Genomic DNA, 72089 nt, shown 5'->3' on the forward strand with positions numbered 1-72089 from the left:
GTACAGGGGTGGGCTTCAGTCACTGTGCCAGTGCTCTCTATTAGAAATCTAGTCCCCTGTAGTAGGACTGGGAGGAAGTAGCCAGCAGCATACAAAGAATGCACAATAGGATGCAAACCTGGCCCTGAAAGAAGGGGCCTTAGTTCTACTACACAGTATGCTCTCTAACTAAGATACTTGGTAAATATATTGAAGCAGAAATTTTGCAACAAAGCATAAAGTCATCTAGAAATAATCCTTTGATTAGAAAACAACCCTCAAAACCAACACTAATTTAGCCATGATCATTTTAAGTATTTGAAAATTTTCACCACTTCCAGATGAGTAGATTCAACAGTGCTGAGGGGTCTGTATTCAAATGTGCTTAAGTACGCATTTATATTCTGACACACAGCTGCCCCAGTCACTCTCACAGGTAGTGAAGAACTTCCACAATAAACACTCTAGACCACCCATTTCCAAACTCAGCTCCTACTCAGGAGAAACACCCTAGAGGAACCAGTTATGATCTATTTAAATGTTAAAATACTATTTCCAGGAAAATGTTTTGTTTTTCAACTCCTATTTTTCAATTTCCTAAAAGTTTGGAATTTTAAATGCTGTGATTAGCACAGAGGGTGAGCATATGCTTCTGAGTATCAAAAGGCTACCATGTGATCTAAAATTGCAAAGGAACTTCTAGGTATTGCTATATTCTGTTCTTTACAATGCTAAGCCACCAAATGGGATGTGCCAATAGTTGAATAATTCAAGTGATTAAAATACAAAACCAAAATTCATTCCAATAATCTTCACTGACACAGCACAATTAATATGAGCTTTCTTGGGATTCTAGCTAAAAGAATTCTTTCCCATTATTTTGACAGTACTGGTACACACAAAAGGGCTTTTTGCATGTAATCCTAACACTACAGGAAAGACTGTTGAATCAAACTTTTGAAAAGTTGGAGAAAATATGCATATTAAAATCACTGGAAATTAGAAAAGTATATCCCAGTACTAAATTCCAGATGCCCACGATGCTAACACTAAACAGTGATAGGCTTTTTCCTTGCCTAAGCTTTTGTGCATCCTGCAGAATCATTTCTGCCAACATGTGATATGAAATAACTAACTCAGCTTTCCCAGCCAACTGTCTCTACATCTAGCAGGTCTTTGATTTACATCCTTTCTTTTACCTTCCTAGGTGGCTTTGATATTTCACACCAGATATCCTTTCAGTCCTTGGAAAGAAGTCAATTCAAGCCACCGACATCCTAATCTTAACAGATAAAGTTAAATGAAAGAACTCTTAAGCTTTTGTAGCCAAGTCTCTACAAAGCATCTTTCCCTGTGATTGTCTTTGTAACTGTGTATTATAGTCAGGCTACTCAGTCACTCCTATCAACTTCCTGGCTTCACATATTGATCAAGTTTTTGCTCTTCCGGGATAGAGCCAGAAGTGAGCTAGTGTCCCAAAGCCAAGAAAAAGCATTTCTTACTGTCAGGAGAGGTCACTGTGGAGGCTAGGTACAAGCCTCCCCAAAGGAGGGAATCTCCACTCTGCTCTCCTGGCATCTGCAACTCTTCTGTTTCTCACTCTTAGGAGTGAAGTTTGAATAAGAAAAAAGCATTTTCAGCCAGGCAGGGTGGCAGCACTCCAGAGGCAATGGCAGGCAGATTTCTGTAGGTTCAAGGCTGGCCTAGTCTACAACGTGAGTTCAAGGACAGCCAGGGCTGTTGTACAGCGAAACCCTGTCTGGAAAAGAAAGAAGGAACGAAGGAAGGAAGGAAGGAAGGAAGGAAGGAAGGAAGGAAAGAAACTGCATCTTCCCTGATAGGAAATATATATAATTTTGGGAAGCCAGTGCAAAGTAAAAATATGAGGCCCTTCTCCAAACATTTGTAAGAATTTAACAGCTGTACTAGCAGAGCACTAAACCAAGTGCCAGACCTTTCTAAGTGTGGGAGCCTGCAGAATCCAGAAGGTTCCATGGAAGTAACTACTATCCCTGATTAGGTTTGTGGCTGATTAACGAGCAGATGCGGTTAGATAGTCCAGATGCAGCAGTTGTTCCTCATTATATTGATTGATTGATTCAAACACTTTTACTGGACTGGAACCAACTGGTATATAACTGTTACATGGCAAATTTCTATTCCCACAACTTCATGCCCCACTGGTTAGCACTCCCCCGAATTCCAGTTACACCTGGCTTTTGAATGGCCCTTATTTTAGCAGAGCAATCAGTCAGACATAATGAAATTTTTGTATGTAGCCTAGATGATTTTTTTTCAAAAAATTAAACATCTCTTAACTACCAGAGGTCTTAGTGTTATTAGAGCAATGGGGCAACCTAGAGGAGAAGCCACTGTCCAACAGTCTTACATTCTAGGGGAAGCACTGAAGTCTGTAGACTGTGCTTCCTTTTAAGACTGCCACAGTCCTTCAAAGATAGGCAATAAGAAGCTGTATGGTGACTTTTTAAAATACCATACCGATTTAGTTATAAGAATTTTACTGGAACCCAGAGGTACCCATTCTTCATAATAATAAAAAAGTGTATGTATACAAAAGCGCAGGTCACATGACTAAACAGCGGCATTTCCGAGAGTGGATATACTTCCTATACTCCGCCAGCTGCTTCAGGTACATGTTTGATGGCCATCTGTGCTTCTCAACAAAACTTCGTTCTTCCACTAAAATTTTAAGGAGAAAAAAGTTAATTGCATATGCCTTATTTTTTGTCAGGATAAAATACAAATGTTTGACCACTATGTGACAGAGCAGTTCACTCTGTTATATTCCACATCCTTCCCATAACCTTCCAGAATCACTTAGAATTTGGATAAAAGAAGCCATCAGGATTTATACTACTATGCAATTTATGATGACATGCACTGTTCCACCAAGTAGTACTTGACTTCTTTGAATAAAACTTTTGTTTTTACTGGAGATAACAAATTCATTTTTTTCTTTGTGGATAACTTGACCTTTCAAACTCTATAAGGTCTTCCTGACTCAACTTCCCATCCAGTGACAGTCACCAGCTGAACTATTGATTCCCGATGTTATTACCTATGCTCCAGTGTCTGCCATATTGTAAGTTCCTGGGCTTCAGGCTTGCTCCTCTAGCCTCCCTGTACACTGTGCACTCTGGACCCACTTTCATAGAAACCTGCATTGCAGTCCAGGCCCTTACCCTAAGCTTAGCTACACACAGAGTCTACAAATCTATGATTCGTTGGGCTAGGATTCTCTGCCTTCCCATTTCCTGTAAAGTTGCCTCCACTAATTGGAGGGAGGTCTACCAAAGCTCTTTAGTCAACATTTATGAATCCCATTGTTGAGGGCCCAGGCTTCATCCTGCCTCCGACACGCCTAGTACTTTAAACACTTAAGGATTAGGGATCTCTTCCTTCCGTGTGCACTTGCATTTCATACTTATCTGGCTGTTTAACTTCATGGGCATGTGGGTTAACAAGATCCCTGTTACAGGAACTAAAAGACAGTTTTTAAAAAGCTACCTGCTCAGGGAGATCAGTTGTCTCACAAGGGAGCAAAGGTGACTGAGGTGATTTCCTAAAGACAGAACTCCAAACTGAGCATGGTAGCACACACCTTTAATCCCAGCACTTGGGAGGTAGAGGAAAGTAGATTTTTGTGAGTTTGAGGCCAGCCTGTTCAACACAGAGGATTCCAAGACAGCAAGGGTTACTGAGCAAGACCCTATCTCAAAAGAAAAAAATACAGAACTCCAGAAAAAAAGTGGTAACAGATGAGCTCTGGCATCCAGTAAAAACAGGAATCAAACAATTGCTTCAAAAAATAAAACATAATACTCAGCTAAATTAAACCAATCATGAGAAAAGGGAATCCACAAACACCAAGAGTCAAATTGTCCTGTGTGTTGCTGTTTGTATTCTTAAGAATCTCATGTGTACAAACCTAAGGCAGAAGGAGCTACTTAGCTGTGTTGGAAGGCTTGCCATAACATGAGATCTTTCCATCTTTACTTTCTGATTTCTAAATAACTTTAAAGAAGAAAAAATTCCCCAGGCACTTGGGAGTCAGAGGCCAGAAGGTTAGGAGTTCAAACCTTGGCTATAAAGCAAAGCATGAGTCAACCCAAGACACACAAACCCCGTTTTGAGAAGAAAAAAAAAAAAAGAAAAGGAATGTTGTCAAGAGAAAACAGTTGATAGGGTTCTAGCGATATTTGGAGTGCTTCAAAAGCTCACAGTGAACAGTTCCACAAGGAAGCTGTAAAGAGTATGGCAGAGACTTCCAAACCCAGCCAATGGGAAGGGGGCTAGGTACAAAGCTACCACTGAAAGGAGAGAAGACTCCAGCCCTTTGGAGAGACCATATCCCCTTTGCTGGGCAGCATATGTATCCTTTAGTGGGCAGCCACTACCTAGCTCCAGGCTTTCCCAGGAGGAAGGTAGACCCAGGGTATCTGGAGATATTAAATGCCCTGGAGATATTAAATGGAAGTCTATATAAAAAGTACTATATAAATGGTGGTTGAAAACATAAACCCAGATACTTGACTGGAGTCAGAGGTTGGCAGTTCATAACTACTGATTTAGTGTATTTCATAATTCTGTGATACCCAGAGGGTTTTTTCTTCTACTAAGCAGAACCATACCACAGGTGCCAAAGAGATGAACTCTGTTTCCACCCAAGCAAAAAACTGATCCCTGCCATGACACTCGTGTCTTATATGGCCCCTCAGAGGACATCCTGCAACTATGATTTGCATATTATACAGGCAATTGTATAAGTAATGGCTAATAACACTAATAACAGAAATTATCTATACAGCCTTTCTTGAAAGGCTGTAATTACACTCCAGGTAGATCATACATCCATATAAGAGTGGAGAGAAAATAATCTTATTCTTTGACAATGGTGGTTACCTAAGGTGATACAGTTACAGTAGCTGTAGTGCCAAAATGCAGCTCAATTAACATCTGAAGGAAACAGCCTAATGCCCTTCGTACCGGGTGCAAGCAGAGCACACCTTCTCTTTACGAATAAGCCCAGTTTTTTTTTTTTTTCTTGCAAAATGTAGAGAGTGAATGCTACCTGCCATTGACCTTGCTTTCACTGTATTATACTACTGCCTTAATAGCTGAGTGCCATGCTAGGGGACAGGCTGACAACAGGCACATTGTAAACTGGCTGAATCTGCCAAAAACATCTGTGAAAAACTAACTGAAAGAATCCTGGATTCCGTGTGTCCATGACAGTATGTGGAGCAGAAGGAGGCCAAGGGATTCTTTACGTCTTGTCATTGGCACTAAGACACGACACTGAAGACAAGAGGAGCCTGAGAGCTGTAGATTCAGCCTTTTCATTCTCTGTTCTAACCTCCCTGCGCTGACCTCACTCACCCCCTACTCTCTACATGCCACCCCAGAAGGCCCTCAGACATCTCCATGGAGAGCTCTGTCCGTGACTTGGCATTCTTTCACATCATTGTCCATTACTCACTTTTGTTCTGCACCAATGCTGTTCATCTGACTGCCTACTCTGAGGAATACTCCACCTTTATTTGCTTTCCTATCATTCAGTTCCAGGAATGTCACCGTGTGATTATTGGCTATTTGGCCAAGATTGGCCTTGGACTCAGGCTCTTATTGCCTTTGTCTTCCAAGTGCAGGATTATAAACTGCACCACCATGGCCCCTGCCTTCCAAGTGCAGGGATTATATATAAACTGCACCACCATGTCCTCTGCCTTCCAAGTGAAGAGATTATAAATTGTACTACCATGCCTGGCTGATTCATTTTAATCCTTATCATTCACCTTAAAAATCACAGTGTAATTACTCCCGGTTTGCAAGAAACATAATATTTGGTCCTATGAAGATATATACATACGGATTCTCTAAGTATTAAAGATGACAAATTATTAATAATAATATTTGTATTTGTATGAAAGGAAAAAAGTTTAAACATACCATACTGTTTAATTTTTCTCCTGACTAAGTAGCTAAAACTAAGGTCTTATCTATCACAGCCAAGTAGATCCTGAGGACACACTTTGCCACTCTAACTCTCCTACCAGAAAAAAAGACAATTAAAAATGAATGAGTACTATAAAATAATCATTAGAAAACTGTTCACGTAAGAAAGGTCAGACCACTTATGCAACACAAGTGATGGTAAGTCAACATGTCCTCAATTACACAGCAGGACTGAAAGGAAATGTATAATGTTACATTTATGCTGTTATGTTAAAGCAACGTTTTAAATTAATTATACCTCAAACCTCAAACAAAGGTCCTAACATTTTCTTTTCAAACCAGAAATCAGCAGTCTACCTGAAAGGTCTTGAAATTCTGGCTTTTGGCTGAATATGAGGTAGTTGGTGGCGATGAAATGAAGCAGCCAAGTTGAAAGGCAGTCAGAATGGTGAAACTGCAAGAAAGATGAAAAGGGAAACAATATTATACATCTGTTCTGATCAGGCTGAGACAATGGTCTAGAGAAACCCAGAGTCCACACCCTCGGGTATGTGTCTGTCATGCTGTAGTGTTTGGTAACTGTGGCCCCGGACAGGAGGGTGGAGCACTATCAACAAATACTGAGGAGGATAGCTCATCCAGCAAAAGAGTCAGGTCACCAGAACAGAGCTAGTATGCCAGAGCAACAGGGCTGCGCCTGCACCCAAGGAACACTGAGGTTCTTAATTCTTCAATGTAAACTTTTACTACACGGTCACAATTGTCACAAACCACACTCATATTTCAGTCAGTGCTGAGCATTTGCTCCTAGGATCACTGCCACATGGAGTTGGATTGTCTTCACAACTCTTGTACTGCTTCTTGAGTTCTTTGTAAATTTTGGAGATCAGCCCTCTGTTGGATGTGGGGTTGGTGAATATCTTTTCCCAGTCTGTGGGCTGCTGTTTTGTCTTCCTGATTGTGTCCTTTGCCTTACAGAAGCTTCTCAGTTTCAGGAGGTCCCATTTATCAATTGTTAATCTCCGTGTCTGTGCTACTGGTGTAATGTTCAGGAAGCAGTCTCCTGTACCAATTTCTTTTCTTTTTTTTCTTCTCTGTACCAATTTCTTCAAGGGTAGTCCCACTTTCTCTTCTAAGAGGTTCAGTGTGGCTGGATTTCTGTTGAGGTCTTTGATCCATTTGGACGTAAGTTTTGTGCATGGCGATAGTGAAGATACTTTCTTTATTCCATTGTATAACTTTAGCTTCTTTGTCAAAAATCAGGTGTTTGTAGGTATGTGGGTTAATATCAGGGTTTTCAATTCAATTCCATTGGTCTACCTGTCTATTTTTGTGCCAATACCAAAGCTGTTTTCAGGACTATAGCTCTACAATAGAGCTTGAAGTCAGGGATGGTGATGCCTCTAGAAGTTCCTTTATTGTACAGGGTTGTTTTGGCTATCCTGGGTCTTTTGTTTCTCCATATAAAGTTGAGTATTGTTCTTTTAAGGTCTCTGAAGAATTGTATTGGGATTTTGATGGGGATTGCATTTAATCTGTAGACTGCTTTTGGCAAAATTGCCATTGTTACTATGTTGATGCTACCTATCCAAGAGCATGGGAGATCTTTCCATTTTCTGATATCTTCTTTAATTTATTTCTTTAAAGACTCAAAGTTCTTGCTATACAGGTCTTCCACTTGTTTGGTTAGCATTACCCCAAGATATTTTATGTTGTTTGTGGCTATTGTAAAGGGTGATGTTTCTCTGATTTCTTTCTCAGCCCATTTATCACCTGTATATGGTAGGGCTACTGATTTTTTTGAGTTAACTTTGTATCCTGCCACTTTACTGAAAGTGTTTATCAGTTGTAGGAGCTCCCTGGTAGAGTTTTTTGGGTCACATATGTAAACTATCATATCATCTGCAAATAGTGAAAGTTTGACTTCTTCTTTTCCAATTTGTATCCTCTTGATCTCCTTTTGTTGTCTTATTGCTCTAGCTAGAACTTCAAGTACAATATTGAAGAGATATGGAGAGAGTGGACAGCCTTGTCTAGATCCTGATTTTAGAGGAATCTCGTTGAGTTTCTCTCCATTTAGTTTGATGTCAGCACCAAATAATCCAATTAAAAAGTGGGGTACAGAAGTAAATAGAGAATTCTCAATAGAGGAATCTAAAATGGCTAAAAGACACTTAAGAAAGTGCTCAACATCCTTAGCCATCAGGGAAATGCAAATCAAAACAACTCTGAGATACCATCTTACTCCTGTCAGAATGGCTGAAATCAAGAACAAGCAGTCGTTGGTGGCTCATACTTTTAATCCCAGCACTCAGGAGGCAGAGGCAGGTGGATATTTGTGACTTCCAGGCCAGTCTGGTCTACAGAGTGAGTTCCAGGACAGCCTCCAAAACAATGCAGAGAAACCCTGTCTCGAAAAAACAAACAAACAAAAAAAACCAAAACAACAAAACAACAAAACAAAACAAAACAAAACAAAACACCAATGATAGTTTATGATGGAGAGGATGTGGAGAAAGAGGAACACTCCTCCACTGCCAGTGGGAGTACCAACTTGTATAGCCATTTTGGAAATCAGTATGGTGATTCCTTAGGAAAATGGGAATCAGATCCAGCAATTCCACTCTTAGGCATATACCCAAAAGAAGCACATTCATACAACAATCTGTTCAATGATGTTCACAGCAGCATTATTTGTAATAGCCAGAACCTGGAAGCAACCTAGATGCCCCTCAACTGAAGAATGGATAGAGAAAATGTGGTACAATTACACAATGGAGTTCTACTCAGCAGAAAAAAACAATGGAATCTTGAAATTTGCAGGCAAATGGATAGAACTAGAAGAAACCAGTCTGAGTGAGGCAACCCAGTCACAAAAAGACAAACATGGTATGGATTTTAGACATAGAGCAAAGGATTACCAGCCTACAATCCACACTGCCAGAGAGGCTAGGAAACAAGGAGGACTCTAAGAGAGACATTCATGTTCCCCTGGAGAAGGGGAAAGGGACAAGATCTCCTGAGCAAATTGGGAGCATGGTGGGGAGGGGAGAGGGAGCTAGGAGAATGAGAAGGGGAGAAGAGGAGGGGTGAAGAGGACATGAGGGAGCAGGAAGGTTGAATCAGAGGAAGAATAGAGGAGAGCAAGATAAGAGATACCATAATAGAGGGAGCCATTATAGGTTTAAAAAAGAAATCAGGCACTAGGGAAATGTCTGGAGTTGTACAAGGATGACACCAACTAACCATCTAAGCAACAGAGGAGAGGCTACCTTAAATGCCCTCCCGTTAATGAGACTGATGACTAACTTATATGCCATCCTAGAGTCTTCATCCAGAAGCTGATGGAAGTAGAAGCAGATACCCACAGCTAAACACTGAACTGAACTGGAATCCAGTTACAGAGAGGGAGGAGTGATGAGCAAAGGGGTCAAGACCAGGCTGATGAAACCCACAGAAACAACTGGCCTGAACAAGAGGGAGCTTGTTCATGGTCCCCAAACTGATAGCTGGGAAACCAGCATTAGCACTGATCCAGACCCCATGTACCTGGGTGTCAGTGAGGAGGCCTCAGAAATCTATGGGGCTTCTTGTAGTAAATCAGTACTTATCTCTAGCATAGGAATGGACTTTGGGAGCCCATTCCACATAGAGGGATACTCCCTCAGCCTAGACATACAGGGGAGGGCATAGACCCTATCCCAAAGGATATGACAGACTCTGAAGACCCCCACCCCCAACCCCATGGAAGGCCTCACCCTCCCTGGGGAGCAGAAATGGTATGGGATAGGTAGGGTGTTATTGGGGTCACAGGAGGAAGGGAGGGAGAGGGAACTGGTATTGACATGTAAAACAATCGTGTTTCTAATTTAAATAAAAAGTGGGAAAAATTCTTCTACTGCGTTCCAAGAGCTGCTAATAGAGGGGGACTGAGAACACTCTGGGTTCTAACATAATCTCCTGGGGTCAACCCAGACATTCACTGGTCTAGCCAACCATCAATCTGGATTATAGTAACTTGATAATAGGCGACTTTGGTAGAGTTCTCTGTTACTGTCATTGCAGTATATACTTAGACTTACTATTTTATGTGGACAGTTTAGTGGCACTAAGTATATTCATATGGCTGTGCCTACAGTACCCTTATCCATTTCCAGATGATTCCATCATCCAAAATAAAACTTATATTTGTTTAATACAAATAACTCCCTTTAATTCCTGGGGGCCGTGGTTGTACTGTTTTACTTTCTGTCACTAGAAATCTAACTATAGTAGTACCTGATATAAGAGAAATCATATAATACTTGTCCTTCTTTATCATATTTCATTTAACATAGCTTCTTCCAAAGGTCATTCACATTGTTATTTATAGAAAAGCACCATTCCTTTGAAAGGCCGAATAACATTCCATGTACATATATGCAACATTAGGTTTATCCATCCCTCCCGGATGGTCTTCTAGGCTGTTTCTCTTTTAAGAACACTTAAAAATTACATAATGCTTATTGGAAAGAGTTTTAATTTCATATCTTACAGAACTAATCCAAGGATGAAACACCCAAATTTGTATTTTAAATTAAAATAACATTTTGACATATAGATTCACAGTTACCTATTCTTCTCAGTACACAGAAGTTGTGAACTGGAAGGGACTTCATAGTCAAATTTCATATCATATTTGGGTAATTTCTTCTCTATCTTTCAGCAGATGAAGACATGTCAAGGGATAAAGTAAGTGCCGAAAGCTATGTTAATGGAAGCTGCTAGACAACTGACTAGGATGTAGCCTAAGTGTTATGGCTTGGAAAGACGAGGGGGGGAAGCTGGCTATGACAACGTGCTTCAAATGTAGGCCTAAGACATACATATATATATATATATATATATATATATATATATATACACACACACACACACACACACACACACACACACAAAGGTATCTTGGCAAGAAATAGAAAGCACCCCATTGTAAAATTAGGATTTTGACCTGGCATGGTGGCCTATGCCATTAACCCCAGCACTCAGGAAGCAGGGCAGGAGGTTGTCTTTGGTTTAAGGGCAGCCTGGTCTACATAGGAATTTTGAGGCCAAACAAGGATATAGAGTGAGACTCCGTTTCAAAAATCAAACCAACAACACAAAAACTAAAATTAGGACTTGAGAAATACATGTGCTATCCTATGATAAGGGTTTTAAACTGAAAAATAAATCAATAAAATAAGACAAAGGCTTTAAAAAAGATAAAGTCATTAAAAAAGGTAAACCAAATGCTATAGAACTAGAGGTATTAAATATGGGAGAAGTATCTAGAAGCTCACAAGAAAAGTCAGGAACTAAGTTCACACTCTAATGTAGCTAACAGAGCAAGGGTAGAAGTGAGGGACCACTGAAACTGGTCATCTCTAAGACACCAGTGATGTGGCACAGACAACAACAGAGTGACAGGAAATTGGGATATGGAGGAAGAACTTTTTTTGTTTGTTACTTTCTTTTTAACCTGAGTTTCTCCAGCCTTGAGGGATTCTTTGATCTCAGAAAGATGTAATCTTCCTTGCTAATTTTATCAGTTGTTTTCTTAACCCAAGTTCCCTGCATCTTGAGGGATTCTGTGATCCCAGAAAGAAATGTCTTCCTTGCTAAATGCTTGTCCCATTACTCAACTTTTCCACATAAGTGGTGCTCATGAACTGAAAGCGCTGGGCAGGCTGCTGGGTCTTCCTCCAACCGAGGCTCACAATCAACCTTGTCGTGGATGCCTTACTGCATGGACAGGCCCATCCCTCTAATGAGCACTAAAGTTCCCAGATCCCCAACTCTATCCAGGCGCCAGTTGTCCCGACCTACAGGACGGCAACCTGGGGCAAGAGAGTCAGGGATAGAGAATGGAGACAAGAGACGCAGAAAGAACGACAGTCCTATGTCTCCGACACTGCTGTCCAATGTCCCGATCAACACATTCTAAACTCCCCTGAAAATGACCTCGATGACACTGACTCAACAATTGGCTTGGCTGGCTTCACTCATATGGCAAAATAACCTCCTGTTACTGCTTTTTGCTCCCTTCTACCCGTTCCTACTACTTCCCCATGGTTAACCACCCTCCTCCCTTCCCTCCTTGGACCTTTGATAGGGCTCCTCTTATTATTTTCCTCCGGCCTTTGGGCTTTAATTGACTTGTGGCCTTTGTCAAGCAACAAGTGGACTCTGCCACTAAGCCTGTTCTGGTCCAATACTAACCCACTTCCCCACGGCCAGCTTCAGAGGTGCAGACCTGGATGGTACCGCAAGGAGACCTTGTCTTCTGAGGAATATGCCTGCGCACAATGGGGTCGATGTCCTAAAGCTTCCCCACCCCCACAAAAGGCATCCGGACGGTCCTGCCTTTCAGATGGCTCCGAGAAGCCGTCCCCGAGGTCAGAGAAAAAATGTCCTTTATAAAATCACCATAGATTCTCCAATTGGGGGCCAGGCCTCTATCCCCCTCTGCTGAAAAAAATTGCCACTTCTTTTTATACAAGGAAGGGGGAATATGTTGGGAGCCAAATCTCAGGGCTGGGCATGAGATCCTAGGCCATGCTTGGCAGGCCACATAGTTGTATATTAACCTTTACATAGCAGCTCCTTAGAACCTCAGCTCAAGAAAAGAAACAACTTGACCCAGTCCTCCACCCACAGGCTCAGTCACCTAGGCAACCCCTCCCTGGACCTCTTACTCATGAACTCTTTACCCTGCCAAACATCCTCTTTGTGGCTTCCTAACATCCTGCCTACACTAACACCTGGTTCACAAACAACCCATTCTACCCCTCCCCATATCCTGCTCTGCCGACTATATAAGCTAGCCTGAGAAAAAAGTAAAGTTTGCCACTTGATCAGAATCCTGTCTTGTGGTCGTTCTTTCTGCGTCTCTTGTCCCCATTCTCTATCCCTGACTCTCTTGCCCCAGGATGATGTCCTGCAGGTCGGGACAAGATAGGATAGATGATAGAGTCTTTTCTTTAATTTTGTCAAATGCAAATAGACTAAATATTATAATTCTTACTTGATAACTGTTTTGTTATATGTAATTTTACAATATTAAAGTTAAAACCTTTTTAATTAGACAGAAAAGGGGAGATGATGTGGGATTCCCCTCTGTATGCTGTGAGAATGTTTTATTACCATTGGTTAATAAAGAATCTGTTTTGGCCTATGGCAAAGCAGAATGTAGCTAGGTGGGAAATCCAAGCAAAGATATAGGGAAAAAGAAGGTGGAGTCTGGGAGACTCCAGCAGCCACCCGGTAAGCAAGATGTGAGGTAACAAGCCACAAGCCTCTTGGTAAAATATAGGGTAATAGAAATGGGTTTATTTAAGGTATAAGAGCTAGTTAATAATAAGGCTGAGCTAATAGGCGGAACCATTTGTAACTAATATTAAGCCCCTGAGTGGTTATGTTTAAAGTGGCTGCGGAACTGGGTAAGATAAGAAACCTCCAGCTACACCTAACACAGCAAGACATGGCAGCAAACTCAACCAATGCTACCAAGAGATTTGAAACCATGCTCATGAAATGAATCAGTGAATGAGGAAGTAAATAGTTCCCATAACTATGTCATTCCGTATACATAGACTAATCCTGCCATGTTCCTTTCAGTCATGCTGAGAAATGATCTTTTGGAAGGAAAATTCTATTTCCTGTAATGCTAATGTTCAGAGCACAGCCACAAGTAACTGGGATTATGACCACTACAAGAAAAAATTATGTAGACGTGATTTCTAACCCAGTGAATGCTTCAGAATTACTTCATCATAAAAACTGGTGCACAGAAACTAGAGCCTCCTGAAATCAAACCTTGAAAGGAATACTAGTCTTGACATAGCTGTTAAAACACAGAAAACCAAGGAGTATAAGTGTATTTTAATCCAAAGAGGCCCCCTCCCCTTCTAACTCCCCCTCCCCACTCCCACCCTACACACAGGGCTAGCCACCTTGGCCTTTTTGAGCAGGTCCACGATGTCCAGGTTCATGGAGGCTAGCTCCCTGCTGGGCATGCTTTGCAACTGTGTGATGATGAAGAGCTCACAGATATGCTGCAGTCTGGAGACTTGGTACATCTCAGCACAGATCAAAAGACACATGGCCTGGAAAATGCCAGCTGGGAGGAGGAAGTGAGAGAAGATGGATTATTAGACTACTGCTTTCGGGAACAAAATTCAAACATGCACAGCACGAGCTGGGGGTAGCTGGTGCACACTTTACTTCCTGCACTTGGGAAAGCTGAGGTAGTGGTGCTCTGTGAGGCTGAAGGAAGTCTAATCTATACACTGAGTTCCAGCCTAGTGAGAGCTACAACAGCAGCAGTAGCAACAAAACTCCCAATCAACACACACACACACACACACACACACACACACACACACACACACACAAACACACGAGCATTCGTGCACACTCATGCAGGCAGTTATCCTTCAGTGTGGACTAGAATTCCTAGAAAGAGTCCCATTAGCACATTCCTAACTTGTATTACATATTAAATAATCCATTAAAGCTTTCACACTCAGCCGGGCATTGGTGGCGCATGCCTTTAATCCCAGCACTGGGGAGGCAGAGGCAGGCAGATCTCTGTGAGTTCGAGACCAGCTTGGTCTAGTTTCCAGGACAGCCTCCAAAGCCACAAGGAAACCCTGTCTCGGAAAAAAAAACAAAACAAAACTTTAATTTCCAAAGAGAATCCCATCCCCAGCTCTCTAGAGAAGAATTCCAGTAGCTGCCCTTAACCAACAGAGAGCTAGCTAATTTTTTTTTCTTTTTTTTGAGACAGGACCTTACTGTGTAACTCTGGCTGGGCTGGAACTCACTGTGTAGACCAGGCTTGCCTTGAGCTCCAAGAAATCTGTCTACCTCTGCCTCCCAAGTGTGTGTGATAAGGCTAAATTTTTCTGTTAGCTACTCTAAATCTCATCTTTTCCTCTTCCTCCATCCGTGCCCACTCCAGGGTCTCACATATCCCAGGCTAGCCTTCAACTCCTTATGTAGTCAAGAACGACCTTCAACTTCTGACCTTTCTGCCTCTATCTTTGAGTGCTGAATTCACAGGTGTGTACAGTCTTGCTCAATATACTGTATTGTGGATCAAATCCAGGACTTTCTGCATGTTAGGCAAGCACATTACCATTTGAGCTACATCTCCACTCCTAACTTTTCTTTCTTTGCTTTAGTGCCCAGGCTTGGGGCACAATAAACACAAAACCTAGAATTTTAAATGTGTGTGTGTGTGTGTGTGTGTGTGTGTGTGTGTGTGTGTGCGCTTGCGCGCGCGCGCGCATGCGCTTGCATGCCTACGATATCTCTTTATGTATGCATATGGTATCTGTGTGTGTGACTACATATTATCTGTGTGTATAATCATATGGTATCCGTGTGTGTGTGCATGCATATGGTATCTATATGTGCGTGCATGCATGTGGTATCTATTTGTGTGTGGAGGCCCAGGGTTGATGCTGGGTGTCTTCCTCCATCGCTCACCACTTTGTACACCGAGACAGGGTCTTTAACAGTTTAGTTTGGCTAGCCAGCCTGCTCTGGGGATTGCTCTGGGGATTCTCTCTCTCTACCTTCCTTGGTGCAGGGATTACTCATCACCACTCTTTATTCTCCGGAGCACCATTCATCTTCCTAGACTGAGCCTTGTGAGTGTCAGACAGTCACTCCCCACTTTCCCTCTTGTCCACCCCTGGAAATCACACAGTTAAGTTTTGTGTTAGGTGTGGACTGTGCATATGGCTCAGGTGTAGAGTGCTGGCCCAGTTGCAATTGTCAAATTGACATAATCTAGAATCATGTGAGGATAGTCTCAATGAGGGATCGTCTAGATGAGGCTAGCCTGTTAGCATGTCTGTGGGAAGACCTGCCCACTGTGGGCAGTGCCATTCCCGAGGCTTGTTCTGGACTGTATTAGAGTAGGAAAGTGAGCTGAGCAGAAGGGATGAATACAATTATTTCCCTCTGCTCTTGACCAAGGATATGATATGACTAACTGCCCCAGCTTCCTACCACCTGGAATATGGACTTCGACCTGGAATTGTTATCTAAAATAGATGCTTTCTCCCATAAGTTACTCCCTATTAGAGTATTTTATCACAGCAACAGAAATGAAACAAGAACAGTAAATTTATAACTTTTATTATGAATAAGCCTTTTAGTAAAACATTGAAACAGGAAATTGGACTTTAAAAATTTGAGTGTGCTACTATATAATGCAATCACTAAAGCAATTTAGAGATACCACCTTGATTTGTGCTAATGCAATAGTACACTTGTATATTTATTTATTTATTTATTCACTTATTTATTTAGGCTTTTTGAGATAGGTTCTATGTAGCCCTAGCAGTCCTGAACTCACTGTGTAGATCAGGCTGGCCTCAAATTGAGAGATTCAACTACTCCTGCCTCCTGAGTTCTAGTATTAAAGGTGTGTGCCATCAAGCTTGGTACATCTTTAAAAGAAAACAAACAAGCCAAAAAAAACAAAAAACCAAAAAACAAAAAAACTAGTGGTCAAAGTTTTTATTAATTATTCAAATTTCCAGTATTGAGAAAATAGTATTTATTTCCACTAAGAGCCAATGCCTTCATTTTCACCAAACAAAAATAACAAGCCAGACCTTATTAATACTGGCAGTAACAACTCCAAAACACGACTAACTGGGATACTGAGACACTTTGACTATAGAAGTAATTTTCTCTTTGGAAACCCTGTCCTTTCATTTAGGAATTATTCAATTTTATTTAAACAACAAATGTAGGAAAATTTCCTAATCTAAAAATTAAAGCATGGAGGCCAAAAGGGGGGTATGATCTGAAAGGTATGGTTTTCATTTCCCTAGGGTTGCTGGCTTTTGTGAACAAGGCCTCATCTCCTAGGTCACCAGTGTATGTGGTGCTCATTCCAGCTGTGTTTGAGGAGGGCGCCACCTGGTGGCAGAATGGGATAAAACACTCCAAGGGGCTTCTGTGCCTAGTCGAAAGGACTGTGTAGCTGATACACATTATTATTATTAACATTACTAATGTGTGATGGCCAAAGATAGCCTTTGGTTAGTTATACAAATAGATCCTAAGCATCCTGGCAAAGTTTTTAGGGGAGTCTGGTTTTGAAAGTCAGTAGCAGCCTTTAAACGCCCACATCCTCAGATCAGGAGGCTCACAGTATCAAAAGTCTCGAAAACATTCAACTAGATGTGAGGACCACAAAAGCTATTGTCTAGTCCTTTCCTTGTTAGAGGAGGTGCTCCAAAACTCTAAAATGAGAGCATCCACTAGGTTCCCTAAATGCCTCTATTCTCAGGTATCTAGAGTAATCAATAGCCTGACGTTAGCATGAGCCCCTGACCATTGAACTAACTGGAAATGCGATGCTCTGCCTACATCACCTCCTAACTGCTTAGCAGATCCCATGACATCAACTGATAGACCTTAAACAAAACACAGTTCATAGAATGCAAACTATCAAAGTGAGTGACAAGAAAGAATCATGAGATATTATCTTATAGCATGCATATTGCGTACCTGGGCAACAAGAGTCTGTGTATAAGTATTCTAAAAATGACAAGAAAGTCTCTTTGGAAACGCCATAAACTGGGATCAGGACACTCTTGGCTTCCATGTAATTGCCATTAAACATGGCGGCCATCACTTCACATCGTGCCACCAGGATGGCTCTGTGGGCTGGCACAGTTGTTCCTGAAAGGTGAGAAAGGTAAACAAAATCAAGATAACGCTGCCCAGTTACCAGCGTGTTCTAAGTGGAGTGCCACCAACCATGACTAGCTGGGCTGCTCTGAGAACCACACCAGGGAGACAGTGGGCACGGCTTCAGAAACTCCTCACGGCAGCTGAGAAACAGAAAGAGTTCAAAATCTACCTTTGGACCCAACAATTTACAAATCAGACCAACATTTGTTAGTTTAGGTTTCCTAAAGACCAAGGAACTGAAATACAGACTTTGCCTTGTGTTTTTATAACAAAGCACGTGCCCTCTAGATTGGCTTGAAATACTGCCACCTCTGCCATGTTCCTCTCAGGGAAACAGCTCCATTGTTCTTCATGACTAAACTCACAATTGTCTTGGTCAGGCTTCCCCACACTAGAAATGGAAACAGCAGAAGCAAACAACAAGCTGTTCAAACCTCGAAGGGGAGGAGAGCACCTTTTGTGAACGGTGATGACATGCTCATGCCACGTTTATTACATAAAAGCAATGCCTTCTCTGAGATAGGCTGTGAACTGTGATGCCCTTGAGTTCACACTGAAGCTCACCAGACTGACTCTCTAGGGAGACTTTGCTGAGCTTTCCAGCTATTGTTCTAATGCACCAAGACAGCACCGGATGGGATCACAAGTGACACAGGACTTGTGGGGTGGTGAAACAGTGGTTATAATTTCTACCATGTAAGGAGACCATGAACCCACACAACAACCTTCAGTTCCACTGACCACCACCACCATGGTGCCTGAAATGAGGAGGGCAGAGGAGGAATTCTAGTAATAGAGGATCCCAGGATCAGCGGGAACCACAAAATTGCCCCTTCCAGAAAGAAATGACATGAGGCAAACACTGTTTTATGCCTAATAATGTACTCATGTAACATCTACTTTCATAACATTTATCACAAGTATATCATCTTCTCTAAAATGTCCAATTTGTTAGATTCTTCAACCTCTTTAAATCCAAGCAAAATGCTTCTTCTCCTAGGAAGAAAAGAGGTCCTTCTAAACTCAGAGATGTTTCCGGAGGCTGGTATTTCCTCGGTCTCATGAACCAAACACTGCCAGTTGAGCCCATGGGTTGGCACTGTGATTTGCCCAGCCATACCCACACCAGGAGCAAGGAGACAGCTTGAGAGCATTCTGCTCCTCCCAGCAAACATCATCTGTTCACCGTGTCTTCCCTTATTTGCCACAACGTTCCCAGCCAGTGTAACCATATCATCTACCAAAAGGGTCAGCTTCCATAATTAAGGCATGCTAGATATATTTGTAGAGACCAATTAACAAGGAATTCAAACTGGCATTGCAATTTGAGTTACAATTTTAGGGTTTAAACTATTTCAAGATAAACAGAACATTTGAAAAATAGAAGCATGGCTTAAACACACTTGATAGTCTATTATTTGAGTTAAGTCAATGAATTAGAACTGACTGTAAATATCAAGTGGATAGTAGGCAGGGATGGATTTCATAAGCAGGGCTTGAAATTTTAAGAGCTTTCTGTTGATAATGTTACAAGATAATGTTGAAAAGTAAACACAAGTTCATTACCTTCAGCATACTGTGAGTCAGTGTGTGTGTGTGTGTGTGTGTGTGTGTGTGTGTGCGTGCGCGCACACATGCATGCAGGTACACATGGCTCTTCTGGATCTGGAAGCCAGGGATTGACATTAGGATGTCTTCTTCAATTTCTTTTCCACCTAAGTTTTTGAAATAGGCTCTCTCACTGACCTGGAACTCTGTTTGGCTACACTGCCTGAGCAGCAAGCCTCCAAATCTGCCTGTCTTTGCTCCCTAGAACTGAGATTACAGGCATGGTGTAGATGTCGCACAGAAAGAAATGTCCAGATGGTTTTTAGATCCATTTGACGATTATAACTTAGTATGGAAAACCATCTTACTTTCAGGTAAGGGAACATGATCTTTCACATCTGTTTAATAATTGTTTTGTTCTTGTGAAAATGTAACTAACAGTACCCAACTGCAGTTACCTGTTTTCTGTTGTTTTGTTTTATTCAGTGTGTGATATGTGTGGGGCTGCCTGTGGAAGACAGAAGGCAGCTTCAGATCCTCTGAAAGTCAAGTTATAAGCAGTCATCACAGGTGCTAGGGACAAACCAGGGTCCTCTTGAAGAACAGCAGGTGCTACCGATGCTGAGCCATCTCTCCAGCTCCTAGTTACCTATTTTATGCAGTATATTTGTATACATACTAAAAAATATGACATAGCATTTATATAATGGCTGGCAATTGACTGCTGGTAAAGAATTGTGTGAGGGTATAGAAGGCATTTTTTGTTGTTGTTAAAAGATCAGTATGTTCTGTGAAAGTGCCAAAGCCAGCTATCTTCTTCTATCATACATGCTTCATGTTATAATTTCAGAAAACTTTTCTAAGAAACAACTCCAAAGGCAGTTTCTCCTCACTTTACACAGGTTGTCAATGGTCTTTTTGATTGAGTATTGAAATAAAATGTATTAGTTGCACCTTCTTATTTCAGATTTCAACAATGGCATTTAGGAATGACACTTGGTTTCATTCTGGGAAAGAAAACAGACACTTGTTTACTTCCAGAGAAATTTAACATGTACAGTGGAAAGGAATGTGCTTTTGTTAAAGAGCATTTCATGTCAAATAGGGTCAAATGCAAAAGAACCCATCATCCTAGGCCACTCCTGCATATTTTCCAAAAGTGATTTAGAACTGTTTTATCTCTAGATATTTCTATTACACAAATAATACACCATGTCAGGGTTTCATATCCTGTGTCCACTCCAGCCAATTGTGGTTGTTAGCTTATAGCTTGGGTTCAACAGTAAAACATCTCAGGGCCCACCAATTCCAGCTGACACTGCAGGGAAGAGGAATGGAGTTTACGCTTCAGTCTCTGTTAGTCCCTGTGTGCACAACTGCAACCTTTACACCCACTCCAAGTGGAAATCTGAGTTCCCATTTAGAGTCAGAAGACAAGAGTGTTTCACATTCTGAATGGACAATGTCTGTTAAAGTTTCAAGGTCACTTGTAGAACTCTAGATCATCTTCTTTCCTGGTAGTTCTAGTCATCTATAAAGGGCCAGAAACCGGAAGAGATACAACCACATCTACATAAGCATCCATCTCAGTACAAATCCCAGCAGGGTCTTTTCGTTCTGTCACTACTTCCTCACCTAAGCAATGCACTGGCTCAAACCACTTGTCCTCATTTAGTCTCTGAAAGTGTCAAGAGGTGGTGATGTCCATGATGACAACTGGAGTGAAGGAGCCAAAGACTGACTGTGCTGTTGCACAAAGAAAATTATGTCTAAATGAATACTAACATCATTCGTATCTTTCTCATTACTTCCTAAATCTGCTGAAGCAACATCTGGCTATTAACCAGCTCATAAGTGTGACTTTTTTCAGAATATACTTTGTATTGCAAATATTTTAGGCAAAAGATGTAGTGAAAAAGGTCACATGTTTAGCTAAGATTTCACTATACCTTATAGAAAGTTTTGTAATTAAGATTTAGGGAGAGTTGTTATCCAACTATTACTCAAAGGGTCTGTCTTAGTTTTAAAATAAACCAATTTAAATATAAGAATGTTTTCCCTTTCTGCTTTTGGTATGAAACATTTAAATTAGTGATTAACCACAGTAAGACACATACACTGCACACAGTTGTTTCCATCAAAACAACATAATGCCCTAAACAAACAAACCAATGAACAAAACCTAGAACCATTCCATAGGGCTGAGAGATGTTTCCATCCATAGTGTTTCCTGTGAAAGCATAAGACCTGAACACAAATCCTACAACCCACATAAAACAAGTGGATGTGGTGGCACAAGCCTGCCATCCCACCACGGCTGGCAAGGTGGCAACAGGAGGAACTCTGGGGACAATTTGCCAGTGAGCCTATCCTATCCAGCAAGTCCCAGGTCCCAGTGAGAGAACTTGTCCCCCCCTAAAAAAAAAAAAAAAAACAAGATGCTAAGAAATAGAAACAATGTAAATACCTCACAACTGACAGGTGCATAACAAATGCAGTACTTACATACTATGGGATACTATTCAGCTGTGAAGACGAATGAAACCATGAGCTTTACAGGTAAATGGATGGAACTAGAAAAGATCATATGGAGCAACGTACTCCAGACCCAGAACAACAAACACTGCATGTTCTCTTTCAATGGTAAAATGGGACTGTTGTCAAGACTGGGGTGGTGGCTGCTGGCTACAGGGAAATAGGAAAGCGGAGGCTCTTTAGGAAAGGAGAAGGAGGTAAACAAGGAAGCAGGAAGGAGATGGGTAAAGTAACAATAAGGGTATCTGAAGAAGCCACAAGAAACCATACTATTACTTAACTAAAAAAAACCTACAATGCTTATAATTCTTCGTATGAATATACACACATAGTCTTAATGAACTTCTCTCATCTGGGCTGATGGTGCACCTAACAAAACCCCAACATTAGACATGAGAAGTCCTCTTTGGAGATGTTGGCCAGGGCTATAAAAGAAACTCCCCAAACATACAGACTTTTGCATCTTGCAAGCTTCCAGGGGAGGGAAGCATCCAACAGCCTCACACAGCTATGATACGTGTGACCCACATCAATGACCAGCATGGCACAATAACACTCAGACTGAAGCAGTGGCACACAAACCTTAGGGATAACCAACAGTTCTGTAATAGGACTGAAGGCCTGATCAGCAAGAGAGAAGCCATGCCTGGTACTGGAAACCTGGCCAGCTACTCAGGGATAGTGAAGTCATTATTGGAGGAGGATCTACAACCACTACTTGACTAAACCAGCACAATTCCTAACAATCTATAAACATCTGTCACTATACCCACAGATAAGTGTAGTCTTCACCCCTCATTGGGGAAACTTCTCCAGCAGAGGAGACCACTACAGAAAACCACAACCAGTCAAAATGCAGACTCGTGGAGCCGAATGCCACTCTTGGCATTCGTACATCTACGAAATACTCCTTCAATCTAAGGCTTCGGGGACACTGTAGGGGGTGGGGCAGAAAGTGTGTAAGAGCCAGAGGATGAGGGGGTTCGCTGTAAGATTGTGTCTCCTAGTAGCACCAGGAGCTACATCCATAAAGTCTTACCAACATGACTACCCAAACTCAGGCTGAAGAAGAAGGACATCAATAATGACATCAATTGGCATGCAAAGTGGATGGGAAGAGCTCACAAAGCCTCAACCCTACACAAAGGACAGGCAACTGAGGGAAGCGGAAGCTAGAGCGGTGGTCTTCCCAAGGGAAGGGCACACCAACTGTTGTCCAGTGCCAGATGGTCAGCCCTGAAAACATACATATAAGTACCATTATATGGATGGAGTAGGTTATATTTAGGAATACACATATGCATGCAATAACAATTAGTGAAAAAAGAGGCCATGAATTTGGTGAACAGAGAAGGTACATGGGAGGGTTGATATTATAATCTTAAAAAGTGGTCGGTTACTCCTATAACAAACAAATCAAATTTTATACCAAACAAAACAACAAAAAACAAAGTGGGACATATGAGATAGCTCAGTGGGTAGAGGGTTTGCTGTCAACCCTAACAGCCAATCCACAGAACCCACATAGTGGAAGAGACTAGCCAGTTCCCACAAGTTGTCTTCTGACCTCCACACGACTGCTAGGGCATGCACATGTCACACCCCAACTAAGTAAGCAAGTACATGTAACTTTTAAGAAGGGGAATGACCACCCATGTGACCAACACCTGTAGTGATGTGCAGATGCTGCATGCCATCAGATGGGAAGCCAGAGTCCTTGCACATGGAGGTGAGCGGGCAGGGGTTGCCAGGGAGGGTCAGGCGTGACACAGCAGAAGAAAAGCAAGAGACTAAAAGGGGAAAGATTCTCTGTTTTCCATGTGTTGCCTGTTTCCTTCAAAACCCTTCTCAGCAGGTTACACTCACATAATGCTTGGTGATTTTTTTGACATGTGACCAAAATTAAAAATAAGGAGAATCTTTCTGGGGAAAGATATTGAAAAGTAAATGGTATGCTAGCTGCCACAAATTTTTACCCCAAATTTAAATTATATCTCCCTCTTTACAATGGCTCATCTAAAGTTCTACTTAGGTTATTTGCAAACAACTCCTTTTATCCTGTGTAACCAAAGATATCTGACAATTCGTCTTTAAGATTATGCATTTAATCTATTAATGTGTGGTAATTATTCATGCAGTAATCAGTAATGGGCTTCCAAGACTACTCAGCTTTATTAAAAGTAGGCAGCATTGCTTTCCCACAGAGATAAGAGGTGGTCTTCAATTGATCTGGTGACAAGAATTCCCACAGTGCTTCCAGGGACACATTCAGCAATAACTGTGGGTGCCTGCTGGAGGTGGGACAATTTTTTAAAAACTGAATGGACCAAGCAAGAGATAATGTGCTTTTAAGGCAGCTGGGTTCATATGAAGTAAAAAAATGGGATCCTAAAGAAATATGCAAATGAAAATGCAAAATGACAAATTAAAGATCATCCCATCCCCTGTGGATCCCAGAAAGTAAATGAAGTATATACAAAGGGAAAACACTAAAGAAATATAAATTCCTTTTCTTAGTTTATAAAATGATTTTCTTAAAATTCAGCTGGTATCACTTTATGTCCTTCAACAGAGAACACTAACTCCTCCATCCCAGGTATTTAAAACTGAACTAGGTGTGATGGGAGCAAGTAGAAATGAAATGTGAAATGAACTCAGTACGAGCCATACCTTGTATTTCGAAGACAACATCAGCAAGCATCGGTTTATTAAGGAAAAACTTGAGCGACGTATTATAGAACCACAGAGGCTTTCTGGCTTGGTAGGTCTTGCAATTCCTCAGACAATTGATCTATGAGGAGAAAACACAAGCACAGGGGGAAGCTGTTCAGTCTGCTTTGATAGCACACATGGAAAACTGCAGACAAGAAATCAAGGCCTCAGCCTTGTGATGGCGCCTCTAAGAACCTCTCTGAGGGGAAACTTCCCTCAAGCACTACATCTGCTGGCTGCCAGTGAGAAGCACCAGGCCACTGAGCACACATTACAGGAAATGGCTTAGGGTAGCCAGCGAGCCTCGGGACCCTGAATTCCTGAGAGCCACTGATGCAACAGGAAGGAAACCTTTGTTTCCTTATCACACAAGGTCCTTTTACAGCCATCAGGTCACCGTTTTCTCCTAAAGAACAAACATTTAAAAAAATCCCAGAGTGGTGAATTTGTATTTGAATACACCTTTCTAATGCTTATTGCATAATTTTAAATTATTTATTAAATATCAGGGACTACAGGAACTGACAGAAAGCCCCTGGGGTCCTGGGTCTACAGCTCCAGACACTCTGCCCATATCAACAAGACCTGTCACAGCACTCCTGCCTAGCTCAGTTGCCAGCCTTTTCTCATAGCACCTTTGTCCACCTCAGCTTTGGCACATTGTCATTTGCTGGGTCTATCCAGACATCCCTTGGTCCCTATTCTAGAAGCCCAAGGCCAGCTTCCTTTCCTTGCCTCCATCCTTTTCTTTTGTAATTTTTTTTTACAGTGAAATAAAACAACTCTTAACAGCATTTTCAAGTAGAGGTGCCCAAATTAGGCTGCCTTCTTAAATTGTATAACCACAATTCCTAATTTGGAATGTTGTAGTTATGGTTCTTATTGAAATTATTTTTATTCATCCTTTTTCTCTTCTTAAAACAGGGTTTCTCTGTGTAGCCTTGGTTGTCCTGAAGCTCACTCTGCAGAACAGGCTGGACTTGAACTCACAGAGATCTACCAGTTTCTGCCTCCCAGGATGCTGGTATTAAAGGCATGCTTGATGTTTAGTCATTTTTGATGATTCCATCAGTTCCCTGACGTTATTTCCAAATCTCATCCTCATTAGAACTCCCACGCTTGGCCAGCTAGGGAAATCATTTACACATCTAACTCTGGCAATAAGAATAAGTGGTATCTAACTGTGTACCTATGCTAATCTACTTTGGAGGGAAGTTTGCAATCTTTTGTGACAGAGGAAAATGATATAATCCTCTTGACAAGGAAAAAGAAAGCCCACTGCAGCATGAAATCCAGAAGCACAACAACAGGGCAAGAAGTAGCAATAGTCCTTGTCCCCATATGCAGATCTCAACACCTGCCACAACACCCACTGGAGGAACTGGCATTTGGATGCAAGTGGCTGACATGTCTAGAGAGTGACAGCCAAAACCCACCCCAGAATTAGAGCTAGCAGGGGCTTCAAGTATCTTGTTTTATCCCCAGCTTAATAGAAAAGCCTGAATTGACCATCGTTGTAGCAATAATTCATGGCAGACTCAGAACTGAAACCCACCTTCCCAAGTGCTCACACAGAGTTAGTTTCTATGACACACTTGAGAAACAGAAAATATGTAGCAGTGGGGGAGTCCTCCCACCTGTGCAGGGGGAATTAGACAGAATCACACAGTCCAGTCTTCCCATCATTGGTCCGAGGTGATGGCACTCGAAGTACCACAAAGGAACAAGCGCCAAATCAGACCCACCGAAAAGACAGGTTCAGAACACCAACAAGACTCTGCCTATCCCATGTAGATAAAGGTTATGAACCTGCACATGGTGAATCTTAGAGATACACACCAGGTATGAAGCATGTGTGTGAGAGAGAGATGGTAAGAGAGAGATTTTCCCCTGGTTCATAAATGAACTCATCAGACTGTCTAATAAACAGAGCACAGTCATTTCTGTGTCAGTCTTTAAAGGATTACTTAGCTGAGTTAGGCTGAAAGAATCCTGTAAGGCTGGCCAGCCTGGGGATGCCTGCCACATGGAGTTACTGAAACAGAATATCTCACCCTTAATCCTGTGTTCTCTGTTGGATTTTATTTTCATATGTTAAACTCTTTATTTCTAAAATCTATCTTATTTTCCATAGACTCCACCCTCGATATGCAGTAGGCCTTGCAGTCCAGGCCTCAGAAAATCCTTTCAGGAGGGAAAGACTGTCGGCTGTTTTGTTTGTCCAGAAAATGAAATTTCAAACATGACAAGTAAGAACATACATCACCAAAATAATCAACAGGTTGTTTACTCTCTATCATATTTATATAGTTCTCAAAAAGCCCTTTAAGAGAAAGGAAAAGATAAATGCCATTATAAAGTTAAAAGAATCAATAACACTGCTGTTTGAAATAATATACTACCTGGCTCATGAACTACACTTTTGTCTCATCATTTCAGAACCATGAATTTTTTTCTCAACTAAAGAAAATTAATACTTTCCATGAAAAGCTAGTACAAGCCAGGTGTGGTTGTACATATGCAATCCTAGCACCAGGAAAGGTAAGGTAGAAAGCCACCACTAGAAACTAGCTGGGGCTACATGGAGAGTCAGTAGTCAATCTGGACTATAGAATGAGTTATTTCCTCAAAAAAAAAAAAAAAAAAACTGGAAAGGGGAAGGGGCAGAGAAATGGCTCAGTGAGTAAAGATACTTGTTGTCTGAGTTTAATCCCGAACCCACACAGTGGAAGGAAGAATCCACTCTTATAAGATGTCCTCTCAACTCCACGTATGCTCTTTGGCACACTCAACTGTGCACATGTGTATACACACACTAAATGAAAGAAAGAACAACTCTGAAAAATGAGAAGAAATGAAACACTAATATAGTTTACATCTTTCAACTATCAACTTAAAAATGTTATCAATGTGGGCTGCAGCATTAAGTCATCTGTTACAAAAAACTAAAGGGATATTTGTCTTCTATTTAAAGAAAACTTTGCATTGCACTCAGCTTACCTTTTTATCTATTGCAGCCAATTTGCTTATCACAGAATCTAAAATAAGAATAAACTGGCTAAATTGTATAATACAGTTGTCTTAAAAGTTTACAAATCTACTTTTAAAACCTTTACAGACTGTATAATTTAAATCACTGGAGTTTTATGGTCATACAACATCAAGACTTTTATAACCCAGAACCCAGTTTGTAACTTTGAATATATACTCAATGTACTCAAGGATTCCTCAACTGTCCATTCAGCTATATTGCTGAATCTTTAAAAGTCCATGCAGGAACTGCCCTACTCCCCAAAGCAGGAGCCAGGCAGCCTTTCATTCCCAATATGGGGTGTGTGTTCCCAAGGCTCCAGTGAGCTGTTCCCAAAGCAGAATTCATAAATGAACATTCCAAAGACACAAGTCACACATACGTATCCTTACATAAAATCTTAGTAAGAAATACATGTTTCTGTTTAAAATATGTATACGTTTCTGTTCAAATATTTTAACATATTTAAACATACAGACAGGGGAAACATTTACATTTATGAATTATTTAACTTTGCTGATGACTCAATGTTATGGCTATCAAAGTATACTAGTTATAATTCACAGTCAAAGTATTTACCTTTCCTGGTGTTTTTAAAATGCATTTAACTTTTTCGATGACATTGGAGACGTCCCCTGAATCTTTCAGCTTCCTCCTGATGTCTTCTTCTAGTTCCTCCCACTGAAAAGCACCTGTAAGGAATTACATATCAGAATTTCTTTGTGAGTAAGAGGTGTGGACGGCCGAGTCTCCTTTAGATTATGACTGTGTCCTTTGTTAGTATTTTAATTTTTCTGGAGCAAACATATTTCTTTACAAGTGAGAAAGGCAGAGAGATGGTTTTCTGAAACACTAAGCATCTGGCCAGCCACTGCAGCAACAGCAGGTCTTCCCCAAACTTTGTCTCCATCCTGACCGACTTCAAAGCTACACTTCCTGGGCTCCTTCACTATTGCCTACCACTTTTCTTTTCTCCTATTTGATGCCGAGCAAAAGATGACCTTTACCTAAAATGCTCCTCTCATAGGGCCTAAGCACTCTCCTACCACCTACCTGATCCCTGATGACTGTTTATCCTTGGGATCCATCCTATTATTCAAGGTAAATGTCAAAAGTATGATTTCTGCTCATGATGCTCCAAGGAGTCTTAGTTACTTTTCTATTGTTGTAAAGAACAAGGCAACACTTACAAAAGAAAGCATTTAACTGGAGTTTTTGCTTAATCGTTTTAGAAGGTTAGTTCATTATCATTATACACTGTGCTGGAGAAGTAGCTGAGAGCTACATCCTGACCCTGACCAGCAGTCAGGCAGGCAAACAGAGAGAGCCTGGATCCGGTGTGGGCTTTTGAAGCCTCAAATTCCATCTCCAGTGACATTCTTCCTCCAACAAGGATTACATCCTTGTAATCCTTTCAAACAATTCCATTCCCGGGTGACGAAGCATTCAAATATATTAAGCTATGGGGGTCATTCTAATTCATACCATCACACAAGGGATTACCTTCATCTTCCTGACTTACAGGAGGTCAAATTCCTAAAAATACAATTAAAACAATATGCCATTGACAGGCAAGTAAGGAGGCCCACATTTCTGTTCCTTCTCTTCCATTAACTACTTGTGTGACTCCAAGGAAGTCATTCCACCTCTCTGCTATCTGCTTCTAATCTCCTGGTCCTTGTGCACACCTGTATCTATCCATCATTCTGCAGATGCCCTTACAATTGATACTGAGGACTGAGCAATGTAGGTCATTGAGCAGGTCACTGCAGTCAGCTTCTACCAACAGGAACCAAAGCCTGACCCAAAGGTTCTGGAACCCAGAAGCTTGGTGCTCTTGGCAATTTCTTTTTAATTTTTTTAAAGATTGGTTCATTTCTATGTGTATGAATGTTTGACTGCAGGTATGTGAGTGTGCCACATTTGTGCTGTGCTTAAAGAGACCAAAAGCAGATATTAGATCCCTTGGAACTGTGGTAGTCAGTTGTTAGTCACCACATGAGTCCTGGGAATGGAACCTGGGTCCTCTGCCAGTGCTCTTAACTGCTCAGCCATCACTCTATCACTTATTTTTGCTACAGCACTCAGCATTCTTGTGTGTTCTCACTTCTGCTTCTCACCTTCTCACTCCAGCTTCAGCAACACATGCCATTTCCATCATATTAACATTCACAGCATAGCCAAATCCGAGCTAACAGGGTGGTATCACAGACCTTGGAAATGGGCACTTTAAACACAGTAGCCTTGCTCACACAGGCGCTGCTCTGACTCCAGCTGACCACTGCCTCCTCCTAACTGTGACAGCTCTTCTACTCTGACTTTCCTGCTGGGTCACTTTCTTCTTTATACAGCAAAAGAATGAGTGTCTAAGAATTGTCTCCATTCTCTCTCTTTTAATGTCAGTGATTTTTAACTCGACACACATAATCTGACAAATTCTTTGGATTATCTTTCCAGAAAACTTCCCATGCTCTCATAAACAAAAAGTTTGTATAAAAATGTCAGGACCCCTGTATTAAAAAGTGATTTGTGATGCCTATGCCATGGCCATTGATACTATAGGGAGAGGATGCTACATGCCTCTCCCTGTGTTTGGATGGTCCGTTCCTTCCTGTCCTTGCTAAATCCGGGTGAACACATACACCTTCCTTCTCATAGCCTCTTAGCCTCCTGGCTGCTGACACCAGACTCCCTGAGTGTCCTCTGCCCAGTGCTGAGCAGAGTTCTCTGGGGCTCTTAGAGGTGTTTGTGGACACCAGAGGGACAGAGACTGGGCAGCAAGACATCACACAAAGCAAAGCCTGTTTGATGCCTACTCAGAGCATCATGGGACAGCTTTTTACTCTGCTTAGTAACTGTCTAATGCAAGGGTGACTCTAGCTTATCAAGTCTTGACATCAACACCATGGGGCTATATGCTAGCCCCATGTCCATCTGCTAATGGCCTGGAATGACTACAGTGACAAGAGGTTTCCCATTGAATTTGTAGCTAACTTTTCTGACACCTCCCTAAACCCTATACAATAAATCTTGTACATAAAAAACAAAAAATGCCCAGTGTATCAAATGCCTTAGAAACCAAAGGAACCCAGATTGATTCTCCATCCTAGCTGTGCATTATATTGACCTGAAGAAAGATCAGCTGGGGTTCCAGACACTAGCATGTTTTAAAACCTCCCAGGGCCCCTAAATACTCTTGAGTGCTGCTGTTGACCATGCTTACACCTTAAAAATCCCAGCCATTAGCAACCCAGTTAGCCTAGGGCAGGAATGTCTTTATCTGACTACAGTCATCTAAACTGAAGGCAAACACAGATGCAATCTCAGTGTTAACTTTTAACATTACTAAATAAAACTTGCATTCAGTTAATACAAGTCATATTAACCAAGGAACATCCACATAATACCTTCATTCATAGGGCTATCTGAAAGCAAGCAACCATCAAATAACCTAAATAAATGGGCCAACCTGAGGGTCCAGTTAGCTGTTTGAAAACAATCACCAAGAGCTGACAGCCAAGAATGAAAGTAGAGCAAATTCCCAACAGTACACTAACAAACAGGTGGGTTCCATAACTAGAAATACTAATCACATTATCTTTGACACCCTAGCTGCTAAGAAAACAATGATCCTCAGGCTCGACCTTCTTTTCTGTGGTGAAAATATGTAGCATGAGATCCATCCCTGAACAATGTTTCTGTATACAGCATTGTCAACAACAATCACAGTGTCACGTGGCAGGGACTTAGCAGCTCTCATCTTGCACCGTTCACTGGGGTTTCCTAAGGATAACTTCTCAAGCCCCTCAGTAATTTATGGAGCATTCAGGTATTTGATGCTGTTTTCTGTTGTCCAGAAAAGAGCATGTTGAGGAACAATGCCAAGGACTGGAGAGAATACCATGCAGCCTGAACCTGAAGGGTTGTCCACAAGCTCATCTACTCTGCATTTCAGGAAGTCATGTGGAATTCTGGGTCATGACAGGTCCAACTCAAAGCTACATTCTTGAGTCTCTCATAAATATTTAAATTTCTAACCATCGGAGATCATGTGACTCAGCAATTTATAAGCCATAAACTACCAAGTATTGTAAGAATGTTACAAGTGTATGCTGTTTCATGATAACTTCCTGAGCAAGAAACTGCAGATCTCACTCTGCTGTTAGCCCTTGTCCTCAGGCACTACTTATTAAACATTAACACATCATATGGTGTTCCTCTCATGCAATGGGAAGTTAGCATACACCTGGACTGTACCTAGTTATTCAAAACTTCTTAAGAGGAAAAGAAACAAAAGACTGATATATGAGTACAAAATGCTAAACAGACGATGAAATAGGTGCCTTCTAAACACCAAGCCAAAACATAATCCATTTCCCAGAGGCAAAAGACAAGCCTGGTATTATTTTAAAACTGCCTTTCGTGGTCTGACCAACTGTTTTCAAGGGCAGAAGATAGATTTATTGTAGCTTTCTAGCCGGTTTGCTCAGGGAAATTTTCCTGAGGATGCTGTGTCATGGAGTTATTTTGCCTGAGCAGTGCCATGGGCATAGACAAGCCATGGCTGCTGTTCTCCATGGTTCCCTGATAAATTCTGTGACCTGTGGACTGTGGAAAAACCACTGCATAATGGGCCTGGAAACCCATGTTCTATGCAGAAATCTTAAATTGTTACAAGGAGACATTTTAACTCCTCACTGAAGACTCTATGAAAATGTAGACGTAAGATTTTTTTATTTCATTTGCTAAAAATTTTTGTTTGGACAATGGGATCTGTGGGTTGTTTTTTTTTTTTTTTTTTTGAACCAAATGTATTTTTTAAAAAAACTATGCAATGATGGCTTTAGTACCTTTTAAAACAGAACTTAGGCTTTCTTCTGCTCAATTCAGATTTATCATTTGTATGTAATTAAAGAATGATTAATAAGAACCTGAAGAGCTAGTCATTCTTCCTTGGCAACCTGCATCAGGCTCCTCCTACTCCAGACCAAGGCCAAACCCCACCCCATCTCCTGTGTGATTGAGACATAGGAGAGCAGAGCTGAAGTGCAGAAGTGCAGAGCACAAGGGCAGAAGTGCAGGGCAGAGGTGCAGACATGCAGTAGAGGTGCACAGGTGCAGAAGTGTAGATGTACAGGACTATAGGAGCTCTGAGCTGGCCTAGGACCTAACTTTCCGCACACACACTCTATAGCCTCTGCTGTGCATCCCACTGCCTTGTCCCTAAACTTCCGCTCATCCGCTAAGATCCACTCTCCTCTTTGGGCAGATCGATGACAGGACACCAAGAACCGAGCTCCAATAGCTCTGAATAAGAGAGCTTGCAGTTTACCCCAGTTTTACTTTGTACCCTAAGGTGACAATGGACTTCCCAGCCTAGTCTCTCAACTGAAGTTCAAGCCCTATTTCACTGGCTGTGGCCCAAACCCAGTTGTCTCAGGAGTATCAGCCATCATTGGGAGTCTGGTGCAAATACAGCTCACATTGCACCCCCATGCCAGTCACACCATAAGGATCTGCACACTAATGGGTTCCCCAGGTGACCTTTGACTCATCATCTAGATGATGAAAGGTCACGACACCAGCCTCCTGATGATGCTTGCCAGATGCGTGGAGCTTCCTTACCAAATTCTTGTATTGCCCTCTCTACTTCAAGACCCCCATGCCCCCATGTCCACCACAAAAGCCCAGCCTGATCACAGCTTCTAGGAACGGCAGAGTTGGTTCCCACAGGCCCTGCTGGCCTCATCTCCTCCTCAGTGCTCCAAGTCATAGAATAGTACCTATGGTTCCCAGAAAACAGCATATGAGGATAACATGTTTACCAGAGTATCTGTACAGGTGAACAAAACCACTTTCTAATAGTATCTGATAGAATTCAGAATGCTGTCACAGGTAATTGGCCTGCATTTCTTCCCATCTCTACTGAGTTGACTTTACAGTGTAAAGAACATCCTTTCCCAGGAGAATGGCAGGCAGGTTCAGTCTCTGGAGACTGGATCTGCTTTGCAGCTACCCTAGTAAAGAAAGTATAAATGGCTTAGGGGGCTCATGTGCCTACCAGGATTAAATGAATATTATGGGAAGGCTGCTGAATAACTCATAAAATTTTAACAGTAAACTCATTGGAAAGTCAAACACCTCCTCATTGTTCCTTAGACATAGTTCCTTAACTCTTTTTCTTAACATGCAAACATTCAGTTTTTTAGAATTAGTAGTATTAAATTCTGAGCTGTGAGATCCTAGGTTTAAACATTTAAATTTGTAGAACTAAAAGAAGTCATTAACTTGATGTTATTTGATGACTTTGGCTACTTGAGCTCCATCTACAAGGACACTAAAATATACGGGAACCCTTGCAAGCTGAAGGCAGTGTGCCCTATGGGTTCTACTCGTGAATTTGCCAAAGCACTACTCACTGAACCAACACCACATTATTCTTACATTTCCAACAAAAATCAACTACAGAGATTCTTTTAAAAAACATAATCAAAAATTTTGGTTGAGCCTAGCCTTTAACGGCTGAGCCATCTCTTCAGCCCCAAAAAAACATAATTAAATTTTAACTTACTATGCAAAATAACCACAACTCAAATGAAAAAGAAAAAAAGAACATCTTGCTTTTTAGGGCCCAGTAATTTCCCACTGAATACACATTTGTTCATTAATCCATTAATGGCATTTGCATCACATTCACAACTTTAAACAGGTTGTATAATGCTCCTATGAGCATGGATGTACAACTCTTCTTTGATACCCTGCCTTTAATTACTTCAGCTATGCAGTCAGAAATGAACTGCTATATGATGTGGTAATTCTGTCTTTAATATTCTAACAACTGCTGTACTTTCCAAAGCATTAAAAAATGATGTAAGTGACAACCTGGATGAACCTCGAAGACATTATGCTAAATAAAATAAGCCAGTCCCCAAACCTCAGCTATCCTGACTGTACTCATCTGAGACACATAGAGTAATCAGAATCACAGCAGGAGAGAGGGGGCGGCTGCCTGGGGCTTGGAGAAGTTACCATTTAATGTGACAGACCTTTTTGGCTTTCAAAGTAAAGAATTACAGAGATGAATGGAGATGATAAGTGTACTCTGTCAATGCATCTAGTATCATTGGATTGTACACTTAAAGATGGCTAAAGTAGCAAACTGTATACTATGTGAATTTGACATTTTTTCCCTTAAGGCAAATAAATTTTTCAGGAAGACAAAACACTTAAACTAATTTCTACATATAAAGCAAGTGCTACATGTCCTGTGTAAGTATCACCACAGAGGGCAGGGGGTAAGATAAGTGTAAAATTAACCAAGACTCTCTCAGACTTCTAGGAAACTTAGTAGAAGGACCCAGAAGTGCCTGTCAAGGTACCTGAATAAATGAAGCGCAGAATGTAGGACAAACAGGAGCAGAAGAGGGCATCCTTCACGATGACTCGCAGGGGTGGGTTGCTGGAAGATCCCTGGCTAGCACCTGGAAACACAGCATCTCTGCTTACGGCAAAGAGATCCTGGGTGGTTCGGATGATACTGGAGTCCTGAATGTCAGTAGCGCTCTTCACATTGAAAAGCAGCATGAAAACGTGGCTTACAGCGCAGAGAACAATTTTATGGGCCTCCACGATGCCTGTCACTTCTGGGTGGTAAAACACCACGTCCACACACTGGCAGCAGAATAGCAAGTTGTTCAAGTCAGAGTGGTAGTGTGATGCTTCAGCTTTCAAGACAGGCATCTTTTCTGTTTGGGAGGGAAAATTAAAGTAATAACCTATTTTTATGTGTACAGGCATAATAACTAAAAAGTATTTTTAAAAAATGAGATGGAATCCTACAAAGTACCAATACTTGCCCATTTTTTTAAAATCTACAAATCACTGATTTTGTACAGCTTTACCCCAAAATATACAACAACTCATCGGGCATTACTGAAGCGCATTTTACAGAACACACATGACTACGATATTTATATTTTGTAGTGAAAGTGAAAACCTAATGATATGAGCAATAAAATAACATTTCTCATTATTTGTGTGCCTCAAAACAATCCCCTAAGTACAGAACTTTTAGTATGGAGGTTGGGAGTCAACTTGATTTAAAAAAATTTAACTAAGCTCACATCTGCAGTGGAGGCCAAGGGCAACTACTTAATGTCAATGATTTCCAAGTCTTCATACATTGCCATGGCTCTAACTACTCTATTGTCTCAAATCATCCTAATGACTTTTTTTTAAAAAAAGATTTTATTTATTTATTATGTATACAACATTCTACCTCCATGTATATCTGCACACCAGAAGAGGGCACCAGATCTCATAACAGATGGTTGTGAGCCACCATGTGCTTGCTGGGAATTGAACTCAGGACCTCTGGAAGAGGAGTCAGTGCTCTTAACCTCTGAGCCATCTCTCCAGCCCAACTTTTTTTTTTTTACTAGTCTTTTTTTCCCTTCTAGTAAAGTAAATAATCTACTTCACCAAACAGCAAATAATTCTTTCCATTCAACATACCTCAGCCAGGGTGCTGAGTGTAATCCATAGGTCCCTACAGAAAACATCCCCTTAGATTTGCCAGGACTAGTTTGATCTATTGAAGAGAGGGCTTTCTTTTTCATCAGCCCAGGATTCCTCAGGTTAGGAACTCCCACAGAACCTAACTGTAAGATGTCTGGCCTCTCACTTGCTGGCAAATCTAAGCAGAGGAGCATAAGGGAAAGGATACCAAAGGATGACACACAGCAATCCAAGCAAGTGAAGTTAATTCCTTCAGCAACAGAAATGCTTTGTTCTAAAGAAAGATAGGAAGCTGTGTCTGTGACAAGCATCTTTGAGGGTCAGGCTCCCTGCACTGCCTCCCAAGGCCATCCACCCTCCTATGCTTAGGGGACCCTCACAGGACCTCAAATGCTAACAGTGTGAAAGCCAAGTGCTCCCAGAGTCCATTACTGATCCTTAGAAGGAGTCAGCCCCAGAGACACCTGGGAGCAGTTGTGCTGGATCCTGGGTTTTATGTAGTGCTTGGCCCACAGTCCTCTCAAATAAAAGATACATGACAGCCCTGTGGACACACAGGCTGTATCTGCTGCATAGACACTGTATTCTATATTACCCATTCCCCAAATGAAAAGCCACTGGGGAGTCTCTACCAGTGTCAAATAGTGTTGGATGTTTGGTTCCTCCAAGGAATGAGAATTTCTTTCCCTTGGATCAGTCAGAACAATTAGCTGTCTGCTAATTGTTTGTTCTTTTCGAACTCTGAAAGTGTTTAAGGCCCCAGAATTTACCACAGAGCAGACTTATCTGAACTTTTAAAAACTGGAAATGATTCCTCAATTCTAATTTGCATTTCCTTGGTTTATATTTATAGTCACTCAACAAATAGTCCTACAGCACCTACTTTAAGGGTTTTTTTTTTTGACAAATAGGAATACCTCACATTTACTGAATACACACTAATGATTCAATACGTATCTCATCATCATTTCTTTGTATTTGGGGCTTTAAAACCCATCTTTTCCATTTCTTCATAAAATATAATAACATTATCATGATAAACTATAGTCAGCCAGGTGATGGCGGCACACACCTTTAATCCCAGCACTTGGGAGGCAGAGGCAGGTGGATCTTAGTGAGTTCCAGGCCAGCCTGATCTACAAAGAGAGTTCCAGGACAGCCAAGGTTGTTACACAGGTAAATCCTGTCTCAAACAACCACCACCACAACAAAAAGTGATAGAAAACTATAGTCACTATTCTATGATATCAAGTAACTATTTTTAGAAATCATACCAGAGACAAACTGATCCAACAGATAACTATTCAACTATTGCATCATAAAACCATGTAAAATGTTCTAATAGGGTGTCATTTTATTTTTATATTTACACTCAGTTGCACAAATGATAGTGTATAGATACACCTTTTACTTCATCCTGCAGTTAATCTTGAGACACAAAGACAAACACACACAGTGCTGAACCCTTTAAAAGTTAGCTGTGGGCATTAGACTACTGTGGCTCTGAAATATTTTCACATTATCTCTCCCAAATGAGAATACTGACTTGTTAATCAAAATAGGTAAGAAAATGAACAATAACCCTACAATCCCATCTGGTTTTTGGTTCATATTAAAATTCCACCAAGTGTCCAAAGACTGCTGTTTAGATGTCTTACTGAGCAGCATCCCATTAAGATATTAAGATTGTCACACTACCCTTCATAGTTAACTGACAGTCTTTATCCCAACAGTTCCTCTCTACACATGCTAAGAATCTGTAGGATCAAACTTTACATGGGCATTTTCTCAGAAGTGTGGTTTAACTACCACCACATTAGTGGCAGCTAATGTCACAGCCCTTGTCCCAGGTTCCATGAGTCAGACTGTCACATGGGCCCTGAGCATGCTCAGATTGAAAGTCATTTCTCTAAAGTCTAGAAGGAATGATTTCTAAGAAATGTCTTCTTAATATCTCCACACCTGGTTGTTCAAGTTGAGGCGGTCTAATTCCATGGAAGGAGTTGGTCATTTTCCTTTTCCTCATTTTTTCACTTGTCTTCTGATTTAAGGTTTGAATCATAAAATACTCCAACTGAAACATGAACCAAATCAGAATTAAGTCCAACACAGTTATCTCTGACATGATCATTTGTATTCCAAACCACATTTGCAAATGATTTCAATGTCAGAGCCAATACTAGCAAACATGTGTAAATAATTTTTAACGGTAAAAATAAAGATATTTGGAGAAATTGATTTGTTTTGTCTGAACCCTCACTTAAGAAAAAAATTATCTTTTGAATAATCAAACAAGCAACGAACATATTGCAACCCTATGGCTGCAGCAATTTCCTCAGTGGGAAACTGCTGTAGCTAATACTGTGACATTCAAGGCAGTAACAGGTATGGCCACATCTGTCCACAGATGCCCTCTTCAGCGAGGCAGCTGCACTTGTTTCTCTTCATACATTGTCCTTTACTAATGAAAACTCACTCTCCTCAACTTGCAGTAACCTAGCTGCTGGGCTGTGAAGTGCCTCACAAGACCTGGGGTAAAAGCACAAAAACGGATGTCATCCACACAGCAAAATATTCCAATGTTAATCAAAAAAGAAAACTATGAGGAAAAGACATTCTATATTCCTACTCTGAGAAATCTATCTTCACACAGGTATGATCAGCCAGATTTAGCTTAAAATTGCCAAACCCCTCTGACACACACGCAGCATGGGATAGGTCACCCCTAACTCTTAGACCCCAAGATTATATACTCTTTTCACCCCCACTCTTCCTCCCCACTTCTCACCCCCTCAAAGAAATCTGTGCACCCAAGAGGATCCCCAAACTGCAGCTCATCCCCTCACCAGCTTCCTTTAAACAGTTACCCCTTGGCCACCTCTCAGGTCTAAGGGTCCCAGCAACGAAGCCCACCGTCAGACCACCGTCAGGAGAGCAGGCCCACCAGGAAACAGACTTTAGATCAGTGGTTGGATAATTTGAGTCCTTTGTCTGGGATCCTGGTCATAGCACTGGGTAAGAGAACCTGGGGCACCAATGGAAAGCTACATAGTACTCTTAACTGTGACATATAGCTAATACTCAAAGAACTGAATTTCATTTTGTTTCACTTTGGTTAATTTAAGTATAACTAGCAACAGCCATATGTAAAAGCACAGATAGTTCTGGAAGCGAGTGGTATATGCTCCAGGCAATCACATCCTCTTGGCGCCATTAATGTGTGCCCTATGAGAAGGCACACAACCAGATGACAGGTTCTCTAAACTTCATGGGCAGATGTCCTCTTACTCGGGGCGGAAGGGAGTGCTGTACAACTCTCCACCCCTACCTCTGAAACACAAGATTTTAAATGCCCTTTCACTTCAATGTTATCTCTAGTTGCATTCTTACAAATGCCATAATTTTTTTCCACCCAGATTCCAGTTACAAATTACTACTCAAGAGTCTTGAGAGAGAGGCCTGAGGAAATGGCTCAACAGGTAGAGAGGTCAAGTACTTGCTGATCAAATGTGAGGACCTTAGCTTGGAAACGCAGAGCCCCCGTGAAGCCAGAAGTGATAACATAAGTTTGTAATCTTACACTCCTGCAGACAGGAGCCAGAATACCCCCAAGCTCCTGGGACAGCTAGTGTGGGGTATGCAGTGGTGACAGCTGGTGTGGGGTATTCAGTGGTGACAGCCCGTATGGTGGATGCAGTGGTGACAGCAAGAGAGTATATCTCAAACAAGGTGTAAAGTGATGACCAACAACCAAGATCATCTTCTGACTTGTATATGTGCACACAATGGCACATACAATTGTATGAATGCAGCTGCATGCACGAACACACCATCACCACCATAACATACATGGACAGGCACACACACACACACACACACACACACACACGCACGCACGCACGCAGCACGCATGCACGCACGCACGGTCTTCTTGATTCTATTTCATTTTCTTACTAAGTGTTAACATAAAGGAAAAAATCCACATCTCTCTCCCAACCTTGTCCACATCTTCAGACCTTCTTATGTCTCTCACTGTAACTACACCATTAAACATTATAAAGAAAGAGAAACGTGGAGGAGTAAGAAGAGAAAGAGAGGTGAGAAGAGTGGTCCCAAGCATTTCAGGCTCAAGAGCTGGAATAGAGAGCCAGAAGACTTCTACCCAACAGAAATGAAACTAAATCCAACCCATGAAACAGCTATCAAATGAAATCATTAAAGAAAGATGACACTCACCCACCCTCCACATAAATTACCTAAATATCCACGGAACTGTACAGTTATTGATCAAATGAAAATATTTCAAACCTACTACAATAGAAATACTAGACTTAATTGTAGCTATTTACATTTAATAGAAATTCATGTCATTTATATTTATTATAGTCAACTTAGTGAACTCCAGAGAATAAAATTTCTATAGTCATCTGTGGTAATTTGAATGTCTCAACACAAGCGTACATTAAGTCCAAAGATCTCACGCTTAAGGTAGAGTAATCATTGGTGTTGACTTTCATTGACGATTACCATATGTGCCTACTGAGAAGGGCTACTTCTTGGAGAGATGGATAGTTTAAGACCAGTAAACTGTTAAATTATGCAAGTATTCTCCAAAGACCTTATTGTCTTAGTACTATGGGATAGCTATTATATGTTGAGATTTAAAATGGCCACAAGACACAACACCACAGCAACTGAATAGGCAAAGCCTTGTTCCTTCCCATTCAACAAGAAGCTAGTCACATAAACAGCCCCCCCTCTCTCTCTGTGTGTGTGTGTATGTGCATGTATGTTTCCACTGAAAATAATTTTTTCATACAATATATTCTAATCACAGTTCCTTCCTCCCCAAATCCTCCCAGATTCTTTCCACCTCCCTACCCTCTCTACTCCATTTCTATATCTTTAGAAAACAAATAGGCAAACAAACAAAAAGCACAAGAAACACACACACACACACACACACACACACACACACACACACACACATAAAAACACAAAATTGGAAACCGCAATATATAAGCAAAAGAGGAACTTAAGATGCCCAAACAAAGCAATACATGACAAAAATTTACAAGCACTCCACAGGCTTCGTTTTGTGTTAGCCATCTACCACCAGGCATGGGGACTTCAGTATGGTTTGTGTATCAGGAAGAATGCCCTTGCAAGTGGTTGTCAATTGGAAATGGCTTCTTGTAGGGATGGTCCTCTTGTCCACTTCCTCCTCTCAGCACTTGGACCCCATCCAGCTTAGACCTGTGCAGGCTGCCTCAGTCTCCCCAAGTTCAGATGTGCACCAGTCCTGCTGCATTTAGAAAGCACTGTCTTTCTGGTGTCATCCATCCTTTCTGGCTTTTACACTCTTTTTACTTTCTCTTGCACATAGTTCCCTGAGCCCCGAAGGGAAGGGTTTGATGACATTTAGAACTGAGTGTATGTTTGAATTATAGCAAGACTGGTTGTGAAGTCTTGCTGAATCATGCATAAAAGAAAACCACCACTGTTGTCAGTTAATAGAAATAAAGAGAACTTTTAGGACACACCGGTTCAGGTTGCAAGGTTCATTCAGCTGTATATTGATTATTATAAACCAGGATGGCAAGATGGTTCAGTCAGTAAAGTACTTGCTTTCCAAGTACAATGACCTGATCCATCTGGGGGAAATGTGGACATAGCAGGACATAATTATAATTACAGCACTAGGAAGGTAGAGACATGCAGATCCCTGAGTCTCATTGGCTATCAAATTTTGCCACTGTGAGCTCCAGGCCAATGAGACCTTGTCTCACAAAAACAAGGTGGATGGCACCTGAAGAACAACATTCAAGAATGACCTCTGGCTTCTACACACAGCACATGTATCCCCCCTCCCCAATAATGCCGAGCATGGTGAATGAAGCATGTTTCACTGGCCAGCACTGGGGTGGGAAAGACAGGTGGACCTGAGTGACACTGACTAGCCAACCTAACTTACTTGACAAATTCCAGGTCAGTGGAAGTCCCTGTCTTTAAAAAAGGTCAACAGTTTCTGAGGACACTTGAGGTTGTCCTCAGGCCTTCACATCTAAGTATGACCATATGCACCCATGCCCACATACAGGCACAGATGTGCATATATGTGCACACACACACACACACACACACACACACACACACACACACACACACACACACACACACACGGTCACTACAAACTCATGTAGGTATGTAAGAACCTATGATTTTGACATACACCAGGACCAATATAGTACCAATTTTGAAAGATTCTAAAAATCATAAGAAATGATTAAAAACATTTCATTTGGATGGAGAATTTATAATTTTACACTAATTAAGCCTATGCCACTTAACTCTTACTGTGTTCCTCAAGGTTAAAATAAACAATTTTTATAAAACTAAAGCTCGGCCAGCCTGACAAATGACCTCACATGCTTCAGGGATCTCCACTTACCACTCCTCCAAAATACTTTCCAATGTAGAAGTCATCAAGGCTGTGGAGTTCCAGATATGTAGCTCCAAGTTCTTTGGCAAGCTGGATCCCTTCTGTGGTACTAACACAGCTCCCTCGGTCTGAGGTACACAGGGGACATGTACAAGGTAATTCTTCTGAGGAAAGGAATGTAAAAACAAGGAGTTTTAAAATTAAGCAGGAAAAAAAAACAGGCAGTGTGAACATTAATGGACAGAATCACTATACACTAGACACTCAATAGATAGTGTCTGTGTCGGAAAAAAAAAAAAAAAGTCCATAGATGAACAAGTATTGACCACAAGGAGAACAAATAGTGTTTTAGAAAACAGAAGAATTTAGAAGTTGGTGGGTGATTATTACAAAGGGAAGCAGAGCAATGACATTCACCAGCCAGGGACAGCTGACCTGATGCAATTACACAACCCCAATATTGTTATCACTAGACCATCATCTGATCACCCACACAAAAACGTGAAAACAGAGAATTGGGCCTTCTTTTGTCATAAATTTTCTGTTAACTAAATCACCGAGTTTAAATAAATCTTATACTTTTATTGCAATGGAGTCCTCAATAGACATGAATTTGAAAGTTGCAGACCGCCAGACTGCCACCACCTCATAAATTTCACATCAGCCGCATCCTTAATGGAACCATTTAATTCCAAAAAATTCTACTCTTTAGAATTATTTTTATTCTGTGTTTGGGTGTGTTGCCTGTATGTGTGTCTGAGCACCATGTGAGTGACAGGTACCAGCAGAGGCCAGAAGATAACACTGGATCACCTGGAACTGGAATTACAGAGCGTTAGGAGCTATCACGTGGACGCTGGGAAAGGAATCCAGGTCCTCTGCAAGAATAGACAGTGCTCTTACCTGCTGAGCCATCTTCTCAGCCACTAAAACATTCTACTTGAGCAATAAAATTAAATTAAACCAAAATTTAAAGACTGAAAAGTATTTAACAAGTAAACAGATGTCTTAGGATTCATTTGTGTACAACAAACATGTTTACAACAGGAAATGTGAGACTTAATGGTATCTTTACACTCTCCCTAAGGCCAAAAATTCAGCTCCATAGTCATCAGCCAGCTTTGGTTTGTCTTGGGGATAAACATCAGATATGCCATATTCAAACAGCAGCTAAGTCAAAAGAATGAGGCAGTCTCTGAGAAAGGCATGTTGCTGCCAGTTGGCATCCGCGGCACACACACAGTCTAGGTTGGAGAATGGTACAGGTGGTACACTGCTTTGTGATGGTCCTAGTTAGGGATAATGATGAGACAACATGACCAAAAACAACTTGGAGAGAAGAGTATTTAATTCACTCACACTTCCATATAACAACAGTTCATGGAAAGAAATCAGAGTAGTAACGGGGCAGGAACGTGGAGGCAGGAACTGATGCAGAGACCATGGAGGAATGCTGCTTACTGGCTTGCTTTCAATGGCTTTGCTCAACCTGATTTTTTTATAGAACCCAGGACCTCCAGCCCAGAGATGGCACCCATCCACAATGGACTGGGCCCTCGCCTGTCAATTGTTAATTAAGGAAATGTCCTATAGGCAGGCCTACAGCCCGATCTTATGGAGGCATTTTCTTCGTAGCTGTTCCCTCCTCTTGTATGACTCTATCTTTTGTCAAGGTGACAAAATTAGCCAGCAGAGACCCTAGGAACAGCTCTTTTCAGGAGTGAGGGAAATAGGTCTGAGTACTGGAAAGACTTTGACAACTTTGAGGTCTCACTTAATCCTATAGGCTCTCTGGAGGTCAGCCTTTCAAAGCTTTTTTCCATTTGAAGAAAGGCAGCTGGGCCTGTGTCCTCCCCAGTAATTAGATGAGAGCTGCACTCATGGAGAGGACATTACCTTGGGCAAAGCAGTTCCTACCTGTGGAGAATCAACCTGACACTGTAGCATCAGCCAACAAGCTCACAACTGAGGAAGTGAGCAGAAGAGCCATGAGAAAGCATTTGAGCAACTCCACTGGGCAACACAAAAATGTTACCCAGTTACTGCACCTGGATGGGGCACATATGTGTACCCAGTTACTGCACCTGGATGGGGCACATATGTGCAGCATTTTGCGATGTTGGACAGCACAAAAATGTTACTGTACAAGGATGGAGCATATATGTGTATGAATGGGATGCATGCCCTCGTGCATACATGAAGATCAAAAGATACTTTTCTGGAGTCAGTTCTCTCCTTCCACCTTGTGGGTTCCAGGCACCAAACTCAAGTCCTCAGTCTTGGCAGCAAACACCTTTACCAACTGAGCAATATCATTTTAAAGTTCAGAAACCAAAGAACCTTTAGTCCCAGCACTCAGGAGGCTAAGGCAAGGTGATCTCTATGAGTTTGAGGCCAATCTAGTCTACATAGTGAGTTCCAGGGTAGCTACATATAGAAACCCTGTCTCAAAAAAATGAATAAATAAAAATAAAGTTCATAAACCATGTACTTTTATCTTCATTTTACAGAGAAGGAAATTGCAGCTCAAATCAGTTAGGTGTCTTGGCCTTGGGAAGCAAAAATGGAAAACATACACAAATGTGTCACTGGCTCCACCTGATACACAAAAGTGGCATATCCAGAAACAGAATAAAAAGTTTGAGAAGAGATTACAAGTTTCCCAAATACAGCAATTAGAGACGTAATCTAATCATGTCACAGTTCTGTGAGTATACTTTCTCTAAGACTTTTTCAGTTTGTAGCAAGCTGCTTGTGTAGCATTAGGCTGTCTTGAGAAAGAACAATGGGTATTTCTCACTCCTTACAGGGTCTTTGTGAACAGTGCCTTGATTTTTCAGAAGACAGAGGCCTTCTTACATCTACAAAGGTCTGACCATGTGGCTTGAGGGGGGTGGACAGGCAGGTCACATTATGAAGCTTTACTTGTGGATAAAAATTAAATGAAGTCATCAGTGTTTCAAGTGGAAAATGAGCCTGATGTTCAACAATGGTTAATAAACCAACTTGAGGGAAAGTAATTTTTATTTGAAGCCAATGGAGTGACGTTTCCATCAAGTGCCTGTTCTCCTTATATTGACTCAGCAAAAGGGGAAACTGTCGTGTAACCAGCTGTCAGTAGTTAGTGAGTGACATGTCTTCTGGATTCCAAAGGATTTCTTCAAACCTGCTTTTAGAGAAAATGTTTCCTAACTGGGTTGCTCTGAGATTCTCTTCTGAACCATTCCTGTATCTCCCCATTCTAATCAACTGTTCCTTTCTTAAGAGTCTATTCAAAAGTCTGTCTTGAATTGTTTGCAGGAGATTCAATAAAATATTTCTGGATTAAATGCATTCTTATTAAGCATATAACAACCAAAGGATCAAAAGTAACATTTACTTGTTTGAGATAGGGTCTAGTAGCTCTGGCTGTCCTGGAACATACTACATAGACCAGGCTTGCCCTGAACTCCCAGAGATCTGCCTGCCTCATGGCTACAGTGGCTCTGGGAATCAGAATTAGCACTGTCTTCACCACAACACACGCATGCACGCACGCATGCACGCACGCAACTTTTATTATCATAAAGTGTCTATTCATTATTTTAAACAAACAATGTAATCCTACAATTAAATAAATGACATTTATCTCAAAGTAGTAGCATTGATGTTGCCATTGCTTAAAAGTTTTAGAAATCATTTTGATAAATTCTAGCCCAGCAGCATATGAAGCCTTCAGAGCTTTAAAGGTAACTTGGAGGGGGAAAGATAACTTGAAAAGCGGAGTGCCCATCTCCTGGAATTTAGAGTTATGAATGCCTCCTGGGACTATTGTGCAGATATCTCCTTCAAAGATACTTTCACTGTGTACTAAGACACAAAGACTTGCACTGGAGACGTGGCTCAGTGGAGGAGAGTACATGCTTATCCCAAGGTAGTCCATAAAACCGAGTATGCAGAACACAACTGTAACCCCAGTACTGGTGAGACAGAGGCAAGAGGACTACAAATTCAATGTCATTCTTGTTTACATAATGAGTTCAATATCAGACTGGCCTACATGAGACACTGTCTCAAAAAAATACAAACAAAAAGTCAAAAATTTATTCAGAGCCAAGTACGATGATATCCACATTGCCAAGTTTGTAAAACAACAACAACAACAACAACAACAACAACAACAACAACAACAAAACCCAAAAGTGTAATAGGGTCAAACATGGTTGCAATCCCAGCCTTTCACAAGATGAAATAGAAGGATAGCAGATTCAAGATGAGTCTAAGCTACATAGCAAGCCCTGCCTCAAACAAACTAATGCACGTGTACTGATCCACACACACACAGCAAGACACACACACACACACACACACAGAGAGAGAGAGAGAGAGAGAGAGAGAGAGAGAGAGAGAGAGAGAGAGAGAAGACTGCTTTGCTGAATAAGCTCTAACAAGATCTTCAAGAGAATTAGCAAAATTCCCCAGCTCAGTGAAGTGTGCTGTGTGGATGAGGTGAAGAGGAGCAATACAGCCCTTGAGTGAACAGTCAGATTTAGCTCTATAACTAATATATAATCACATATTCAGTCAATGCATTTCAGGATTTTAATGAAAACTATTTTCTTCATTTAGATGATTTACAAAACATTTTATTCACTCATTGAAAAAATGTTTATTAGTACCTACTACCAATAGGACAGACGGAAAGATGAAAGACTCTGTGACCACTGACATCTGCAAAACAGTGAATACTGAAATAAAGATATCCAAAGTTACCGTGGGAACAGAGGAGGGGACATGAACTCAGTGTGGAGGCTGTACCCTGGTTCAAGGGTAAGGTTGAATCTGCTAAGCAGTTACAGTAGAAACTGTGTGAGGGGCACTGCAATGTGAGTAGATCACAACTGCCAGCTGGGGCCACAGCAGGCGGAAAACACTTCCACTTTTAAAAAAAGATTTCTTTTTATAACTTCTGTGCATGTGTGTGTAATGTGTGAGTACCCGTGGAACCTGGAAAAGGACGCTGGATTCCCTGGAGTTCCAAGCACTTGTTTTGGGAATCAAACCCGGGTTCTCTGAAAGAGCAGTGGGTGTTTGAGACTACAGAGCCATCCCTCCAGCCAAATGTGTAAGACAACAAGTTAAGTCCCCATCTCCTCTATCTGCCAAACCACACAAGTGACTACATAAAAGGGAGGCTGTCAAAGGAGAGAAGGAATGAAGGAAAAGGGAGAAGGGGGAGAGGAGAGAGAGAGGACTGAGAACACCTCAACATTAAAATTAAGTGAGATGACATCAGGCCAGACATTAGGAGAGCCTGGCAGAAGGAAGGCAGACAGCACTGGACTAAAGTTCAATATGAAGCCAGAGTACAGGTGGTTTTCACACACTGAGCAATGTCCAGAGTGCTCACAGCTCAGATGTGGGAGCAGGAAATAGCAGGACCAAAGGCAAATGGCTGGCAGCTGCCGAAGCACACTGATGGGAGGAAGCAGCGAGACCCACTGACCACGTGAGCACTCCCACTGCTACCCCACCCACAGAAAGCAACTGGCAAAGCAAGAGAAAGGAATCAATCCAACCTGGAAAATGAAGTGCAAAAGTAAGCAAAGAATGTCCTGCCATTTGGGAAACAGCTATATCCTCACCACCTTACAACGCCTAAACAAGACCCAGGAACATCCAACTGAATAACTAAGTATAATTTTAATTAATTATTCGTAAGTAAATGTGCATCTTCAAGTCAGGAACAAGAAATTGGGAATGAAACATTTAGAGATTTTAGACACAAAAATATTGAAATTAAAATCTTAATCAAGTAAAGTGGCAGAAAAACTTTTACATAAAGGGGTGCTGTACTCAAAATGCTTGGGAGCATGAGGCACGAAAACCAGAGTTCAAGTAAGCCTGGGCTACAGCATGAGATGCTACCAAAAAGAAGGGGTGGTGAGAGAGGGGGAGAAAGGATTCAGCAACAGAAAATAACAAACCTAAGAACATCAGGAGAGATCCAGAATTACCAACTCAGCCCACAGGAGACCTGTAAAGAGGACAAAAATGGTGGGGTGCTGGCAGCTGAAACCAGAAGGTAAGTGACCTTCAAAGACCAAGGAAATCACAAGGTTTTTCAAGGAGTCCAGAGCAACTGTTGCAGAAAATATGTATCCTTCCCTATGTGTTCAAGCAGCAGTCAGAGCCAGGTCATGAGAGCTTTTGTATTTCAGATCAGGAGTTTGTAACACAAAGTTACTAACATGAATACAAAGGCTGGATAAGAAGAGAAGTCCCAAGGGGAGCCTCTTCTGTGGCTTCAAAGGAGCTGGATACAATGGCACCTGCAGTGGTGTGTACCCCAGAACCCAGCGGGTCATTTCTGAACCTCATCCCCACTGAAGGGAACCTGAACTGCTAGAGCAATATCTGCGCTTTGATGTCTTCCAGCAAGTAAGGAAAAGCTAAAACTGGCTGGACCTAGCCTGAAGACACCTTCTAAGATATGGACCATATAATGCACAGAGTAATAGGCCATTAAGTGTTGACCTTTAAAAATAAGTCTTTATAAATCATAAGAACTGGGGGACAGAGAAAAGTGGGAGCTGTTCTAGAGGAAAACCAATCACAGTAGGAGGGAGGAGAGTCTACACTATTGCAAGCATCTGTATGGCAATGGAAAGGATTATACAAAATAACGGACCAAGATTCTTTAAAAATTTCCATATCATGAAGCCCCCCCAAGAAAAAAAGTGAATTAAAGAGTAGAGAGATAAGATAACTACACGTATTATAGTATTTATGACTTGTAATGGGAAAAAACCCTGTAATTGACATTATTGAAATAAGCTAGAAAATGTAAATGTGGATATTTTAAATAGTATAGTAGATAACAATATGTTATATTTCTTGAGTGATGGCCATACTAGAGATAAGAAGTGAATAATAGTCTTGTTCTTATGATGAATATTGAGCAATCAGGAGTGAAAAAAAATCCCATGTTAAATGTAGTCTCAAATGATTTATAAGAGAAAAGTGTGTGTGTGTGTGTGTGTGTGTGTGTGTGTGTGTGTGTGTGTGTGTGTGTTTTAAAATTCTGCAATTCAATGTTTTATTCTTGCCAATTTTTTTTCGGTTAGAAATTTGGGGGGGGGGGGTGAAGGATGAAGTTCCTGGAGAATTCAGAGCACCGACTGTGCTGATCTGACTTGTATTCTGACCTAACTACTCTGAGTTTATTTCAGAAATAGGGGAAGCAAAAACAGGAGGCCAGAGGCCAGTCCACCAGGAAGCTTCAGCTTCTACGCCTTCTGTAGTTTCTTTGCAAATCCCTGGGAGAAAACTCAACAATGTATTCTCCCACACAGTTACACACTGCTGTAAAATTGGCAAAGTAAAATACATTATTTGATTAAGATCACTGTCTCTGTCAGGCAGTGGGGTGCAGACCTTTAATCCCAGCACTGGAGGCAGAGGCAAATAGATTTCTGAATTTGAGGCCAGTATGGTCTACAAAGTGAGTTCAAGGACAGCCAGGACTACACAGAGAAACCCTGTCTCAAAAAAACAAAAAACCTGTCTCTCTCCAATCTTAAGTTGGTATTGAATGACGCCACTCTGAAGGAGCCATCTGTGTTTTCTAGATGCTACTAAATGAATTAACTTTAGGTTCAGAAAGCTGTCACTCATGGTCTCCAGCACCTCCTGAAACAGGTAAGTGTGTGGTAACTGTCCTGGTACTGGAGTGACTTTCAGAAACATATGGCCACATGGTGCAGACATGACATGAGAAATCACAATGCTGAACTGAAATATGAACATGGACTCAGTTGTCTGGGGCCAGAAAGATGTAGAGTGAAGAAATTAGAAAAAGCAAGAAGTACTTAACACTCTCTTCTCTCTACAGGAAATATCACAATAATCCACATGAAAATAACATCAAGACATTACAACCACAAAGACAAAAGAATAAATAAAAAATAGACACAAATAAATAAAGACATGGTAAGCTGTTAAACAGAAGCCTACTTTAGACATGTATGGCATCTGGCAGGTTTGTCATAATTGAAATTTATTGTGTTTTCCTTGTACATTATAAATACTTGTTTTTCTATTTGTATGTGCCCGAATCTGTGGGTGTAAAATTGGATAAAGTTGAGGACTTACAAATATCTTCAGCTTACCCTTTTAGAAAACTATCACCATGAAAGATTAAATGAGGGCCTGGAGAAATGGTTTGGCAGCTAAGAGCACTTACTGATCCTGCAGAGGGCCCAGATTCGGTTCTCAGCACCCACACTGGGCAGCTCACAACCACCACTCTAATGTGAGGGAATCTTAACACCCTCTTCTGGCCTCTGAGAGGACTGCATGAATAGGATAGTCAAAAACTCAGGCAGGCATATACATACACACATAATTTTTTTTAAAAAAAAAAAAAAAGCACCAAAACTTAAAAAAAGAGCAAATGACAAAGAATTTAAGCCCAATAGGGTTGACAAAATTCAAGGAGTTTGAAATTTACTTAGTATAAAATCAATCAAAGTCTTTAGCTTTCTGAATGTGGTTGCTGTGAGAGAAAGATGAGTTCAGTAGGGTCTATTTTGGGTGAACAGAGAGGTAGAAGGAATCCAGTAGTCAGAGGGTCATATCCACAGGGACACAGGTCAGGGGACAGGTTACAAGCAAAGATTCAAAGTGAAGATACCATGTACATATAAGTGTGTACAAAGAAAACCAGGGACACAACATGCGAGTTCATGACCTCGGTAGAGAGCAAGAAGAGAAGCTGAAGGGCTAACCAGGCCTCTGTGTGTTGCTGGTGCACCCAGGAGGATAGGGAGGGGACCAGAGAAGAGGGCAGAGGTTAGAAGAACCAGGCAATGGTAGCTGTAGTGGATGGTAAAGTGTTTGGATAATTTCAAAGAGAGAACTGTTACTAAAGTGTAACAACTTTGACAAGAAAGAACACAGGACTACTCTCTGGAGAACTTAAAACAATTAAACAGCTGAAGGAGAGACTCCAGGAAGCCGGCTAGGGTCCTGAAGTTGAAGGCAACTCAAGAACTAAGGAAAACCCCTTCAGGAATCATGAACAGGAGAGAAATAAGTTGGGAAAGTCCTGAGAATGTGACACCAAGGGCGAGTCAAGCCTTGTCTTCTATGTAAGTGCTAGCATGAAACGTAAACCTGCCCTCTGGTCCAACCACCCAGACCATGGAATAATCCAAAGTATCAAAAGCACAGCGGAGACAGTTTATGGCACATTCATACAGTGGCATAATACACAGCAGTTAAATGAGGAAGCAATATATACACATTCCTACTGTGCACCGCTGTTTGTATAATGTTCAAGAACAGGTGCCACTAATGTCAGAAGCCAGGACACCAGCTCCCTCCACAGAGGGTGTATTTACCTGGTGGAGCAGCACTGTAAACATTCTAAACCCTTGTCCATGGCATAGATGAATGCCTAAGTCTCTCAGGTTAGCAAATCATATGTTCCTTACTGTGCTGGCTAGTTTTATGTCAACTTGATCCCAGCTAGAGACATTTTGGGAGAGGGAATCTCAATTGAGAAAAAGCCCCACCGGATTGGCCTGTGGGTAAGCCTGTAGTACATCTTCTTGGTTGATGAATGATGGGGTAGGGCCAACTCCTTGTGGGTGGGACCACTCCTGGGTGCTGTAAGAAAGCAGGCTGAGCAAGCTATGGAGAGCAAGCCAGTGAGCAGCTCCCCTCCATGGCCTCTGAATCAGTTCCCACCTCCAGATTCCTGCCCTGCATGAGTTCCTGTGGGGACTTCCCTCAGTGATGGCCTGTTACCTGAAGTGTTAAACAGTCCCCAAGTTGCTTTTGGTCGTGGTGTTTTATCACAGCAATGGAAACCCAACCAAGACAATTTGCTATACTTAAAAAAAAAGTGTTAAAAAGAAACAAAGAATTAAAATTAAAATTTGAACACAGCCTTACTAAGCAAATTACATGGAGTAAACTTACAAAATACTACCAAATCAAAACGAGTCCTAAGTTGGTCATGAGATATCTAATGATCAAATGTACAACAGCAAAGGCAGAGAGACAGCCGGAACCACAGGAACCTACCAAACGTGTGGTAATAAACAGCCCTTTCCTAGAGCAGTGTTGTCAAGTGTTTCAGCTCACTCCTTGTTATCTGCCTAACAATCCTGCTCACATGAGTAATCTATCCTTGCCCTTCGAATGGACCTTAAGAGAGATAGCATGGCTCAAAGTCAGCCTGTGTCAAAAGAACACAATTACTGATGTACAGGAGAAGAGCAATTTACATCCAAATCACAGCGGGAGTCTGTGAGCCTCTGCTCTAGCACCTGGTTACTATATAGAACAATGAGATGACAACTGGCATTTGAACCCATGGACATTTGGCTTTCAAAAAAGAACTGTATTAATCATTAATAAACTTATCTTTGTAAACATGGTACCTCATGCTCATTATAAAGAAGAAAACCATGAACTTACCATTTTGTCTGGTCCCAACAGCAGCAATGATTACTGGAACTGAGTTTGATGCTCTTTTAATCACTGGAATATAATTATCCTTTACTTCGTGGAATGAAAACTTGTCATTTACATTGTATTTGATCACAATGATGTCAGCACCCCCAATTAGGTTTTGGGATGTGTACCAGTCACTGTCAAAAATGTCCTAAACAAAAATGCAAACATCAACTTTTAGTTTGTTTATCCTCAAGTCGATCCCCAAATCAATTGCCAGATCAGTTATAACATGTTAGTCTAAATGTTTAGTGTATGTTGGTTTTGAGACTTTATGAAAATATGTTTTTGAATGGTGTGGTGGTGTGAATGAGAATGGCCCCCCATAGAAATTGAATGCTTGCTGTCCATTTTTGAAACTGTTTCTGAGGGATTGGGAGGAGTGGCTTTGCTGGAGAAGGTGAGTAACTGGGGGCTTTGAGGTGTCAAAAGCCCAGTTACCCTTCCCTCCTTATACTTATGGATCAGATGTAACTCCTGGCTACTGATCCAGTACCTTCTCCACCGAATGACCATGGACTCAACCTCTGGTCCCACGAGCCCCAATAAACGTTTTCTTCTATACATTGCCTTGGTTGTGGTGTCTCTTCACAGCAATAGGAAAATAACTAAGACAAATGAGTAATTGCATAACATTTAATATGTCTGATGCCTGATGGTTTATTTAAAACACCTTTTCTTCATTTACCCTAAACAATGATGCACTAGTAAGGCCTGTTACCTAGAGCATTTTTGAGTGTGATGAAATGAGCAACGTCATTCCACCATCTAAACCTAAGAAGCATCTGTCTTGAAATTACTCTGATTTTAGTCACTTGAAATTTCAAAGGTGTGACAGTATGCAATAGACATCAGAAGCTTTTCTGTGACCCAGTTAGACACTGCAGGATTTTTGTGCTCTGAACTACAATACACTGTGAGTCTTGTGGTATTCCTCTTATACACATTCACAAAATCCACATATAATCTTTAACTTTATACTATATTTGTATAGCACATATTTAAGCATGGAGAAAATATACCTTGCTAAGACAGTGTACATTATGAGGTGTTAATTGCAAAGGACTGTGTTTGCAGTTCATGTATTTAGCTCATATATTAAAAATTCAGGATAAAACTGTTCAGAAATGTTTACTATAAGGCTAGGCTTAATATTCATATTTAGCTCTAGAATCATATCTAATTCATTATGGAACTTGGCTCTTTGATGTCTGCAAAGTTTTTGTGAAAATAGTATATAAAGAAAATGCCATCTTAACTTCACTGTTAAATATGCAAATTGTTTTCTTCTTCAATTCTTGTTAATGATTAATCATTTCTTTCATGTGCCCTTCTACTAAGATATAATCAAGCAAGAATAAGGGAACACTATGGCTAGATATGGCTAACAACTTCCAAAACTGTTGGGCTACGAAAGTTCACACTTTGGTATGCGAGTTCAAAACAAGGTTAAAAGTGTTCAAATTAGCCAATCAAACAAGATCTATGTGACAGAGCTTTTAGCCCATGACAGAAACGCCCTTCTGTAGCGAGAAGCTCTTGTCCCATCTCCATACCCTCACCTGCCCATCTCTCAGCAAGCTTACTCAGAGTGAGAGCTGCACTGCAGAATTGTTACATAGGAATGCATTATTAAAAACAGAATGGATACAGCAAAGGACTGAATGTGGTATTAGGGTCAGAGGCGAAGTGTGTGGCAGAAGTGAGGACATGGATATAGACCAAGAAGATGAGAACATCTGATTCCCAAGTCCCAGATCACAAAGTCCCACTGGTCCCCACTGTTTCTGTAAACATTCAGATGGAGAATATGCAAATGCATCAGAGCGTGGAAGGCGGGAAGGTGAGGGAGAACAGCAACAATACAAGAGTCAGGCTCTCGGGATCCAAAACCACTACAAACTGGACCAGTACTGAGCAGCCATTTAGCACCCAAAGAACAAGTTAGAAAACACTTTTTCACATTCCAAATAGCTCAGAATTCCAGATTTCCTGGGGAGAGACAACATGGGGAAAGAGGGATTTGGGTATTATTAATTTAATCTGTGGTGTTGAGGATAAAACAACTATAAACATTTTTATTTGTAATGCAACCCAGAGCTTCGAACCCTGTACAAGAAAATATGAATATATCATCTCACAGTTTAATGATTTTTTATTCATTTATTCATTTCCAGGTTTTTCTGAGACAGGCTCTCATGTAGCCCAGGCTGGCCCAAACTTGAAGTCCTCCCTGCTCTGTCTCCCAAGTGCTGGTATTATAAGCATGAGCCATGATACCCGGATAAGTCTGCTTTGGAACATATTTCTCACAGACAGAAAAATAAAAATCTAGAAATACAAATTAAATAATAGTATGACTTCAGAAGAGCAGTAGGCAGAACTAAGCTATGAACTTCATCTAATGAATTTGAAGCAGATTTTTAAAGACATCAAGTACATAGAGCCAGCAAGGAGCCCGAGCAGGGCTAGCAATCTACAGAAAGTAACTCAGGAGGGGAAGCACTCCTAGCTCCTTCTGACTCCTTTCTTTTTAAGCTGTCACAGAGAAAATGCTCCACTGGTTTCTAGAAATATGGAGGAGATCCATTTGTCCCACCCCTTGTTAAGTCAGTTCCAGGATTTCACTGGGATGTTATGCAACAGCAAACTTGGAGCCACAATGGAGAATCAAATTCATCTTAAAAAAAAAAATCTGAGTTCCTACAAAGAAACAAGGACTTCATCCTATTTGATTAGTGTATACACTGAAGGTCCTGCATTAGTATAAACTTTGATGTGAGAAACTCTCCCACGCCTAATATAAGTAATATATGACTACACTAAAGCTATAATATGCACTTTATTATAGCAGCTATCACTTTTAGCACCTACAGCCTCCACACTTGGGACTTTACCCTTCAGCACGGTTCCAGGATAGACAGGAAAACAAGCCTAAGAGAAGGTAAAAGATTTACAACAAAACAAAACAAACAAAAAAACATATGCAGTGGCAATGTGGGATCTGAAATCAGTTCTCTTTGCTGTCAAAAGTGCTGTGTTTGATACTATGATTCAGTACCTATGCCAAAACAGCTGATGGGTATAACCCACCTTCATATTTCTGGCAGAATTTACTTATGTTAAAGGGGAAACAGCAGCTCAGAGTGAGTGACTCTACGCATGCAACTCACTGTGTCTGAAGACCCACCCATCCTAATCTGGGAAATTGTACCTGGTGACAATCTTGGTGTCACAGATTTTGTTTCACCTATTTTATTCTTATACAATGTGCGGCTCTTTGCTAAAGGAACACAGGCAGGAAAGGGTTAACAACTCAACCCCCCCCCAAAAAATGAGGAAAAACAGCCCCAACACTCCTAGTCATCTTATTTTTGCTCTGTATTTATTTCCTCAATCAACTAAACATTTGTTCAACAGTATGTTGAACAAGTAATAGTTGAAGGCCATTAAATCTTTCATAATAAAAGGGCCCAAAGTGAATGTCCTGGCACATACATCAGTCCTTAAGTCCTCCCTAGTGGCATCTTTGGATACCATCATCTCTGTCATACCTGAAGGCTAAGTCCATCCTTTTAATTGAAAAGTTTACTTAAAATTTATTTTAGCACATTAATATACATTTCCAGTAAAAGGGGTGCCTTCTTTCCATAATAGGAAAATATGCTCAAGAAATTTTTCTCAGTACATTCTACACATTTCTGTTCAAAAGTAAGCTAGTTACCCTGAGCTCTGATTCAGCTTAAAAAAAAAAAAAATGCCTTTTGGACCAGCACAGGAAGATTTGGTGGACTTTGCAGAGCCCCCGTTGAGGGTCCTACCCTGCCTGGGGAGTGGTGGGTGGATGGAGTGGGGGTAGGCTGGGGGTGGGGGAGGAGGAATGGGGGTGAGGGGAGGGAGAGGGAGAGGGAGAAGGGACTTACATGTGAAACAAGCTTGTTCCCTAACTAGAACTAATAAATAAATTAAAAAGAAAAGAAAAGAAAAGACGCCTTTTGAATGTAAGAATTTTACATAATTTGTGCCTTGGTTGAGACCCCAATGTTTCATTCATATATATTTATCTTTAGCTGAAGCACATATAACTACACTATTAGCAAGCAACCACCTACTTAAAAGTAAACAAAAACACTTGAAATACAGTGTTACTGTGTGATGAAGATACCTAAGCCTCCTTTGTCCTTTCATCAAACACTCGAGAGTCAGAATAGATTTCTTTCATTCAAACTCTCATAAACATAAAGATTTTTTTATGCTAGGTAATGTTAGTGGTATTTCTGATTTATTAATCATTAAAAACAAAGCCAAACCGATGAGTATTGCATCACTAAGAACTAGATTTTTTTCCAGAAGTCAATAGTCTACAAAACGAGCCATTTAAACTTAGTTCTCAAACCCCGACCTTTCTCCCTTTTTCCATACTATTTCTGACCTGTCCCTGAGAAGAATATTTTTGCCTATGCTGAGCGGTATTTATAGAACACATTTCCCTATCCTCCACAGGGTGGACATGAAAACATGTCTCTTGGCCAGTGGAACTTCGTGACCCCGTCCCTTGGGGTTGGCCCAGTCAACTCTCAGCTGTCTACTAATGGACAAGTCACAGTCGTGAAGCACAGTGACTGCTCTACGTTCCCCTGGGGCTTTCAACTTTGCAGACGTGTGCCCCACCACCTCCAAATTGAAACAAAGGACGAGATTTGCCAAAAAGAAAAAAAAAAAGAAAAAGAAAAGGAAAAAAAAGGAAAAGTAAAAAAGCAAACCAACCCTCTCTCCAGGCAGTCAGGAAAATAGGAAACAAGGGAAGGAGGGGTCCAAACAACAACAGGCTCCTTTGGCCTGGACACCGCGTAGTCGCTGCCCCTTACCCAGACGGGACAGTCGTGCACTACCAGCTTGACGTTCCCGAACGCACTGGCCTGGTACTCGGTGAACACCGGGCGCGCGACCGTGCTGGCCGCGTTCAGCAACAAGCTGCTCTCGTCCCCCGAAACCAGCGGGCTTCTCCCCAGATAGGTGCGGATGAGCCCCGACGGCCGGCTGTCCTGGTGGAACGTGTCGCCTTCGTTCCCCAGCGCCACGATGTGGATGGACCTGCGAAGCCGAGAGAGGCGCGGTGAGCGGGTGGGCGCAGCCAGGGCGCGTGGCACGTCCGGAACCCGGACCGTGGCAGGACGGCGACGCGTACGTACATGATCGCGGCTGGCAGGGCGGCGGGGAGACGGCAGCGGGCGGCCTCGCCTCGCGAGGACCGGGTAGACGCTCTCCCCGCAGTCAGCTCATCCCCGGCCGCGGCCCTCGCGCGCCTGCACCGCGGCGCTGCCAACGCTGAGCAGAGCGGGCCCGGGAGAGCGGCCGGCGCGGGCGCGGGCAGCGCTGCAGATCCCCGGTCGCCGCCCCTGGCCGCCGCGCCTCCGCCCCGGCTCCGCCTCCGCCGCGCGGTGACCCGGCCCCGCACGTGTCCCCCCGAGAGTCCGCCGCGCAGGGGAGCGAGCTGCCTGCCCGTACCCCCCCTCCCCCACGAGTTCGGGCGGCGGCCGCGGGATACAAAGGAGCGATGGGCGCGGGGACGACGCCGGAGCCCGGGAGCTGCTCGCCGCCAATCCGCCTGCAGCAAGTTTGCTCAACTCGGAAGGCTGAAACCCGAGCCGGGAGCGGGGGAGGGGCAGCTTGGCCCCCGCCGGGGACCAGAGGAGAGCAGGGCTGGGGGGCAGCCCCCTGACGATCCCGAGGTCCTGTGCCCACGTTGGCCCTCACCCGCAGTGTGTTATCGTTTTGTCAGTGGTCAGCATGCGCTACACTGTTTTGTAAAAATCCTAGTTGGGAAGCAAAAGAAAATAAAGGCAACATTCATGAAGCTGCAGAAAAGATTCTTTGTTCACGCACCAATTAATTTGTCGATGTCGCTTTGAAAAGGTCATTTACTATTGCAAGCTATATTTGGCATACTTTAACCAAAATTGCGGAATTTAAAGTGTCGGGATTTTTTAATGTGATTATTTTAAAAGAAAGTTCTAGCAGTTTATTTGGATTCTTTTCAGCACACATTCCAGTTACATTATTTAATAATAGCTCACTGAAAAATAAGGACCATGTTAATGGAAGGATACTTTCGATTCTTTCATAGTGACAGGCAGAAATAACGCTTTCGGATGCCCCTTTTAAAGGGCCTCAGGCTGCCTCCAATATAAAACACCATGAGAGACTGCTGATGCTAGGACGGGCCAGGATTTACTCTGGGGCTCCTCCATAAACATTAAAATTCTCCCAAACACCCAAAACCCTGTTAAAAATGTTCTTGTTTATCCTTTTAGTTATTGGCTCTGCTTTGAAATTGGGCTTTTTTTCTTTTCTCAATGGACCCGTTTTGGGAAACAGGAGGTGTTTGAAAGGGTCCTGGGAAGACTGAGGTAGTGTCAGCAGCTTTTTATTAGGAACCAGTATTGCTAGTCTGAAACAGTGTTTTAGTTACTTGTCCATAGGTAGGGCAGGACAGGAGACATTCTCTATGTCGTTTGTTTATTATTCCTTTCTTGTTGCCTGAGATGGCTCTGTGTTATTCAGGCTAACTTTTAGTCTTCCCTCCTCAGCGTCCCAAATAGCTGTAATTAGTCATATATTAGTAAAGAAGGTCAGTGGGGAAAAAAAAAAAAAAAAAAAAAAGCAAAAACTAATCTGGTCTATATAGTGAGCTACAGAACAGCCAGAGTTACATAGTGAAACCCTGCCTCAAATAAATGAGTTCCCTTTGTACCCAAGTACAGTTTCTTTTAGTCTCTGGAAATAAGCATCCTGGAAGATTCAAATGTGCTGTGTCACATTTCCTCTTGGACCAACAGAAAACATGTTTTTCTCAGCATTCCCCTCCAAGGACCCAGCAGTCAAACATAGAGACACATAAATATGAACTTTTTTTAGATGGTTTTTCACTATATTGTCCAAAATGGTCTAGAATTACAGGGCTTACTAAGCAGTCTTCCTATATCAAATTTCCAGAGTAGCTCACACCATAGATGTTTAATGAAGCTAAACTTGCCATATCTTATACCATGGGTGAGCCATAAGGACATCATGCTACACTAAACAAGCCAACATGAAAAGATGAGTACAATATCATCCCACTAAAGTAGCCATGGTCTTAGGGATAGGAGGTAGGACAGAGTGTCAGGAGCTGGGGCAGGGAAGGAGTGTTATTCACGACTTTAGACTTTCAGTTTTAGAAGATGAAAAAGTTATAGAAATCAATTGTACAATAAAGTACACATAGCTAATGTGACTTTTACCAATCACTAAAACATGATTAAGATAGTAAGTTTTCTGTTGTTACTTAAACGACGATACAAAGGGCATAGGAACACACGAAAAAGACACCAGCTGTAACTGGGAAGCTGAGAAAAGGAGAAAGCATTCTTTTTCTCCTCCAGTTTTGAGTGTTTTAACCAGGCCAGGTAGACAAGGGTGATAGTAATATAGTAAGATACACAGGACTTCCACTGTGCTCTTAGGAAGCTAAGCCTGTTGAAGCCTCCTAGATTTTCAATATATATATTCTCCACATGGTATACTCCATCTTTTTTGGAAATGTGTTGGTTCCTTGATAAACCTGATATGAGCTAACATGCTCAGTAGTTAATAGTGGTGCATGCAGAGTACAGGATGAAAAGTTCAGCAAATGTCTAGCTCAGTGCTACAGAGCATTAGGGAAGAGTAAGCAACATCTTAAAAGATAGAGAAAGCCTGGGTAGATCTGGAGAGAAAGGGTAAGGGAAGGAATTTAGGAAGAACTGGATGGCTCAGGCAAATCACAGGGAGAGGTACGGAAACATGCATGGTGGTTATTCCAATAGCAAGAGATGAAGTGAATGTTGCATGCAAGACTGGCAATAAACAGTGGTGAGCTAGTATACTTTGGCTATAGGCTGGGCATGCTAGTTGAGTCCCCCTCTCCAAGGAAGTGGCCTGGCTGGAGTGAAGACATTCTAAAGAGATCTCTTTGGCAAAGAATTTCTCCCAGGAATCTTACTGTGAGAAGGAAAGGGTGAAGTGCCAGCTAGATGAGGAAGCTGTCATCAGGAAGAGATTTCATGAGTTCAGGCAATTTGAGTCAAGCTTTCAGGAAAAACTGGAACTGAGACAATGTTGATGGGGGAGGAGACCATACTGTGACCAGGTGCATGCAACTCTTGCCCTCTGTTTAAACCTGAACCTCATGTCTGAGCCTGAAGATGGACTCAGGGAGTCACTGGACCTCTTTATGTATTCGTTTTCCTAGGGTTGTCACAGTGAATAACCCTTTCTGTGCTTTTCAGCATTACTTGTCTGTCTACTTGGCCTATTGGAGACTGGTTAGAGCTGCCAAGGCCCATACTTTGTCCCTAACAGTTTCAGTAACACCCTTCTCTCCATGGGACCACTAGATGTTCAACAAACCTTTTTCACTTCTAAGATAAATAATCAAATTTTCTAAACTTTCTGGATATATATTCAGCCATGTGATTCATTCTCACCAATGGCATGCAATACTGATGAGCAATTAAGAAAAGGTGCACTTGCTGGGAAGTAGTGGCACACGCCTTTAATCGCAGCACATGAGAGGCAGAGAGTTCAAGCCAGCCTGGTCTATAGAGCTAGTTCTAGGACAGCCAAGGCTACACAAAGAAACCATGTCTAAAAAAAAAAAAAATCAAAAAGAAAATGAAACAAAAAGAGAAGGCATACTCCTACAAAGGGTGGGGTACCTCCCCCAGACACCATAGGCTATCAGATAAAAACCCCAGTGTCACCAGGCGTTGGTGGTACACGCCTTTAATCCCAGCACTCGGGAGGCAGAGGCAGGCAGATCTCTGTGAGTTCAAAGCCAGCCTGGTCTCCAGAGCAAGTGCCAGGATAGGCTCCAAAGCTACACAGAGAAACCCTGTCTCGAAAAACCAAAAAAACAAAAAAACAAAAAAAAAAACAGTGTCAGGTATGGGTTACTCCTTTCTGAGTTGTTGGTCGATGGGTTCCCATAGACTTCCCCAAACAGTATAGCCATTACTCTTCGTTACTCTCCCAAACTTGATGATAAGACCCTATTTCTAAAGACACCACACATCCGAGTCATGGATATGGAGGAACTAAGTTAGTACGGCCCAGACTGGTAGCTTTCATGATGCTAGCAGGTTCTATGCACACTACTTGGAGAGGAAAGTCACCAACAGTCTTACACACCCTAGGACCCAGTAACCAGCCACAGGATTTGAAAGCTCTCTATACAAGATGGATCCAATGCCTGGTACCATTAACAAGGCCAAAGTCGGTGGTTGGCTAGGTCATAGGCCCCAAAAGAGAACATATTACTGTCATTCTGATAAATGGATATAATGACAAATTTCCTCTTGGTTCTTCTCTTTATACCCATAGATCAGTATATCAATCAATCCTCATGGGAGGGAGGAGTTTCTTTTTACAGTAGATGACAACAGAGAGTCTCACAACAGGTCAGCATGCAGAGACTAAGAGACCATGGAGTGTTCAGCTCTAAATGGGACATCTGCCTCCACTCCATCATCCCAAATTTAGAGATTATCACAGAAGTGGGGCTAGAAAAATGATAAGAGAGAGGAAGTAGATTTCAGTAGCAAGATGTCTGATGTGACAGCACAGCAGTTGTAGCTAGGACTGCATGCATGAGACATGCACAAGATCAAGCTATGGAAAATAGAAACGCAGGTGGGGGAGGGGCTCATGAAGTCCCACCCCTATTGGCAATTGATGGCTGCCAGAGAGCCATTGGGAGAGTTGGTTTTCTTCAGGGATGTGGGCCCTGAGAGGCTACCCAAATTCCAGTAGGTGGTCCCACACCTATGCACATACAGTCAACAGTAAGTAGACTCCGTAAGCATGAGGTGGAGAGAGAGAGAACATGAAGTTGGGAGGGGAGGTTGTATTCAAGGGGAGAGAAAGGGGTAGGTTCGATCTAAACACATATGCATGTATGAATATTAAGTAAAATATCTTAAATACAAAACAATGGAAACTTACTTTAAAACTACACACTCAAGAAAAGATAGGCTCTCTCCACTTTCTTTTGTCCTTTCATCTGCCAACTGCGGAAGCTAGTTCAACCTTGAAGCCACATGCTTGAAGACCTTGGCACCACACTGTGGAGCTTGCCGCAGAGCCTCTTCACAGCATGCATTGTACTGTGGTATGAGTGACAAATAGATCTTTCTTGGGTTCAGCCAGACATTTTGAGGTCAATTGCTATAGCAGCTATGGTTACTTGTCTTGGCTAATAGAATATCACAGATGGTCCATTCCCAGACATCTTAAAGATACTTTCTCTATATTAAGAACACTTTTTGGTTGTTGTTTCTCTTTTGCTTAAAATTTTTACTTAGTGTATGTGTTTGTAGTTTTTTATTAGTCCCTTAAAAATATGCCATTTACAAGAATGAATTGAAACAAGTTGTAACACATTAGATAATTATTCATCCCCAACTTTAAGACCACTGGGGAACACACAGGAAGTGCTTCCATCTGAAACAATGTATTTTCCTTTCATAATGGCTGAGATGTCCTCATTCTGCATTCACTCTGTTAGATGTCTTCATTTGAGAACAATATGCAACATATTGTGAGACCGTTCAGGGAGCTGGTAACAGCCCCCAGGTTGTAGATATTACTGTAAGGTTCTGGAGTTTCTTGAAAGCAAGCTGGTGCCTGAGTGACTAGAGAGGAAGCAAGTGTTACTGGCAGGCATGGAGAGCTAGGCTTGGCACAAAAGTTTCCCATTATGTTTTGGAAGCTAGGTTTGTGCAGAGGGTGGGAGCCTCCAGAGGCAGGTCGGTGAGTTAGGTGTTAGCTGTTCTATCTTACAAAGGGGCATCAGGGCAGCCACACTGCTCTCTCTCCTTTAGATACTGGAGCTTTCTGCCCATTTCTATCAAATAGAACTCTGTTCACAAATAATGCTGTTACACACACTTTTGAAGGAGAAGAGTTAAGCTGGGTTGATATTGAGTAAAGGGACAGGTACTGGCACCTTTGATAATTCGGTGGGCAGGGTGCAGGTGTGGGATTGTTGTAAGGCCAGGGCAGGACAGGTGGTCAAGGAGGACACTTGCCTTGGCCCTTTCCACATAGAGCACCATTTCACAGCTTCAGTATCTAGCTAAGGAGGTTAAGAGAAGTCTAGTATACAAAAACAAAACAAAAACAAACAAAAACAAACCCCCACACAACTGACATAGCCCCTGCCCCCCCCACCCTCCCTTACATGGTTTCTCAGGTAATCCTGGCTGTCTTGGAACATACTCTGTAAACCAACCTAGCTTTGAACTCAGAGAGCTACCTGCTTTTGCCTTCCAAATACTGACGTTAAGCGTGTGGAGAGATGGCTCAAAGGTTAAGATCACTGGCAGCTTTTCCAGAGGTCCTGAGTTCAATTCCCAGAAACCACATGGTGGCTCACTTCTGACAGGCAGACATACATGCAAGCAGAACACTGTATACATAATAAAAAATAAATAAATCTTAAAAACAAAAGGTGTGCGTCACCATACCTATCGCAGGGTAGCATTTCTCATAGGTTGAGAGCCACACACAATAATTAAAAACAAAACAGCTAAAAAACAAAACAAGGCCAGTGAGATGGCTCAGCAATTGGAAGTCTTTCCCACCTAGGCTGACAACCTGAGTTCCATTGAGGGCGTACCCACATGGTAGGAGAACAGAGCTGACTCCCACAAGTTTTCTCTAACTGCTGCACCTGCTCTGCCAAGTGTGTGTGTGTGTGTGTGTGTGTGTGTGTGTGTGTGTGTGAGAGAGAGAGAGAGAGAGAGAGAGAGAGAGAATAAATGTCATAAATTAAAAAATTGTAGTAATAAGATCTGAAAATCCCATAGCAAATGTTCTCAGAGAACACTGTTTTAAGTGTGAATTTATATTAAACAATTACAGTCACTTATTTATTTATTTATTTATTTATTTACTTATTTGAGGAGGGAGACTAACATGCATCCCACATGTGGAAGCCCGAGGACAACTTGCAAGTCTCTCCCTCCCTCCATCATGTGAGTCCTGGGAGGTCAAACTCAGTCTATGAGCCCCAACAACAAGTCCCTTACCCACTGAGCCATCTCAATGGCCCTATGTCCACATTTGCTGACATTGATTTTCCCTTAAGTATGCATTAAAATTAATAATGATATTCTGAATTGCTAATATTTAACTAATCATTTTAACTAATATGTAAACATAAAGGCAAGATCCAAGACTGTTTCCAGCATATGTGTGTCTCCTACATTGAAACCAGTGATTTGATATAAAGTGTCTGGTAGTAAATGCTAAAACAGGCTCTTTAGAGCCTCCTTAAAAATGAAAGCCAGGAGGCAACATACCACTGGGGAAATAGTTTTCTTCTTGCCAAGATAAAAATGTCTGAAATAATACATTGAATACAAACGGGGGAAAAAACAACCCTGTAATTCCTTTGTCAGCAAAGACCTCCAAAATATGCACAGAAAGTTTTGCTAGACACAGAGTCACAAGTATAAGGACAGCAGTGTGGGAAGTCGCAAGCTAAACTGAAAGCTGATTTTTAATATTTTCCACTTTGTGGTGTTTAGTAAGTTCTGCTGCACTGTGGTTTTTACTAGATTGTGTTTCAATAATAAAATACAATTTTTTGTGTGATCTTAAAAGAAAGCTCTAGTAAAGATGGCAGATTTTTTCCATATCCTTCAAAAATTGCCTTTCAAAATTAAACGGTAAGTTTTATTCCGTGTTTTTTAAGTGTAAACACTAATGGATTCGTGGGAAGTTTTGCCTGTTTGTTGTTTTTTGAGATAGGATCTTTCTGTTTACCTAGGCTGGCCTCAGACTCATGGTTGACCATGTTCGTTGCTACTCTACTCTTAACAGCCAGAAACTGAAAACAACCTAGACATCCCTCAACAGAAGAACATCACACAATCCTTTTGCTCCTTGTTATTGTAGGTTTGACCATTCTGCCTGAGCTGTGTTCACCCCTTCCATTGTGAAGAGCACTGTTATCTATCCTGCTGAAGGTGGATGTACCGGTTATTTCTGACTTTCACCTGCTCTTAACAAACTTGTCAGGCCCCTTTTTCTTTAAATATGTTTTTGTGAGTCTGCTAAATCACACGGTGTGGATAGGTAATATTCACCTGATTTTAAAAAATGATTTTCATCCACTTCCTAGAGCGTGAGAATTCTTCCCTTATTCTTTAGATACTATGTTCTTTATATAATTATATCATGAATGTATGACTGGTGCTACATTATGTGTGTTACAATACTGATTTATAATTTCCACAACCCCCAGAGAAGATTCTGTTGTTATCTAATTTTGCAGGAGAGAACATTAGGGCACAGACACATCAAGTGACTTACTTAAGCAGTGGGTGAAGGAGCTGAGACTAAGACTCATATGACCAGCCCAGAGCCTGGGTCCTTACCCACAATGCTAAATGGACGCTTGGAAATACTTTCTTCAGTGTTTAAAGTTGTTTTCCTTTATTTCTATTTTCTGTATATTAGTGTTTTGCCTGTTTGCATGTCTGTGCATCACTTGCCTGCCTGGTGTCCACAGAGACCAGAAGAGAGCATGAATCTCTTGGAACTCAGTAACAGTCATACAATGAGCCACTCTGTGGGGGCTGGAAGCTGAACTTGGGTCCTCTCGAGAGCAGCCAGTGTTCTTAACTGACTAGTCATCTCTCCATCCCACTTTCCTTTGCTTTTTTATTTTTGTGATTGATGACAGCCCACACAATGTCATTACACCTTCCAGCAATATCTTAACTCCCTTAAACATTTTTTCAAATAGAATTTCAGTGGACATTGGAGGCTGAATGGCAAAAGCTAAAAATGCAGGCCAGAGAAGTGGCTAAGCTAGTAAAGGAGCTTGCCACCAAGTCTAGAGGCCTAAGTTTGATTCCCAGGACCCCCACAAGGGAAGAAGGGAACCAACTCCTTCATATTGTGTCTGCTTCCTCATAAACCTGAGAAACTGTGCCCTCCCTAGCAAATAAATAAATAATAGAATAAAAGTGCAAATGTCCAACACCTTCTGATTAGTTTTCTGGACACATAAGCAACTTCAGGCAAGATGGAAATGTGCTTATCAAATGTCAACCAAACTTTTTGTGTAAGAGATGGTGGGACTGAGAAATAAATGTCACAGGTAGCAAGCTAGCTAATGAGGCAGCTCTTCCATTGAAGCCACATACCTGTGCGAACTCTTAGAGTGCCTTCACATAAACAAATTTATGAGATGCTGGCATGGCCACATCATGGTGCAACCAAGACTTAAAACCAAGCAGACACATTCAGTTGTTCTGCTTAGGAGACTGTATTAAGAACTACATTTTAAAGAAACATATTCTATATTAATGTATTTGTATGCGCGTGTGTGTATATATATACCATACATATCTACTTCTCTTTCTGAGACAGGGTTTCATATACCCCAGGCTGGCTTCACACTCACTATGTAGCTGAGGATGACCTTGAACTTCTGAAGCCCCTGCCTCTACCTCCCAAATGCTAAGATTATAGGCACACACCACCATGCCTAGCACATATGGTACTGGGGATCAAACCCAGGGCTTGATACATGCTAGATCAGCACTCTATAAACTGAGCTGTATCTGCATCACTGTATTAATAAATCACTGTATTAATAAATGTTTTATTCAAATAATCATTTAGAATTATCTCATCTATTGGAGCTTTTCTGTTTCAACATGTTTTATTGTGTTCATAATGTTCTACAGTAATGTAAGAGTGTGATTTATAAAGCTCTCAGGAGGCTGTCTAAAATTCCCTTCTTGTGGAGTGTTCAGTCAAAACCCTTGGAGCTTACCAGCTACTGGTAAGTTGCTTCAGCCCTGCTCTAGAGACAAGCTCAAAGGACACCCTGAAGCCACGCCCTCCCAGAAGCTGAACAGAGGACTGGGGCTGGCTTTAAGATGAAAGAAGCTGAGAAACCGGAAGAAAAGGGAAGGGGGCTAACACAGATAAACTGCATACCTTCTTGCCTAGAATTTCAGTGCTTATGGTACAACTGTATTCATTTTGTTTTAACTAATCTAATGAGAGATAACATTGTAAATTTACATACAAAAGCATGGGATTAGCCACCCAAACAATAAGAACTTGCAAGTAGTTCATTGGGAACAGTAAATTCATTTATCAAGGTCAGACATCTGCCTTGAAAGCATTTGGCTAGGCCTAATGACTCATTTAATCTGTCCGGTGGTCTTCCAGTAGATGCCTACAGCTGCATTTTGTTTTTGTATTGTGGGTTTCTCCCAAATGGCAAGATTTACACTTTCAACTGTGTTGTTTGTAGAAGCCACGGGAGAATACAGGTTCTTGTCACATGCACACCCAGTTATCCTGGCCCCCTTCAGAAAAGATCTAGCAAAGTTGTACCCCTCTTTCTTTGAAAAGCACAACTAGCCACTGTGTTAAACGTAGATAGGTAATGGACATTCAAAGAACTGTTCTATTTTAGATAAGTATTACATAAGTTACAGAACACATGTTCCTTCAAATTAGGACTCCTAGCATTTTTCAAAGTGTTGAACTTCAAAGGACTCTGGTAGTGTGACCTTTAAGATACCAGCTCTATTATTCAGCCATTGAAGAGCTGAAAACCCTTCCCTACTATAAGATGTACTTCCCAGCAATATGGTTATCAGGACCCAGTGATGGGGTTCACTTATTCATAATATTTTTTGTGAAATTTTTTAACTTGTATTCATGCAGAAACCTGGGGAGTTATCTTTAAATGATGCAAAACATTGCCTATAGACTTTTTTTGGGGCACTCCAATGCACTACAAATAGATGTTTTCTCACCCTTACTGCACTCTGGCTGTTACTATGACTGCACTAGCCATTTTGCCATTTCTAATGGCAGGTTCTGTGAGTGCTCGCTGCAGTTCTGGCTTCACCTTTAGCTTGCTGTTAAGGGAACTCTAATCTCCATGATGCCAGGTCCCTGGTTCACCTGACCCCTCTGCCCTGACACAGAACCTATAATCAATCCTGTACTGAATTTTACAGTGACTAGCAATTGAAACATCTTTCTGAGACCACAGCTGATGCCATTAAGTATTAAGTTGGCAAAGGCATTTCAAATGTTGTATTTATCTTAGCAAGGCTTGATAGCTGATCAGGGGTTCAAGGACCACCTTGGCTACATAAAGAAACCAAGGATCAGACTGGGCTCCTCGAGAGCCTGTGTCCAAAAAGAAGAAGAAAGTAAAAGCAAAACAAAATAAACAAAATCCTGGTGGCATATCTTAATGACCCATGTTTGATTTATCTTAGTATTTGGTGTCCTCTTTAATGATCCCCTCAGGTGTGCTCTCCTGTTCTCACTAACACTGCCTTCTTTTCCTCCTCAAAGCTCCATTAAAGTTTTAAACAATGGGGGCTGGAGAGATTGCTCAGTGGTGAAGAGCACTGGCTGCTCTACCAGACAACCCAGGTTCAAGTCCCAGTACCCACATAGCATCCAACAGCTGTCTGTGGCTCCAGTTGGGGGGAGGGGAATCTACTGACCTCTTCTGGCCTCCATGGGCACTACGTGCACATGAGGTGTAGACATACATGCAAACAAAACACCCATACACATAAAATAAAAATTAAGATTTAAAATATTTTAGTAAATAAATGCTAGTTTTAAACATTAATCTTGAATTCTGGTATGATCTTTTATTGATATTCACTCATCAAATTAAAACATATGGATTTGGGTAATTGTTTTTGATTTTTGTTTGTTTTTTCCTTTCTCCAGCTATACAATGTTTCTTTCTCTAAGGTAACCAGATCCAGAGCCCTTCCTCAACAGGAAACATGCCAGATCCCACAGGGCCTCTGCTGTTTCTGCTAAGGAGGGGCTTCTTAGAGGTTCTCCTTCCAGACATTCTTGTGTTACATAAGTTCCTACCTGTTATAGGGCCAGGCTCCAATCTGTGTTGAAAGATAACAGACTTTTTTCTGTGAAGTGGTAAATATGGACAACCAAAGAAAGCGCTTCTAGACTGATCCCATTAGAAAGCAGAGATGTTGGAACTTTTCCTTGGAAACATCTCCAACCTGATACCTGAATCAATTCTTCAACACTCCACTCCCAAACTTCTACCCAGGCTGCAGCAGAAGCAGCATGCTGAAAGCATAAACATGTTCCAAGTCTTCTTGAGTGTTTGTGTTTGGGTCATAGAACATCCTCACTGACTTAATGTAAAAGTGGGGGCTGGAGAGATGGCTCAAGGGTTAAGAGCACTGGCTGCTCTTGGGGAGAACACAGGCTCAGTTTCCAGCACCTACGTGGGTGGCCCACAACCACCTATAAGTCCAAGGAAACAGGGGACCTGAAGTCTTCTGGCCTCTGTGGGTACTGAGCATACATATGATGCACATACATACTCATAGGCAAACAATCATAAACATCAAATAAAAAACAAATATTTTCCTGGAATGGTGATAAACACCTTTAATTTCAGCCTGATGGAGTCAGAGGAAAGTGGATCTCTATGAATTCTAGGCCAGTCTCATCTACATAGGAAGTTACAGGGCAGCCAGACCTACATATTAAGATCCTATCTCATACAAACAAACAACAAAATAAAATAAGCATTAGATCATCAACAGGTATATTTAAATATATTGTGTTGCTATGAGTTCTCTTTCATGTCCTTTGGTTTGCTATTATGGAATCTGGCAAATTGTAAGGAGATCGCTTGAATTCTGAGGGGCCAGAAACCCTTTCGCATCAGGTGAGTTTAGCAAGAAATGGTATTTTTGTTGAACTGGCTAACAAGAAGCTAACTGCTTGTATCAAAATAATCATTAATAATTTCTATTAGAGTATTTGTCATGTTGGGGAGACAGATCTTCACAGATGATTATACCTAACTTTAGAGTTGCAGAAGTCTATGCTGAGAATTAAGATGTGCAGAAATATACAACCCTGATACAACACAAGAACAATAAAGCATGACAAAATGCAAACAAGCAGCTCTGTTTTGTTTTGTTTTGTTTTGTTTTGTTTCTTTTAAAGCAGAGTTTACTTTCTCCCTTCTGTGTCAGTGAGCATTTCAATCTTCACTCTCTGTAGCTTTAGGACATTGTGGCTGCCCCTTTCCTCACATCAGCTAGAGATTGTCTAGAGCAGTGGTTCTCAACCCTCCTAATGCTGCGACCCTTTGGTACAGTTCCTCATGTTGTAGTGACCCCCAAACCATACAGTTATTCCATTGCTACCCCATAACTGTAGGTTTTTCTACTGTTATGAATCATAACATAAATATCTGACAAACAGGATATCTGCTATGTGACCCCAACGGGGTCTCGGCCCACAGGTTAAGAACTGCTGGTCTAGAGTAACTGCATGTGGGACTCTGGGGTTGGGAGGCATTTCCAGGCCAGGCTTTCATGTGCTGTGCTCTAATACATTACTCAGATCTTTCATATTACTCTGATTACAACATTCTGCTAACAATCCCTTTCATGGCCTCCAGGGTTTTTACTGAAGAAAGTCAAACTGATTTAAATGAAACTGCTATTCTAAACAACCAGGCTAGAAATGTCATGGGGAGAGGCTAGCTGGGCCGACGGCATGACAGGATGGCATTGTCTCGCTTTCCTCAGCTCATTTCTCAATGTTGCAAGTCTACAGTCTTTATTTTTGTTAAGAGTCCCCAAATTGATCACAGGGTACATGATGACACTATGCAAACTGTGATCCTGATCTAACAGTCATAAGGACTCACAACTATGCGCCCAACATTTTTCCCCCTTACTGTCTTCAGTTCAGCACTTACTAAGTGCCCAGGGTATGTGTCAGTTTGATTCTGGGGACATTTTGTACATTAAAACATCTTAACTACATTTATGGCATCATTGCATTGTAATAGAAACACTATTTTTTCAGAGCAAACTGCCTTAAGTCAATTTTTGCCTTGACCCATTTTCTGAAGTTGTCTCTTCTGACGTCAGCTTGGGCCATTTTTGCGAAGACTGGTGACCTATCTGCCTAACAGCATTTCACAATCCAGTAGTCATGGTCCCAGACCCACTTCTT

General features: G+C 41.5%; 1 protein-coding gene across 1 annotated transcript; it reads right to left on the minus strand.

The window, feature by feature from the left end:
• Positions 1 to 578: 578 nt before the first annotated feature.
• Rhobtb3 (Rho related BTB domain containing 3) lies at positions 579 to 58608 on the minus strand. Its single transcript, XM_027401848.2, has 12 exons — positions 58178 to 58608; positions 57854 to 58079; positions 52950 to 53136; positions 42492 to 42646; positions 38003 to 38114; positions 34903 to 35268; positions 28103 to 28215; positions 24451 to 24571; positions 17512 to 17685; positions 13929 to 14095; positions 6313 to 6409; positions 579 to 2679 (listed from the first exon to the last, which is right to left on the minus strand). Coding segments are annotated over exons 1-12 (1836 nt in total). The 5' UTR covers positions 58180 to 58608; the 3' UTR covers positions 579 to 2563.
• Positions 58609 to 72089: the final 13481 nt, after the last annotated feature.

Source organism: Cricetulus griseus, chromosome 2, assembly GCF_003668045.3.
Source record: "Cricetulus griseus strain 17A/GY chromosome 2, alternate assembly CriGri-PICRH-1.0, whole genome shotgun sequence".
Classification (NCBI taxonomy): Eukaryota; Metazoa; Chordata; class Mammalia; order Rodentia; family Cricetidae; genus Cricetulus; species Cricetulus griseus.

Coding starts and splice junctions, on each gene's coding strand:
- Rhobtb3 (XM_027401848.2), bottom strand. Junction 35,269..38,002: donor GCCTCAACTTGAACAACCAG/GTGTGGAGATAT, acceptor CCTCCCAAACAG/AAAAGATGCCTGTCTTGAAA. Junction 14,096..17,511: donor CACAGACTCTTGTTGCCCAG/GTACGCAATATG, acceptor TCCTCCTCCCAG/CTGGCATTTTCCAGGCCATG.